The 72,089-nt window shown below is 42.7% G+C and overlaps 1 protein-coding gene across 4 annotated transcripts; it reads right to left on the bottom strand.

Moving 5' to 3' along the window:
• Positions 1–24,259: 24,259 nt before the first annotated feature.
• INSIG2 (insulin induced gene 2) lies at positions 24,260–50,428 on the bottom strand. Of its 4 annotated transcripts, none has more exons than XM_082284875.1 (6): positions 50,398–50,428; positions 46,115–46,452; positions 43,210–43,334; positions 40,974–41,140; positions 40,459–40,558; positions 24,260–24,538 (listed from the first exon to the last, which is right to left on the bottom strand). In XM_082284875.1, exons 2-6 carry the CDS (start codon positions 46,356–46,358, stop codon positions 24,485–24,487), a joined length of 690 nt encoding a protein of 229 aa, XP_082141001.1. In that variant the 5' UTR covers positions 46,359–46,452; positions 50,398–50,428; the 3' UTR covers positions 24,260–24,484. The 4 variants fall into 4 exon arrangements, with proteins under 4 accessions (XP_082141001.1, XP_082141002.1, XP_082141004.1 ...); XM_082284876.1 differs by lacking the exon at positions 50,398–50,428 and adding an exon at positions 49,813–50,074; XM_082284878.1 differs by lacking the exon at positions 24,260–24,538 and adding an exon at positions 37,511–38,747.
• Positions 50,429–72,089: the final 21,661 nt, after the last annotated feature.

The following is a 72,089-nucleotide window of genomic DNA, read 5'->3' on the forward strand; positions in this document are numbered from 1 at the left end:
AACTTTCACATTTTCATTTGTTTCCAGGTTGTCTGAAAAGCAACTAAGTTTTTACTCATAAACTTTCAAATAGCATTTCTGACATTTGTGGTACAATCTTATACTTAAGAGTGTCACTAAACAAATATTTGCTTGAGTAGTCAGATGAAATCCAATAAACCATGATCCTTAATGATGGTATAAAAGTTTGCTGCATTAGCAGGCTTGAAAACTGACATTCTCCAAAGATAATAAGGGAAAGTTAAATTAGCAAGAACAGAAAATCTGGCTATATTGTGAAATGTTTTTTTAATACTCTAAGTCAGAGTTCAAAACATTCATTTTCTTGAATAAGCAAAGCTGAACTTTTAAAGGCTTGTAGAAAAGCACTTACTCTTAAAAGCAGATTCAAAACAATAGCCCAGACTCTTGGCTGACATGGGCCAATGTAGCTCCAGTGACTGCAGTGGAGTGACACTGATATAAAGCAACAGAGATTCTGATACAACCTTCTAAAAGCTTCTTTTTACATAAAATTTAAAATAATATGCTATCGAGTCTTTTGGATGATGCTTTGGATGTTTACATTTACAGCTGTCCACCATTCTTCCTCCCTAACCCCTCGCTTCCAAAGTGATACCCACCTCCAAACCAAAATGCAAAATAAAGCGGTATATGGGTTATTATGAAGGTAGGGATTAAAAAACCTATACAATATTTCTCAGAATTTTTAAAAAGCAAGGAACTCAGCACAAATTTAATCCTATAGTTTCTTTAGTCTTTATACAACTTAATTTCCCCCACTCCTTTAAAAAGATTGTTTAATAATGTGTTGAATGGAGATATGTTTCTAACAACATATGTACATACTGCCTGAAGAAGTCTGCTTTCATAAAAACAACAGAAGCTTCTCTACTTGGAACATATGTAACATTTGCCTGAAAAAAATATTTGTTATCCAGGACAGGAAAAAAAAGCTATATTCTATTTTGTCCTGGAGAAAGTATGGAATATACTGCTTTTTGTATACTGGAAGTCTAAACTATCCCACGATAGACTTTGCTACTCACTGCCAAGTGAGAAGCTTAAATGAATGCTTCTTTCACAGACCCTTGTTCTTCTTTACAACAAAAAAGCAAACAAAACAGAATTTCTGTAATATTAGGAACAGTAAACGGAGTCTATTTTTTTATTTTCTGATAAGATGAATTCATGTCTATATAATTTTTTTTCCCAATGCAAAATGAGTTTTCATATGGCAGCTTTGTAATCACACACTGAGGCTTTTAAAACGAAATAAAAACATCAGTTTGCCTAAAACTAATATGTTTATTTTTCTAATGTTTCAGGAATTCAGCAATTAAGCCATGTTTTGTCACAAAGAAAAATTATTAGTTTTCTTATATTACCACCAAAGGCCATATAATATATTTAAAATTCCATGTTACTAATATGTACTATTCCAGTAAGGAGAAAGGGGAAATGTTTGGCAGTTCCCATTTTGAGTAAGAGATAACTGATAACACAATTTCATGACATATCTTTTTTTTTTTTTTTTTAATTTGTACACATGGATTTTATGGTTTATGAAAATCTATTTCTTTTTACCCTTATTAATTTAGTTTTAGTATCATTTAATGAAAAAGTTTAAAAATAAAGAAGAAAGGAATTGTGCCAAATGGAAAAAGCAAGCACAAGGAATATAAAATCGGATCACATTTTTGCCTGCATTCTGCACAGCAAGAATCATTTGTCCTAAAGTATAATACTTTAGAAGTCATTCGGTAATACCTTTATTTTATTACCATTATTGCAGCGTGACAACAGCAGCTCGCAGTGTAAAGTTCCCCTGCATTTGCTTTCTTTCGCACAGTTACGATTGCCAGCCTTGAATACAACCCAAAATACCCGAGTTACAGGAGCATGCCGGGGAGGGCGAAACCTGTAGTATTTTTCCTGGGCAGCGCAGGCTGGAGAGCTGCCGGCGGCAGAAGGAGGTTTGTCCCTGTCCGCGGGATGCGCAGGGGATGTGCACCACCTCCTGGTGCGCTGGCGAACAGCCGGAGCCCGCCGCTCTCCCATCCCTTCCCGACACTGATTTTCTCTCCTTTCACGGCTTTTACCCCTATTTCCTTTTCAACACTTCCTTAAAACTTAGGGGCCAATAGCGCCAAAATCCCTTATGCTGCCCTGCTGTCCCCAGACCCCTAAGACACAGGGATGAAGCAGAGGGCTTTTACATTCCCTCTTGTTGCCCGTCTCCAAGAACATCTCTGTGGATAAAGCCGGCACTGTGCCCGTTGCTGACTTTACACAGATCCCAGGCTGGGAAGCATGGAGACCCCGGAGGGTTGGAAACACCCCACCCTGCAAGGAGAGGTACACTCTGGACTGACAGTGCTGGTGGCATTGCCATTGACTGTCAATTCCAGGCAAGATTGTTTGCATGGGGCTTTGTCACAGCTCTGTCCCCTGCCATCACTGCTCTCAAGATTTCATCATCCTGAGCAGAAGGTTCCTAGAGAAACCCTCAAAGATCTGGTCTGAAGCCTTTCAAAAATGAAGAGAAATATTCCTGGAGGTTCCAGCAAGCTCTGAGTCAGGCCCAGTGATCACAAACTCCTGGAGTAAGACCACTCTTGGAGCAGGCTAGTCCTACCACTTCTTGTGCTCATTGAACATCATCCTAGATAGATCTGTGGGGTTTCTGACACAGAAGCAGGATTAAACAGAGCAAATGCAAAATCCCAGAGCTCCTGAACTGAATCCTTGTCTCTCGCATTGGCAGAGCCACTGTGTGATGGGGATTTGGCCCCAAAAGTGTAGTAAACAGTCCAGAGCAAAACAAAAGAGCTAATAAAGGGGCTTCATCATCTGCTTAGTGTTGCAATCCCAGCTTTAAACAAAACAAGACACTACCACTATAATACTGGAAAAACAAATGCTTTTCTTTCTTAGGTTCATAAAACACTCATTACCCATAATTAATCATAATGACATTCTGTATTCAGGCCTCTAGCTAGGTTCTGGCTGGAAGCATAAAGAATTGGCTTCTCACAGCTTCCAGTGCTTTAGCCAGTATGTTCTTCAGGATGCAAAATTGATTATCCAAAATAGAAATCTCTTCGTTTCCTTTGTTTTTGTTGTGTTGAAAAACCTATTACTTAGTTGTTAAATCTCTGCATTTTCTACTTCCCTGAACAACTGGCTATTTAACTTCACTGAAGTTAATGGGTTTGCACTGCAGCGAAGGTAACCTAGCACCTACAGAGTCATTAAAGACTTAACCAAAGATTGACCAAAACTTGGCCTGATTCTCACTTAGGACTTTGGGCCCCTACTGAAATTGTTAATAAATTATGTATGTCTTAATACAATCTGCTGACAACAGACCCCAGGATATAATATATAATATTGATTGCAACGCAATCTCTCCTTGTCAAAACAGCAGTTGATACAATTTCTAAATATGATTCTAAGATTTAAGGCAAAACAACCCACAACACCATAAACACTTTAATAATAAATTTTTGAGGTATATAATAAAAAATACAAAAAAATCTTTGATTTTAAAAGCAAGAGTGCAAGGAGAAAGCAAATGTTGGTGTATATCCATCACCCCAGCCAACTGTGGCACTTAAACTAAGGGTACAATTGTGCTGGAGAGATTTTCTTTACTCTCACATCACTTACAGGGAACTCTGATAACAGGAGGTCAGTGCTTGATCCAAAGTCTATTTAGCCAGAAGTTTTCTACTCATTCATCGTACAGGTCTAAAAAGACCAGCCCCAAGAAGACACCATACCTGTTGGCTTTCTCTATGCCAGGTAGGATAGCAGGTCAGTAACAGAAAAATACCCAATGGCTTTTGGAGCAATTTCTGCTTCCTTCACCTGCTGTCTTCCTCACAAAGCACAGATATGTGCACCAGATTGCTCATGCCAGCAGCTCCTTTCCCCTCATCTGCCTAGCCAGTCTTGCCAAGATAAGTTTTGAGTGTCCTGGTTATGAATCAGGTTATTTTCCTAAGCCCAGGGAACTGAACAGACAATAGGCAGTCACATCCTAAAGCATTTTACTTCTTTCTTTGACAAACGTGACCATGAAGTGAGTTCAGTGTTGCAGAAGTAATCACTCCTGCCTGCTCCTCAACAAGGCATTTGCACAACACAAACAAGCCACTTCCTTCTGACATGCTTCAGAAAATGGGTTTGCTTAGGCAAAAGTGGCAAAACCAGCATTCCTGAGACTGAGAGGACACCAACCTGTGATTTCCTCATAGAGGTGGTCCTCAGAGTTTAATTACTATACTTTTTGATGAGTGTGCAAAGGCTGTGGGAAGAATTATGGATTTTCTTTAAAGATCTAAAACAGACTTTAAAAGAAAAACTCCAAAGAAAAACCTTCCACAAAATTTTGTGGGCCAGACTGTTCCCTTTCTGCTGGGCTTAGTGCAGTGGTAAGGCTGTCACTTATGGCTCCCTAACATATCCCCATGGACTGCTCCAGCTTTCACCAGATGGCAGTGGTGCCTCAGGGACTATCCATCAGATGAGGTTAACAGCAGGCTCTCCTCCCCCCTCCTGGCACACCTACCAAATGGGGGGCTTTGGGGAGCAAACCATTGCACCTTCTCTATCCTGTTCAAGACTCTGCCATTTCTTACGGCATCTGCCGCAGAATGTTATAGGAAATCTCTAAATCCATAGGAGTACCTGAAAAATGAGAACAATGAGAACAACACTAAGAAATAGGTGATCCTGGCAGTTCCTGTAGCTACATCTACAGATGCCTGTGAAACTCCATAGAACCCTTCTGTTAATAAACTTAAAAGGACATTTTCTATAAATACAAGGACATGGTCAGATGGAATCAGATCTTATGGGTTCAGTTTTGCCACAAGTCCTGTATTTGGGCTAAGTCATCTAACCTTTCCATTTTTCAGTCTGAATGATGAGCACAGTAATCCTCTTTCAAATAATATATGATGAGTTTTAATTCAGTTGTCATCTGCGAAGTGCTAATGGTGACGAATATCATGGAAATATCTATCTGAATGTTTGCATAGGTGTACAGTCCTGAAGCATAGGCAATATTTATATTCATGACTGCGAAAACACACTGAAGTTTCCAGCAAAAGATTTCCATCCATTCTCCTCCCAGCCTTTCCATAGCTCCTGTCACACTCCACACTCATTAATGAACTCTTATTTATTTTGGTTACAGTGATTAGCCTGTCATTTCTCCTATATAGAAAAGCCAGTTTCCCTCGTTCGATTACCACTTTTCTCCATTGGTTAGAGTTTGGAGCAGACTTTTTTAGAGATAGGGACAGATTTTTCAGGACATGTGGGGAAACCCTAGAGGAAACTACTAGTGAGTGTATGGATTCTGCCAGAAGTGAGAGTCCAGCTGGGAGGTGCAGCCCAGCTCAGTTGTCACAGAGATGGAGGGCTTGGGAAATGATACCTCAACAAACATGCAGAGGGATGCACATTTTCCTAAGGAAGTTGCCTCTTACCCTCTAGTGGACCAAGAGATCAAGCAGGTGTCATACAAACCTGATCTGGTCAAAGAGTATTAATCTATACATTAATATCTTTTGAGAGAGAGAGTTACACAGGTATGTAACAGTGCACACACAGGCTTTAAGTGCACCCAGCAGAAGCACACCTGATCTGCCACAAAGTGCCTTCTTTGAGCTAGAGCCCTGGTAAACTCTGAGGGGTTTCCATGCTTGCATGTAACAATTGTACTGTTAAGACAAATGATGGCTCCAGTGGCATTTCCTGCTTCTCTAAGTGGCAGAAGGTGGGCAGAGAATTGCCTGTGGTGTGTGGGCTGTAAACTTGTGCAACCTGAACCCTCCTGAGATGTGAGAAACAATGTATTATCCTCTGCAATGTGAAATACATTCTGAGGCACAGAAGTCTTGTCTATTACAGGGGAGTACAAAGAAAAAGGAAAGGACTGGCCTGTACTGGCTGTGTTTTTATGCTGAATTTATACTCTCACAATGCTGCGTTTTGAACCACAGTTCCATCCCCACCTTGCCACAACCCTGCAGCTGTGCAGATGTACAAGCTGTACTGCACAAGCAAGGAAGAGACACATTTTTAATAAGTTGTTCTGACATTTCTACGCTATGGCATTTGTATTTATTACAGCAGACCATCACTGTGCACATTGCAAATCAATACAGTGAATGTGAAGGCATTCGTAGCACTCAGAGCCTTGTCCATTACTGTGCTCTCCAGTTGTTTACAGTGCAGTAATGAGGCACTTGTAGGCCTCACTCAAATATGGCTTTCATTCCCCAGCATGATCAAATGCCAACATGCTGTACAATGGTTCCTTTGTGGATCAGGTATAGACTGATTTAGCCTCGGATAATACTGTGGTAGTCACCAGGGCTGTAGTTCACTCACATCAGGTAAAGATAAAATAAGTCAAAATCTCAGAACCACACAGTTTCTGGAATTAGGGAACTTTTGGCTCTGATCCCTTTCTATCAGGAAGAAGAATTTAAAGAGGAGAAAGGGAACACAAGGAAGAAGGGGGTGTGGAGATGGGAAAAATACGCCATTTCAGCCATGTATTGGCAGCTTCCATATGACAAGTCATTGAGCACAGCTCAAAAACCCATTTCACAGCTTCTTTGGCTGAAACAAAGCCTGAGCAAATGAGACACTCACTGATTCTCTTTGCCATGTCCCTTGTCCCTTCATGTGTCCTAGGTGTGGGCACGACCAAGGGTCTGTAGCAGGTAGGAGGTTTGAGCAGCTACAATCTGGTGTTGCAGTGGGAAGCACAAAGCCCAAAGAACTAGTTTGCTTCCAGACCGGAGAGATTTCAATGAGATGCCATGAGCAGCACAGACTTACTTAAAACAGGGCTTTGTCCTTCTCTCAAGTGTCTTCAATGACCATATTAAAAGTAAAATCTGAAACTCCTGGTAGAAAAAAGAAGAGATGAAATACAGGTATTTTGACTTCTCTCATTTTTTCCCCAAATGCTAATTTTCTTCTGGCAGTTACAAACTTCTTCAAAATCTCCCACTTATACTTTCTGTCTTCAAATCTCACGCTTGGTCCTCTTTAATTTTTTTTAATTTTTTTTTTCAGTCTTTCTTCTCTTTTTTCAGTCTCTGTTTTCCTGCCAAGGATTTCCCTTTCCACATCTCCCTCAGCTTATTTCTGTCACACCCAGCTGCTCCAGTGGCCCTTCCCTATTGGACATCTCTCTACTCCCAGCCCTTCGTTATCTCCCTGCAGCAGCAGGTTTATTATCCTGCTGTTCCTAACCCCAACCCAAACTACAAAGCTGGATGTTTGACAGCACCCATCTCTGGTGCAGGGCCAGTTCAGACTGAGCAGCCCAGGCAGGCTGTACCAGTAGCTGCTCACAGATGTGGCTCAGGAAGCCAGATTGATCTACCCAAGTGCAGAACAGGAATGGCTACACTGGATCAGCACTCTGGTGTTTGAGGAGGGGCAGCAGCTGGAGTTGTAGAGTATTGTTAATAATGCTATCATGCAGAGCAGAGAGGGTCAAGACAAGACTCACCTGGCCACCAACACACTGAGCAGGAGCTACACAAGCAAGGCTTCAGTGACAGATTCTCCCAATGAATGACATGACTGTCCCCGTGTCAGGTCATTGTCCGAAACCAAAGTATTTCTCAGAAGTCAGTGACGAGGCACAGTGCCTTGCCAAATTGTTATAGAACACTTGCAAGGAATTGTTGCTTTATCTGAAATTACCTTGTTTACTTGCCTTAACAGTTTTCTGGATTTATTTGCTAATCTGTAAATTATAGCAAATCATTTAATTTAGCCAATTAAACAAGATGTGGGTTTGGAATCCCTTACGTTTTTTAGACATGAACAAGCCATAAAATTTACATTTTATTCAGCAGCTCCTAATGAGCTGATTGTAATTGGTGTCTCAAGCGAAACTTATTTCCGCCACTGCAAAAGCTGACTTCTGAGTGTGAGGAGCTGGTGCATCAGATGGGATGCAGCAAATCCTCCAGCTGATGGGTTCCCCTGCCACATCTACCCTGAGCTGGCATGACCACATTAGGAGGAGCATTTCTGCTGTAGAGCTGTGCTATTCTGTTTCAAAAATCCACACTTCTCTAGTGTGTACAAATAACAAACTCCCTCGCTACTGCTCCAAAAAATATTTAACAGTAGTGGCTCCAGGGATGATTCACATTATTGAAATGTAATTAGTCCTACAAGAAGTGTAGGAACATTTACTAGTCTATTATATTAGCATAAAGAATAATTACCGTGCAGGGACTTTTTTTTTAACACAGTTTTAGAAGTACATATTTTGCACTGTCAGCATACGGAAAGGCAGGGAGACTTGGTAAGCCCACAGACAAGTGTTTATTTGAGTCATGGGAGGAAGAATATATCCAAGGTCTATAAGTAACCTGAAAAGGGTACAAATGTACTGCAGCGACTCAACAAAATGCTTATTCTAATCCTTATGAATATGCACCACATGTATCTTTTATAACTGTATGTTTTGCAGTATTTAGGCAATAGTCAGTACTGGAGGCTTTGTCAGCTATGCTTCAGTGCATTCATAAAAGCACCTTCCATTTAAAGAAAGAGGATTTCATAGTAATGGGCAAAATTGTAAGTGCTGTCAATGGCTACGTTTCATCTGCTTGATTTACACGGCGTAGGATGAATGCCTGATCTGAATCACATATGCTGGAGATGTGCTGCATTCAGTGCAAAACAACTGGAGTTCACAAAAGAGATGAATGAGCTAAATCTGCTAGCTCTTGGTGTGGTGACTGTCCATGCAACACTCACAGGGTTACACTGAGGTGATCTCAACACTGCAACATTGAGGGGAAACTAACAAATGATGAGTCTTCAGATGCTGTCTTAAATCTGTCTGGGGCCAAAGTACACCTACTTAATAAGCAGGTGTTCAGTTTTGGTGCACAAGATTGTTGAAAAGAGGTCTTGGGCTGGGACAACCTAACTACAGGTAAGCAGAGGGCATTTCAAGATGGAACATGAAGATTTGGATGGTTGGTACTGTTAGCAAAACACTACTGAAACCTGTGTTTTCTGGGGCTTGTTCTTGCTCTGGTTGGATGGCCTGTAAGGTGGGGGAAGCCTTGGCAGGGTTTTAGCCTGAACTATGTCAGAGAAGTTGTTGGTGAAGCAAGGTGGCTGTTTTGCACAGTGATAAGTTAGGTGTGTCACATACCTTACGTGGACTTAGGTATGGTATTAATCAATGACAAGAGGTAACACCCTGGCATACGCCACCTAAACTGTGCCAGCAGCAGTTAATCAAAAGCCAGAGGTTTGGTTTGCTTTGCACTTCACAGCAGAGATCAGATGGAGACACCACATTTTCTCTTCCAGCCTATTTCCCATTAGTCCCCAAAAGTTACATTTCTGTTCCTCTAATAGATGAAATAAGGGCATAGTCTGGATATTATAAAAACAGTTTAATTTTTATTTTCTCTCTCTCAAACAGGGATTCAGTCTGGGAACTCAGGTGGAGTAAATGCACACCTCTTGCCCCAAACTACAACAGTAAGGCAAGCACAGAGTGAGATTTTTTATTACTTGTAATAGCTTAAAATTTCAATTGAGAGATGGGCTGATTATCACAACAAACTTTCCTCAAACCAAAAGCATCATAACAATGGAACTCAAAATACTTTCAGCACAACTAAAACCTTTAGTGTAGAAGACACTTGAAAAAGTTATCCTGGATTTAAAATATAGGCTAAAAAGCCAGGCAGATAAAAGGTTAACTCAGCACAGCAGAACAGGACAAAGGAGCCTGAGCAAGGTCAGAGGAAGGTAAAACCTCTATGCAGCACAGCAGAGAACCATGCTGAGTTTGAGTCCCAAAGGCAATACAGATGCACCAGTGCACATGTTAATAAGCTTCATCTCAGCAAAAACTATTAGCATGGGCACAGCCTCCTGCTGCACCAATTATTCAGCTTTGAGTGCTAGTTTAGTTTCTTCAAGGTGCTCCACTGCAAACAACAGCCATGCCCGCTGCTCCCCTGCCCTATACAGCTCCTTTGCAAGCAAATAAATCTGTCGTACGCCAAAAAAAAAAAAAAAAAAAAAGACATCTTGGTTGTGTCTCAGCCTTTCTTCCAGTGTTTCCTTTGAGGAGACCAGAGCTGTAACAGTTTTGACTGTTTGAGAAGGTCCCCAGGGTATTTTCCCCTTGACACACTGAGGAGGATAGAGAGTATGGATTGGGAATGTTTGCAGGGACCCTTGAACCATAGAGTCAAGGTTGGCTGGAGCAGGGGGCTGGCAGCCAGCAGAGACTACTCACCTTTACTCTCACCCTGTCATACATGCTCTGCCCTGGCTGACATTGGGTTTCCTCTGTGTGCTGTGTCTTAGAACCAGAACCTGCCAGGAGAGGACATCTCTGGCACATCTGGCAGCAGCTCTGTGGCTGTCATTGGTCACTGCCTCAGGAATGAATTTGCCTGGAGGCTGAGGCAACTGATGCCCGGCCTTGAACACAGCAGGGCTTACTTTGGGTCACATCTGCCCCAAAAACAGTTTGGCTGATCTGGCTATTTCAATGTGCCTTGCATGTTTCTGCCCTCTCTGTCATGTCTTTGATGGTGTCAGCCCAGGAATTTATTGTACGATTCTGCAAGTCCACAAAGACAGGGATGAATTCAAATGGAGAGTGTGCCCCATGGCCAGGCATGTTGGCTTGGTGTTTGACTGACCCTCTCCAAACCCAGACTGCTCCACTGCTCCATAGAAGTCACTGGAGGAGCCAAGAGACACAGCCAGGGAAGAAGGTAAGTTCTGAAGCCAAAGAAAATAAAGCTTTAATCATAATTATAAGGTTATTTTATGATATCCCAAGAAATCATCAGGAACTTTCCAGTGTCTTTCTCTTTGGGCCTATTTTAACTGAGCTAACTTCAGCTGAGTTTTCTGTGAAATATAAGGCTTGCTTGGGGGACAATTATCCCCCCTTGATGTGTTTTTATGCAGGTGTGATTGATATATATACCAGCCTTAACTTCTTCACAGGGGTTTTGGCACAGTTCAGGGAGCAATTCTCCTGGTCCCACTCAACTTACATTTAAATGTAATAGCCACTACTAGGGGTTTTTTCTTGCACAAAGGGCCAGATGCAGAAGCAGGTCTTAGATGTCTGAAATAAGATTTTTGGTGCTGAAACTTAGATCCTCTTGAAGGTTTTGCAAAGGCTCTGAAGTTTGTGGACTGAGAGATAGGGGAGCAGTGGGAGCAGCAGGAGCAGCAAATCGTTGCTGCATTGGAAAGATTGGGGGGCAGGTAAGTCCAGCAGCAACATTTCATCAAAAGATACTGTGAGCTCATCCTGTCTCTGTCACCATCAATTTCATCCTGCCATAAAAAGAGAAGCCTTTGTGCCTCAGAGGGGAAAAAAAGTCTTTTAGCCCAGCTAGCCCTAGAAGGGCACACTGTGGCATTAGGATCAGCATACAGACTGAGAATAAAAGAAAAGCTGCAACTCTTCCTGTTGTGAGGCACTGTGACTGACATCCAACTTGCATCCTTGCCTAGATCTGTATCTATGACAAGGCTTCATAGGCCTGGACCATTTCCAGGTTACTTGGCCTCTGTTGTGCTGCTCTCCTTACTTTCCTTTGTCATTCTGGGTCCATCTATGTCCTCCAACTAGAATACTCCAGCCTGTGACAATTTCCTGAATATGTTGTTTGGACTCGTATTTTTTAATCCAACTGACTGTGAGCTTCCTACCAGCGCTAGCACTTTTCTCCTGTAGGCTAAGCAGCATCACACACTTTTCATTACCTGATAAACTTGTCCAGCACCACTTCAGAGCCTTAAAAATGTTGAATAGAATCATTTCCCTCTTCCTCCACAGGCTGGTGACTCATCATGGCTGGGAGCAGAGTCAGGCTGAAGACTCATGTGGTGCCATGAGTGAGTCCCACACCTGGGCCACAACGAAGCCCACTCTGTTTGACTTGGTAAGCGAGTGGAGGAGCCTCACTTCTTCTCTGGCTGGGCTGGAGGTGGTTGAGCCAAAACCAGCTCCTTGAGGAAGCTTTGGTCTGCAAGAAAAACATGGAAACTGCTGGATATTGAAAGGAGCAGTGAAGAGACAAGAAAAAACATTAATAGGAGAAAAGAAAGCTGGTCTAATAACTAGACTACTAATACCCAGGGTACATCATTCAGGGACTGGGTGGCAATTTCTACTGTCAGCTACCCACTTTATTATGTCCTCAGGGCAGTCACTTTGGATCCCAGCATCTGAAGGCCTTGGGCATTTCATGAGCCTTCACACCTTCAGTTTCCCTGCTCTAAAGAATAATGCCACTTTCTCTTTCTCACCTCTCAAGCAACTTGCAGGAATAAAGACATCAAGGTTTGTCAGGAGCACAGGCATAGGTTGATGCACATCAGCAAATATGCCCAGGCTCTTCTTGTTTGAAAAGTCCATGTGCCATGAGTGCATGTGGGCACTGGATATGTGGAGCCCAGCAGGGCCTGGGGGGCCATGCAGACACTGGCAGCATGTTTGGGGGAGCTGGTGCCACGACATGGGAGATTTACACCTTGGCTGCCTCCACAGTAATGTCCTTGTGCACACAAGTCCTCACTGTATCTGCAATGTTCCCTGCAGGGATGTGCTATTAATTCACATCCCAGCCTTGTGTGCAATAATTTTTCCGTGGAGACAAGCCCCAAGACAGACATGAGAGTGGATATGTAAGGCAGGGCAACAATTAAGGCCAACTGGGGCAACAGCATGGTGGGAAAGGAGGGTTGTGTGCCCCTTTTCCACTACCACTGCAGGACTAGCAAAGACTCCTGTAGTCCCTTCAGTGTTCTCTGCTTCCTGTGCCTGAATATGTCAAGGAATCAAATATTTTGAGAGTAACTTTCATGAGTCATTGTAGACAATGTGGGAAAAGATGGAAGAATTTGGTTTGTCCTGGCTTTTTAATGCAGACCAAGCTGAAGTTCACCGCAGAATTGAGCGATTTGTGCTCGTGGACTTGTACAGCAGTACGAGGTTGGAGGGAGAGAAATGAGGGCCTGTGAGGAGGAGATGCAGAGCCAAAGCAGGCCAGGAGGAATGAGTGTTAGGCAAAATGAGAAAGTGGGCATGCCTGTTGTGAGTGAGTGTGCAGCTGTAGAGAGGGGCATGTGCGAGACAGAAAGTAGATGAGGGACCTGCCAGTGGCAAGTGTGAAGATGAACACCCAGTAGTGACAATGATGTTTGGGGCAATCAATGATGCTTGATGCATGGAGGAGGAGATAGATGTCATTATTCTACAAAACCGTACACAAGCAAAAACAAAGCCATCTTTTTAAAATGAAAATGAAAGAGAAATGACAGGTGAAAACCAAAATATTTGTGAGACGATTTAAACAAAGAGAAGTAAATCCAAAGAATATATTTTTTCCCAACCAATATGATGTACGGTATAGTTTACAAGAGAAGAAAGAAAAAAATCAATCTGTGGCAATATCTGATGTGCCTCTGTGTAATAAACTGTTCTGCAATTATATGAACAAGGTGGTGGTGGTGACGAGAGGTAGGGGATTTTTGTGTCTCCAAATGTGCCAGGTTTGTATCATCCTGTCACCAGTTGTTCAATATTGTGATACCGGACAATCTCCAGTGTTTTTCCCAGTAGGTCAGTGAACTTATTTTCTTATCAAGCCTTAAGGCAGGTGCAGACATGAGGAAGGCATTTGCCTTTGTTTTTCTCCTTCAGCCCAGCCCAGCAGCTCCTTAGTATGCGTGGCCAGTGATTCAACCACACAACTTTCCTCCTCCCAGTATTTTCTTTATAAGGATTGTGGTGAAAAGCACAATGGGGAGAAGTTTCATCTCTCCCTGTAAATATGAATTAGAGAAGTGTCTGATACCTGTTATAAAAGATGGCATTTTAATTACCACCTGTACTGCAGCAGGCACACTCACACATCTGCATCTACACACAGAAACACACCCCCTGCTGCACCTCTCCCCCCTCCCCAGGATGAGGAAGGTCTCCTTCCTCCTCCAATCCCTTCTTTGCCTTTATACAACCTGGGGAACACGGGCTGATTGGAAAGGTCTCTTTCCTTGATAACAACAATTCAATGCGCCTTGACATTTTAATAGCCTGCCGTCCTAGTGAACACAATCGAGCTGAGCAGTGAAGCAAAAATCATTAGGTAAGCAAGATAATCTAAACGAAAAATCAGCCTCAACTGGTTCCCACATCTGGGGCACATCTGGGCAGAGCCTACCCTTTCCTGCCTGCTTCTGAACAGGAATCCTCTCCTGGGAAGTCTGTCAGGGGAAAGAGGGGCATCCACGGATTTATTGCCGGGGGAAATCCACCCCCTCCTGCCCCCCTACCCCTCCCACCTGCAGACCCCTTCCCCGTGCTCACCCCCTCCTTCCGTAGGAGTGAGATGCTGACTTTGCAAGCCATTCGCTTTATGAATATGACCCTCAAAGGGAAGAAACCCTCTCACAAGCCCAGAACTATGTTATCATCGTTATTAAGGAGCTTAAAAAGGAGCTGGGAAGAGGAGACACCGGTGGAATTGCAGCCTGATTGTGATTGATGTGTTCCTATTAGCTCCTCACTGTTATCTCTCTGGATGGCAAGAACAGCCAGTGGCTTGTAACACAACAGATTACCTGAGTTTTCAGCCCTAGACGGATGTTTAAATAAAATATAGTCCCTTTTAGCGAGAAGCTCATTTTCTCTCTGAGGCTCCCAGACTATTTCATGTCAGCTGTGATTCGCTGTGACTCTCCTCAGTAAACATGTCTTATCATTAATAATTCTTTACAAGCACAATTTCATGGAGGCTTTTTGTATGCACGTGTGGGGGGAGGAGGGGGCGTGCATGCGCAAATGTTGGTCTCAGCCTCATCTCGATACAGTTTGGGAACCCAAGGTGCTTCTCTTCAGAATTTCACCTGCCTTGCCAAAAATGATTGATTACCCTTAGCAGACTGGGTGTCCAGCTATACCCAACAAATGACTTTGGCCCCTAACAACAGGCCTTGGCCAGATAGAAATCAATATTTCACCATTAAAATCTATCAAAGAAGAGTTAAGGCACCATCTGTCCCTGCCGCCTTTCCATGGTGTGTGAACATTAAATCCGACACTTGTAGTACATGAGTAATCAATATATAGTAGTTCACAGATCATTTGTGGTCCCCTTTTAGCAGTGATGGATGCTTGGAATAGTTGTGATTCATTTTGTCACACCATTAAACAAGATTCTGTCCAGTTCCTTCCTGATTTCATTTAGAGGATCATTCTTCACAGTTCATAAGAGAGAAACGGTTTTACCAATCTGCTTCTATTTCAATAAGTCACTTTATAGAGATTTTGTGTCCTGCAGACTGTAAAAATTCTGGAGAGATAGTACAAACATACCTCTAAAACTATTCACTGCATGACATATGCATAAAGTGTGAAAAACTGAATGTAAATATGTTTACCTCTTTATCTACAAATATTGGTTTTAACCCTTCCCTTGCCAGAGGGGACTTGAGGCAGAAGTGCTTGGAAATACAGCCTTGCCTAGGGCAGATACAGCCGAGTTTGGAAATGGGCTGTAATTAAAAGCATGAATAAAACAACTGCAAACTTAGTGATAGGGCTCTATTCCTGAAATAGAAATGGTGAGTTCTCAATAAAATAAACACCTTTCTTAATTGCTTCTGCTGATATGCACCCACCTTTTTCTGAATTGTTCATTTTATACTGATAATAAATGTATAATTGCAAAGCATTTTTAAGTGGTTCCAAATAAATGGCCTTCTTTTTTTTAATTTTTTTAAACTTTTCTTATAATTGTCATTATTATGCAGACTTCTTCCTTTTTGGAGGAGGCAAGAGAATTACATATTAATGTTCCGTAGATTATTAATCTCGTAAAAGACCTGCTCTTTCAGTCTCCAAATCGTTCAATCAGATCCTCAGACAATGCTATAATTGGGCATCATGATGGGGCTTCTCAGATTTAAACACTTTAGGAATTGGCCCTGTCTGGACTTCCCTTGGCTGCAGTAAGAGATCCAAATAATATATAAGCAGCAGGCTTGGATGCAGAGATAAAATGAGAGAGAGCCGTGAGGATCTCTCAGAAGACATCTTCTAAAACCTGCATTGTGCTGCAATTTTCCTAATTAAAGGACATAAATAGCAGTGATTCATGCAAGTAGCAGTGCTAGCTTGTCCTCCGTGGAGTGCTTGATGCTGTAATTTTTAATCAGGTTGGTCATTTATAACCCATTCATTTTTAGGAATCCCATTTGGCTGCTGGAGTGCACTGACTCACTAAACACAGGGCAGAGGAGGAGGAGGAAGGCAGAAGCCCGTCCTCAGCTGGACAAGGTCCCACCAAAACTTTCCTGGCAGTAGACTAGACCCCACAGATAATTCAAGTGTTCCTGAAGGGAGAACATATTTGTTAGAGTAGAAACCACCTCAAACTGTGTGGCTGTGTCCCAACAGTGTTGAGTGGCTCTGGGCAGATGGGAAGGGGCAGGAGGAGAGGGGAAGAGCCCTGTTCTCTTCAGTGAGATGACCAGGAGAAGGAAACATGCTAAGCTGATGAGTTTATGCTCATACTAGTAAAGGAACCAGTATATTAGTGATAAAATGGTACAGATGATTTGTGTCAGTAAGGCTGAGTCATTGGAGCAGAAATCCATAGTGAAGATGGAAGGGCGCAGGAGGGGCCAGGCCTGGCTTTGTCACAGCTCCTGGGTGGCTGGACTCAGGTACATAAAATGGCTCCAGGCAGAAAATATTGCCCTGGCTACACATGGGCTATGTCCCAGGAAAACTGCCCATGGTTCCACACACACTGGAGCAAGGGTGAGTGTGGGGGAGCTGTGCCCAGGAACACGCTGTACTCTGAGACACGGACCTTGGCTGCGGCTGTACCTTTAACTTCTTCCTTCGTGACTTACTAATTGCATAAAGACAGCTGTGCTCCTGGGAGATAACAAATGCAGAGTATCATTGTTAAAAACAAGCTAGTTAAAAAACTAGGGCGAGAACTTCAGCACAAATCAAATATCCACCTGGATTTCAGTGAAGATATTCTGATTTGCACACATGGAAAGCCCTGTCCCTTGTGCTTAGAATTACTGTGTTTCAGAGAAAAGAAATTCCAAAATAATTACTGACTGTTTTCCAGAAAAAAACACAGGGAATCACTGTATGGAAGCAGTTCCTAAATTCAGCCATCCGCCTGACGTCCTGGAGCTGGAACTTGCTGAAGGTACTGAGGTCCTCTTGTTACCACTGAGAAATTCCTCATGTTCAGTGCAGAAGCAAAAGAAAGAAAAGAGATTAAAAAAAAGAAATCGAGTAAGAAATCGGAGTTATTACCAGTAAAGACATTGCATGGGGAAAAGAATCAAAAATGAAAACATGCATCATCTTTACTCTTCAAACATTATGCAGAGCACCCCTCTTTGGCTGAACCTCTAATAGGTGTAAACAGGTACAGGTATTGATTTTTTTTGCTAATAAACTGCATAGCTGTGATTCCCTTATTATAAATCTTTTCCTAAGCACAAAAGTGATCAAAGGGAGGGGGAAGGGGTTGCAGGGTAACAAGACTAATCAGGACTTCACCATCAAAGTAAATACATCCAATTAACAGCTATTAAAGAAGAATTTTATGGCACCGTGCACAGTGAAGGCCATTATATCCAGTGAAATTAATCTTAATTATTTGTACCTGTGTACATACATGCAAAGGAAAGCAACTCACATTAATCTACATTAAACTTAATACACAGTTGGTGTATTATCTTCTGAGTCAAAATTGACTGCTGGTTTCTGCATATGTATCTGTGGTGCTATCTTCAGTACATATGGGATGTCTAAGGGCAGAATTTGCTCCATATAGAACAACCCAGCAGTTCAAATCTTTCCTGTGATTTCTAAAAAGCAAAACAAAACCCAAAAAACCCAAACCTGATATAGCCAGATATTATAATCTCAGAAGTCTTTCTTACAAAAAAAAAAAAAAAAAGAGACACACAAAAAAAAAAGCCCAGAAGAGGCTGTACAGATTTATTATCCAGCTTAAGGGGAAACCGAACAAATATAAATCTGCAGCTTTCTGAGGTTTAAATATGGCAATTACTACTCCCAAAATATTGCATTTCATGCACTGTGGACAACGTTGTTAAAACCACCCATGATATTTTGGACTGTGGAGTTTTTTTTCCGGGTTTTTACAGAAGCTGACAGTAAATTATGTTGGTTGTTTGTTCACTGGGTTTGCATTATTTGATAGGGCTGGCTGTGGAGGTCTGTGCTGCGGTAACAATAATGAATGGTGTACTTTTTGCTTTAAAGCCCTGTCTAATGAATATAGACATAGGCAAACAGCTGCTTAGGATTCCAAACTATAACTAACCACAAAGCAGAGCTCCAGCTGGTCTTCCCTCCTACTGCATTGTTCAAGGGCATTTTCCTTATCTAGAAACAGGTTTTGAGTCCTAAGAAGGAAAAAAGAGAAGCTGGTATCCATTGTGCCCAGCAAAAGCACTTGAGATGTGGTGGTGATCAAGCACTCAATGGCTTAATAGTCCTATAAATGTTTACACTTAACATTGGTTTTATCCAGGTCATAATATGCAAAATCCTGACTGTGCAGAAGTCAGTAGGTCCCAGTTTGATGCTGTGTCTCTGGTCAGGATCCCCAGAGCAAATGTTACCTACTTTAGCAAACACAGATCAGTGCCTTGTCCTGTGTGAAAGTATAAGCACTGCATTTTAGTTATATTTTTATATATGTTATTAGCTTTCAATAGCTATTAGGAGATCAAAATCTCATAGAGCCACTCTAAAAATATTTCTCTTAGGGGTAATCATAGCCAGCAGCATTCCAGTCTTTCCATTCCAGCATTAGCAGATGTGTCAAAATATGGATCAAAGTCTTATTATGCACTTCAGTTATTAACAAGCATTTTGGGTTAACAGTTGTAACTACGAACCTCTGGTAGTAAAACTGGCAGATTCATGAAGATTTAAAGAAAAGGCTTGATAATGTCTCATGTTATTTTCACTCCTTCAGCAATGTTTAGGCTGCTCTTGAATGTTTTAGGAGCTGTTACATTTCACTCTATGCTACTTAAAAATTGATGCATGTTTCTCAGCTATTTAACCATTATGGCTGAAGTGATTTCTTTTGCCCAGACTGCTCCTGGGGCTTGCTGCAAGTTACACCTGCACAGGATACTCAGCACTCTTGAACTGCTGTGCAGTCTGGCATTTTAGCATGAAATCAAATTCTTATGTCAATCTTCGTTTCTGCACTGTCAGGGAATATCAAAAGGGGTGGTGTCACTGCATTTGCTTTAATTCAGATGCTTACTGAAGTCTGAAGTGACCATCCTCTCCTCTGCTTGTACAGCAAACCTGAGGCTTTTCCCCCAAGCCCACATCACTGTCCTGTCTTTGCACATTAACCATAAATCCAGAGATTATGTTGCCTTTGGGTTTCTCCATCAGGATGACAATACAAGTACCACAAACCAGAAAGTCTCCCAGCCCAGGGGCATCCAAGCAGCAAGGAAACTAAGTGGAGAAGCTCCTGCAAAGGTGGGGAGTACAGGACATTTAATGGGGATGAAAGGAGACAAACTTAGAAGAAAAAATGGGAAAGTCACCTGCCAAAGACTGATGTGCTCAGAATGACGTCAGTGACTCTTTTAGAGAGGATATTTGAAAATACACCATTTCCCACTGTAAAATGGTAAGATCAGAGCCCTGATGCTCTTCAGAGCAATTTTGCACTGGGATAAGTTTGCAATGCAGGTGGTAGTGAACCTCTAAGAAAAACCAATGAGCTCCATGATGAAATGAATGCTGAAGGCAGAAGTACAAATACCATCATTAGCTACATTCCTGAGGTCTGCAAAGTACGACAGCAATGTCTGTTCATGCAAAAAGTTGTTAGCGAGCCTCAAAACCACCAAGTAAGTGGGTGGGGATGGAGAAAAGATTTGTATACAAAGCTGTGTCTTTGCGAGTAAAAAAACCCCAAAACCCACAAATGGATGTTTCTGAAAATATCTCAATCCTGAAAGATTAGCCTGAGCAGAAGTGTCACTGTAGCAACCATCTGCATATCGAAGAGGTTGCCTAGCAAGGGGTTTTTTTCCTCATTATTATTTTCTACTTAGATTGCTAAGAAAAGATCTCTCAGGAGAAATAACAGTGGGATCTTAAAAATAGTTCTGAATCTGCCATTAAAAATTCAACACAGATATTGTCTAAGCCATCTGTACTCAGGTTGTTTTGAAGTCATCATGTTAAATATGCTGAGATTCTCTGCTGAGCTTGGTTTTAAATCTAGCACCCACTAAAGTATTTCTCTGAATGAGATGGCCAAAGGGCAACCAGTGCTTGGGGAGCAGCTTATGGCTTTGACGGTATCTGGACATCAGGGCACAGAGAGCAGGCTGCTTCCTCCTAATGGAATAAAACAGGATGAGGAATCACTCTGAAACTTGATGAGGAGATCCACAGGAGTTACCACGAGGACAAGGAATTGCACTCTAGCTAGAAGAGCTGATGCATAGGAGGTACCACAAGAAACCCCAGCAATAAAAATGAAAAGTGAATGAACCAAACCCTGATGTTTTCTACACTTTTGTAGAAAGTGTATTTCTGTTCCTGCAGTGCTGTGTACAACCACACTTGTTTGATCCCAGGGTCATCACACTCATGAGGAGTGGGATGTAGCACTCTTCTGTGGTACAGATGTTTGTTTATATTTATATTATTTACTGAAACAAATGTTATTTGGATACATTTCGTGAGGACGAATGTGGCAAGCAGAAATCTATGTTACATTATGAATGTCTACATTTGGAGGAAAGTGAGTAAAATATTGACATTGGTTAAGAATTTTCATAATTCATCTTAATGTGGAGAATATAAGTGGAGGTGGGTAAAACCTCAGCCCAAGTGAAGCTAGTGGAAAACTACTGGACTCTTTGAAATACCCAGCAGAAGCCATAATTTTAGGTGGATGGCAAACACTGCGAGGATTTATTGTGTCCTAAATTCTCCACCACTACAGTCTCCAAGCACATCTCAAGGAATATGAGTCATTGTTTCTCTTGACCTTCCTCTGGGGACAGCAGAGAATACACCACAAAATGGTTTCTTTTGCCACCAGCTGTATTTCAGGGTGGAGGGACTGCAGGTCCCATTTGCTCCTGGGAGAGGAAGGCAAGGTGGAGATGTCTGCACCTGGAAGGGCAGGAATCGTGCCTTCGGTGTCTGTCCATTCCCAGAGGAGTTCTCTTGTCAGGCTGGCACCGTGAACACCCATCCTTGCAATGAGGGAGCCAGGAGGATGCCTGGAAATGAATTCCAGCTTGCTGGAGATGTGGGGTGGGCAGGCAGTGCCTCTGTCTCCATCCCTGGTCTCAAGCTGCCGTGCACTTTAAAGCCTCGGACCTGTTCAATAACGTCAGCGAGCGCATAAAACCCTTTGTGGTCCCACACAATAATTCAACTTCCATCAGTGCTGCTGATCTTGCCAATGCAACAATACCAGCTACCACATGCCAAAACAATAAAATAGCTGTTTCCATGAGCAGCCCAATGTAATTTGAACTCTTCAGTTCTTTCCAGTTATTTACAAGCGTTGTATGTCACAAACAGACCACCTCTTTTGTAATGTTCTTTAGGAAAGCCGTGTATTATATAGGCATAATAGTCTTCTTCAGGGAGAGCATTTTGTTTTAATAAAATGTGTGCCACCATATTTAATCAATCAGATTGATTGACACCAGCACTAGCTGCGTCTCCCAGCAGATGCTGCTGCTACCTCATTCTTATTCCAGTTTCATTTCTCAATCAAATCCATGTGTAAAAAACATAATGTACTGCCAACGTAATGTAATAAAACTTCAACTGAAATGCACACCACCACAACTGAAACTGATAAGTCAAAGTATGGGGAAGTTAACTTTAGCAAAATCATTTTTGACATGAAAATATTAAAGTTTTACAGTTCAGATATGCCTTGGCTAACCCTAACACAAATTCAAAAGTTTCTCGGGTGTTAAAAAAAAAAGAAAAACTATAGAAAGAAATTCTTCTAGAAATTATTGAGCTTTTAGCTGGGTCCCAGCATTTTCTAATCTTTGGAGTTTGCTGGTGTCATTCCAGTTTGATTTAGGCCCCCCAGGTGAGATGAATTATAGCTTTTACCTGGACAGCTGAGGTGCCTGTGTTAGGTGAACACCCGGTAGTGGTGATGCACGGCTCTGTGCCAGAGGCTGAACTAGCAGGTTTGGAAGGCAATGATTCCTACAAGCACAATGGGAAGCCTGACTGGTGGATGTTACACACAGGATAAAACTACTCTCAACTCTAAGTTCATTCTATACAATCTGCACACCCCACATCACCCACAGGGCATGTGTGGGGAACAGAGCACATTTCTGGGGAATTTGCCTTTCCTGTACTTAGGGGAGCTGGTTTTAGACCACTGGAGCTGAGATCCCTCTTAATACAGGCATGTCCCTCCCATACACCTGAGGAGGTTACACCTCAAATCCGAGGTCAAGCTTCAGCCTCATAGCAGTCCCCAAAGCCAGATGGGGATTAAAGCTAAGCATCTGATTGCTTGACAAATTATATACTAGGTGCGAGTTGTTTCCATGTGTAATTACTGAAGGAGGTATGAAAAGAGCTCCAGAACTGTTTTCTAATGACTTCTCCTTCATTTATTTTATATTTCTCCCAGTGATTATATGATAGGAAACACATGCCATGAATTCACGTCACCAATTTCCATCCCTCTGTTAAAAGGAGAACAGAGGTTTTAATCTGAAAAGATGCCTGATGCTTCAGAATACCTTTTTTCCTTCACCACTAGTTTTCAAATAAAAAGGTTTCATTAGCTGCAGTCCTGCTGGACAGTGCTTTGGGCTCACACAAAGAATGAGAGATTGGGAAATTTTAGGCTGCAAGGAAATTGTCACAGCTGAAAGTTTTTCAGCCTCTTCTTTCAACATAATGCACAAATGGTAACTATGTAAATAGAAATAACACTTGGAGAAATGGCAAGGCTCACATATTATCAACCTGTCCTTTTTTACCTCTGGTGAAGTCAAGCAGTGCCAGAGCTGCTGTCCCACCACCACCATCCTCCTCCTCCTGTGTCATCCCAGACAGGAGCCAGGGCTCCCTGCCCGCCAAAGACAGCAAAGACACATGGGCAGCCTGAAACTGACTCCAAGAAAGAGCCCAGGAAATGATTTCCAGCATTTGGAAAAACCTGCTTTGTAGTGCAAAGATCAGCCTATGTAACTCAGTGAAATGAAAATCTAGCAAAATGAAGATTCAGCAGCAGTTTTGTTACCACCTACACATAATATCAGGGGAGGAAATTCTGACAGCAGAGGGCTCTTTAAGCCAAAAGGCTGAGGTACAGTAGGATCTGGTAGCTGCAAGCTCAAGCTAAACACATTTGGACTGAAAATAAGCTGAAATTTATTAGTGATGAAAAAAACCTAATCCCTAGGACTTCCTTGCTTTAGAAATTAGTTGGATTCCACAGCAGCTGGAACTGTAGCTGCAGCTGGATTGTACATATAATTCATTTAAATTAGATGCAGTTTTTAAAAGAAATAAACTTGTTTAAAATTGCATGTGTTATTATGACAAGCTATAGTAAAACCTAGGCTTATTGTTATCTTGGACTAATTCAGATGCATAAAATAACACACTGCATTGATGAGATAAAAGTGGCTTAAATTCTATAGCCATGGCTTTTTAGCATGCAGTCTGAGGAAGAAACCTGAACTTCTTGAAAGAGCCCAGGCTGCAGACACTTGCCATAAAAACATGTAATGCATTGCCTGCATTATTATTTTTTTTTTTAAGTTTGAAAGTCCTCAAAAGTTCATTGTTTGCTCCCAGCCCATTTCAGGTTTGATACCCTATTGAAAGGTGTCAGCCAGATGTGTTTTTCTTCTGTCAAGAAACACATGCCCTCTCCTTTTGATGGAGCATCCTGTGTTGAAGGGATTTTCCCCGTGGACAGGTCGCAACTTGCTGCCTCTGAGATCTCAAGCACTGGCTCTGCAGCATTCAAGTGCCCAGCATTGAAAATCTCATCCCTGTTCATCAGACCCAGATACTTCTGGCAGAAAAACAAAGGAAACTGCCCATTTTGTGAACAAAACACACTGAGGCAGGAGATGTATTGCATATTTGAGGAACGGCAGAGCCAAACAAAGCCAGAGCAGAGCTTTCTTGGAGATGGTACAGTGAAAACAATCCCATATGGAAAAAAAGGAGAAATCTCTCCAAGAAGATTTCCTCAGCACTGCTGCTGAAAGGAGTGTTGTGCCTCCATATCATCCAGCACAGTGGCTCGGGCAGGTTTTTCATGGCATCTCACGTGTGCCTCAAGCAGAATCTGGCTCAGAGTGGCTTCAGGACACAGAACTTGTGGCCAGCTTCCAGGGAGAAATGGCTCTATTAAAACACAGATGAGAAAGAAAATAGCAGCATGATTTTTGCCCCTAAAATATTTCAATTAAATGTCATCCACATCTGTACTAAGATTCCTTCTGGCACAGCCCTAGCAACATCCTTCCAGGTTATAACGTTCCATGTTATTCCAGATAGTACCAATGAAGCATAATTACATCCAGACCCATTACTGGCATTTTCTGATTAGCAAAACAGCCACTTACCTCAGAATCTGGGCATGTTGTTTCTCTTAAGAGTGGTAATTTGCACTTGAGACCATAAAGCCTTTCTGCCTTTCCCCTCTGTGCCTGAATTGCCCCTCCCAGAAGCTCTTGGAATGAGGCAGAGTTTGCCAACGTGTATGTGGAGGAATTAAAGCCCAGAGGGTGAAGACCAGCAGCTGAAACATAAGTCTCTAGTGCCAGGTAGGATTCTCTGGGGAGCTGGGACATTGGTGTGGGGCTGGCAGGGAGGGAGGAGGATGGCCTGTGTGAGACCCCACATCTGCAGTGGAGCGCAGGGCTGGCCCCTGGAGTGTGAGGCAGGTGAGCTACAGCAGCTGAATGGCCTCCAAGGTGACTGAAACCCGCCCGAGCTCCCCTCCACTCATTCATACATCATGAGGCTGCCCTGCTGCAGCCTTCCAGAGCAGGAGCTGGACATGGGCCCTGCTCACAGCTCAGAGCCCTCGTTTGCCCCAAAGCACCTTTGGTACCTACAGACCCTCAAAAGAGGGAGTGAGACTCAGCCTCCGTTGCAGGAGGGACGGATGGTGTTTGTCTGAGCTGACACCCTGCGGGCTCTGCCACATCCACACAAGGATGTCTGTTTGACTAATACCTTTTCATTAATGTCTCTGTGACCTTTTCTGGTTTTTGTTTAACACACAGTTCAAGGTTGTCAAAGGCCTGATCACTGAAGTGTATTTTTATGTGTACCTTTGGCTCTGAACACTCAAGCCCATGCATTTCAGTCTTCCACCACTGCTACTTTTTGCTTCCTGATCTTTCTATATGCATATTTTTATTAAGTTTCCCTTCTCCCTCACTCCACAACATAAATTGTTGGTATAAGTAAGTGGAACAGTGCTCCTCCCTTTCATGAGCATTTCAGCCCTGAAGCAGAGCGTGCTACCACTGGGTCATGTTTTCTAGGGGAAGCAAGGAGATGTGCAGAGAGAGAGTGGATCTGTGCTCCAGATGCCTGCAGTCAAGGTGGGGAGGACACATTTTTCCTGTCTTCTGCTCCCTCTGGCTGCCTTCTCCTGCCATTCCCTAGCACAAGGCTAGGAGTGTTGATTCCTTCTTCCCAAGACCCTGAGAGCTGTAATCCTGTGATTTGACTCTGGATGAGAGAGAGAAAAAAGAATGAGGCACAGAAGTGGGTGACGAGGGCAGAGGAAATGGTGCTACTGCTCCTCTCCCTGTGGCCGGCCAGCACCGTGATTCCCTGGCAGCCGCAGGCGATCCCAGCACGCGCTGTTCCCGCTGCCTCCGCTGCACGGCTCTGCTACAGGGTTCCTGCCTTCTATTGGGTTTGGCTGCCATCCAAAATTTCCCTCAGGAATGCAACTGGAAGGAGGGAAATGGCAGTTTTTAACACTTCATATTTCAGCCCAAACAGAAGGAAACTTCAGCAGAGCAAAAACACAGGGGTTGAGCACCTCTGTCACCTGAGGGCTGCCTGCTCACAAACACCACCGGCACGCCACAATCCCAATGCCAGCATTGTGAAGGGAAAAGACAGAGGACAGTTGTGTGAGGGGGCATGTTGCAAAGCCTGGAAAAAATATTTCATCACACACCCTCCTCTGGTACACGTCAGAGAAGTCCAAAAAAATCTGGACATTAATATTTTGGAAAGTTTTGAAAGCTCAAACTAATACAAATACCCCCAAATTTTGGAAACTTTTCAATTCCTATTCCGCACCCAGATCCTGCCTCGATCTCTAATCCATTTGTTACTGCATAGACATTAAAAGTCCTGTCCTGTTCCATGTTGGGCTCCCTCCTTGGCACAGCGGGGTTTGCAGCAGGATTGCAGTGCCTTACACCCACGCTGTTCACCCAGAATTTGGCTACAGGGTTATTTACAGCCCTTCCCATCAAACGAGGCAGGGGAACACTTGCCAGCTGTGCTGGTGGCTTTTGTGATGAGCAAACTGAATGCTCTGAATGTGGCTGGAAATGTGTAATTCATTGCACATAAAAAAAGAGAACATATCAGATGTGATGCTCCTGTTAAGTTCCCCACTGCTTGGCTCGGGTTTCTCCTCATCTGTGTGAAGAAACTGCTGCACAGCCCAGGACTATGGAGGAGCTGGGATGGCAGATGTGCTGCAGTGATCCTGTTGGAAAATTGCTGGATTTGAGGCTACTGTTACAAAGACTTTGGCAACTTCAAGATATATGGCCCACCCTAGGAATGTCCCACCGAGGAGAAGCTCTTCAGATTTAGGTGCTGATGTTGAAATAAGTTAATGTCATGCCAATTTACTTTCTCAAATAACTCAAAGAACAGGTGAGTAGTACCAGGAGAGGTCAGGGATTAGGAAATGAGACTGGAGTATCCTCATCTCTGCCCATGCAGATGTGCAGCCATCTTATACTGAAGATTTTTTGCACCAAAGGCTTTGTTTTCTCTCATTCAATGCATCCGTCCTGATGCTTTTCTTGCTTCATCAGCTGTTATGGCTCATCATTCATATTGGCAGCCTGTTTGGGACTTACATATTCCAAAGAACGGAAGTGTAACAGAGCCATGATTTGGGTAAAATTATCTGTGCTACCATGGCAGAAACCAGGAGTTTTCTCTTCTGGGACAGGAGAATATTTTGGCAGAGCAGGGCTCTGTAAAAAGTATGAGAACTTCCTTGCTGTGACATTACAATCTCTAGAATAACCAAAGTGATTTGATTTCTTTGCTCCACAAAAGAAACCATATGGACTGGGACTTGATGAGAGCCATTCAAAGGACTGATGTTATCCCAAAATCTGAATAACATTTCCTGGAGAAAGTGAGGCAGAAGGATCAATGCTTAATCAAGTTCAGGCTTTCATTTGCTTGGACTAACAGCTAAGGAAACTGGTTTAATTTCTTCTGTGAGAAAAGTGAGATAAATGATGTGTGTATGTGTCTCAGGTAAAATATTTGATCACTTACCTTCTTAGTCATCACTGGTCTTTAATCGCACATTATGTAACATTACACCCAACACAGATTACATCGGGGAGAAAAATCACAACCATGCAGCCTGCAGAAGCTAGAAAGCAATTTGTCTCCAGGAGGAAGGATGCTCTTTTCTGCACACTCCGTGTACAGCACCATTTATCATCTGGGAGCTTCGCCCAGCGGAACCGTGCTCAGCTAAAGTCACATCAGCCCAACTCTCCTCCTCGAGGCGCCTGTCCCAAGAGCAGCCAGACCCTACAACTTTCCCATGGCAAAGGCTTCTAAAGCAATGCCAAATCAGTCAGCCCAAACAGGTTTATAGGACCTTTGAAACTCTCAAGCTCTGCTGTAGTGAAGCACAGCCTTTTCCAGGCTACCTCTGTGACAATGTCGTATTCAGAAACCCGCTGCACTTGCAGATTGAAGACAGATCTATTTGGTAATAACAACAAAAAAAAAAGCCTCCCAAAGCCAAGCCCCCCAAACAACTTATTTCCTACTGAAGAAACTTTTCTGAGCCTATGAAACCTAAGTACTCTTTGGCATGTTTTCCCAAACACAGCACGCAAAAGTAGTAATATTTTATGTTTCGATTACAGGACATTGTGGGCTGCTGCCATCTGCTAAGAGAGGGACATTCTGCTCCCTGAACATCCTGGTTGTAATTTGCACAATATTTGAGTTTCTGAGAGATACCAGGAGCTCCAATACAGTGTGGATACCCAACAGCACTAACAGCACTTAAAAAATAGGAGAGGTGACTTGAGGGTGACAGTGGATTTTGGCACCTCAGAATTTTTCCCCAGGCAGTAGAAACTATTCCAGCATGCACTAAACATGTAAGAAACTTTCCCCAAAGCACATGCAGCCCCCACGGCAAACTGAAAACATGAAGGAGTGCCTCATGCTATAACATCATCTGCCTTTTCCGGAGTTACAGTTGGGTTCAATTTTCTATTATTGCAGATCTTTGGGGTGGGACTTTTTGAAACGTTCAGCCTTGGCCCAAATCCTCTCCCGTTGGAAAACAATGAGCCCCCCGACCCCCTCGCTGCTTTAATGACAGAAGAGCGCAGCCAGCACAGAGCGCTTCGGGAAATTCCTCCCCTGCGCCCGCTCCCGCACAATGGGTCAAATGTTTCATCCCTGCATGAAGCCTGAACAAACAGGCATTGCACAAGGAACTGCAGCAGGAAAGCGCAGCCGCCGTGCCAAGGGCAGCCTCTAACGCTGCAGCCCCTCTGCGTTAACCATTAGAGCTCACGGACCAGGATCTTCCCAGGAATGCTCTCCTGGGGAGCCTGTGTGCCCTGAGCTGCCTGTGTGACTGATGCCATGAAGCTCTGGTGGCTGACAGGGCCAGGCTGGCCGTGACGTGGTTCATACTTCCATGTCCTCCTACAGATAACCCAGATGGTCATTTCTGACCTTGAGGGCTGTTTGTGCTGTATGGTCAGTTTTGGTTCCCTGCTGGCAAATTTTGATGCAAGTTCATATTTTTGAAAATGGACCCATTTCATTCATTAATGAAAGAAAACGTGCCCATAAATTATGTAGTACCTTCAGAAGGAGAATTTACTGTTGTTTTCAAGTGTCTGACCAAACCGTACCTACCACTCAAAGACAACCCAAACGTGGGGACATTGACCTGCCACACCAGCCACACCCTGGCATTTCTTGACAAACCCTGTCTGACTGACAGCTTGGCTTCACCCAGGCAGCAGAAACAACCTGTGCTGAAAGACCTGCAAAGTTCACCCACATTTTCCTCCTTGGGACTCACAGGTAGGGCTTAAGAATGGAAATGCACAGGCCCACAGTGGGTGGGAACTTCTTCACCTATGGACATCCTTGCAGGAGGACTAAACATGGGCTCAACAACCTTGATCTTGTGCCTTACCTGGGCTATTTCTGCTGTGGTTCATCAATGCTTTTGCCCTAAATCTCAGGATGTGTTTCTATAGGCCAAAAGGAATAAATAGCTTTTTCTTCTGCATTAGGTAAACAGCACAGTAAATGGGCACTCTCAGTTTACATTATTTGAGGATGTCTCATCATCTTCAGTGCCAAGAGAGCTGAGCATTTCCTATGATCCTTCTGCTGATGGCTACAGCAAAGGCATAAGGCACTGCCTGAGAAGGCAGCCTTGTACACAGTGTGCTCATTTGAGGGGTAAATAAAGAAGACATCACGGCTGGATGTGCGTTCTCTGCTAGCAATCAATGCACAGCATACACTTTTGATGAGGTTAGATAACAAGCATCACATGGAGAGAGGAGTACCATACACACAGAACCTTCTGAATATATGTCAGCAATAAAATGAGAACTACAAAGGCAAGCAGTAGCTGCCCACTGTAGGATGTCTCATCTAGTTCAAGTTCAGCTGTGCAATACAAGCCCCACTCTGCGTAGTTTGATAAAAAGCCACCCTAAAACAGCAACAACCCCCCCATAAACTGCTCTGAAGGATTAGCACAAGGATATATCTTTGTTCATGGAGCCCTTTTTAATCTTGAAAAAGGAATTTCTTACATCAAAAATAGAGAATTCTTTCATGTCTCTGTCAGCTCTGTAGCCCACCTAAAACTGCATTATTACCACTGACAGAAAGACAGGTGTTAACAGCTGGAGAGAAAACAAATGTAGAGCACTGTGGCAAAATCTGAGGAGAAACAGATGTGTGAGCAATGCTGTCTTTGATATTTATTTTAATAGTGCTTCTCAAATGTGTTCAATATTTATGCAGCCATAGGCTCAGCTTTCACTGGCACACGAGAGCCCGTGCAGTGCATTATTCGCCTCTGCCACCACCTCTTCTTTTCTTTTCCCCCCTTCCAACCCTCATAAAAAACAGCACCCGCAAATCTCCCAGGAAAAGCTGGCTTATTCCTCCTCCCCTCCCCCAGTATGAAATGGATAGAGTTTTTTAGCAGTGGGAGTTCAGTGTGATTAGTATGCTAATATGGGAGAGAGAAAAGGAAATGGAGATGAGAGATACGGTCCTTTAGAGAAGAAAAGCAGGAACAACTGAAAGGAGGATCTCTGCTAATCAATTAACCTACAATGGACCTAATGCCATAAGTAGCTATTGTGCATAAAGGGACAGAATTCTCGGTGACAGATGGCACTTGGGCTCATGATATTACAGCGTTGCTGCTCGAGAGCTTGTTTACCTCCCGTACAGGGGTAAGCAATAAAGCAATAAAATTGCTTATTTATTTTAAAGAGAGAAGTTGAAATGCTTATTTACCAAATCAATCAAGGTTTACTAAGGCAGAACAGCCACAATCCTCATGGCCCTAAAATGCTGGATACTTCACTGATTTCAAATAGCAATTATCTATTGCAGCTTCTTGAACCCACTCTGACTGCAAAGAGACATTTAATTTGCAAATTTTGATGAAAATTGTCATTTTTTTAATTGCCTATTTCACCAATTTGAATTTTAAAACAAACGATTAACTAGAAGCTCATTTTTACTTGCCTTGGGCAAGCCCAGAAAAATATTTGTCAAGACCCAAGCCTGTCTGCTTAGCATTTGAGTTGAGAAATGCACAACTGCCTTCAAGTCAACATTAGCTGTGACAGAAGCAAGACTATTATTTAACAGAAGCTGAAAATGTCAAAAACAAGCGGCATTTGGCATTTTGACAAGACGGTGCGGAAAAGAAACTATTTTTTTTCCTCAACACTCGGATAACTGTAAATCAAAAGTGTACAATTACCACTTGGCTCAGAGTACAGCTTTGGTGGGTTTCTTTGAACCAGTGGGGAGAAGGAGAGCAGACGGCTCTCCATCTTCTGCTTGCAGCCACCTTCAAAGTCCCACCACGGCCCAGACCCTCCATACTTCAAAAAACCCACGTTCTGCTCCCAGGAACGGAGACAGCATCGTCCAACAACTCATGTCAGGCCTCAGACACATCAGCGAGATGAAGACATCCCAAAAGTTGAGGATATATGTAAATGCTCCAAGGTATGTGTTTTAGGTGTTAACTGTCAGAATAAATTCGGACTTTTTTTTTAAAGTAGATATTGTGCCTAGGCATTAATCAGCTTTTTTTACATTAGAAATCATAACAAAGGGTCAGCTGAATTAATTAAAAATAGTATTGTGTTGCAGAGAAACCTGATACTGAAGAAGTGCAGGAAAATTAATATTTAAATCACTTCTCACAGCGAGAGTAAGTTGGAAGTTATGGTTTTAATCAATGACAAGATGTGACAGTGCTCATGATAAACAATATTGTTAACCATCTCAGGGAAACAATGCAATGGTGGTAAGATACTGCCTTCAAGAACTTTAGATACCAGAATGAGCAGGCCTTAATAATTTAAGAGATGCCAAAGTGATGAACATATGTTCATCCTCATTGCACGCACCAGATACTACACACCATTTATCTGGACTCGAGAAGAACAATTTTCCTAGCAAGGTTTCCTACCCATGAAGTCCCTTTAACATCAGTCAGGATTAGGTAGGGTATCAAATCTATAAAGATTTGTCTATACAAGTGTCACTCGCCTGCTTCCGTCCTTCCTCAGTGAAATCTCATTGTGCACCTCACAGCAGCTGTGCAAGAGAGACATCAGGAGCATGTTGCACGGACTCCATCCTAGGTCCCATCCCTTAATCTGCTCTGTAGCAGCTCCATGACCAACCTCACCATATCCCTCTGGACTTCATTAGTTACTGTGACCTTGGAAATCACAAACTCTCAGGGTCTGACAGTTCACCAAAGCCTAAGTATTCCACGAAAACCTGACCCAGATGATGCCAGAAAGCATATACTGTCCCCATAGCTTTGAAACTTCCGTGAAAGTTTGGGGGGTTCTGGTACAAACTGGGCCCCTCTGCTGTTGCAGAGCACCTCTGGTGTCCTGCTCCTAAGACCAGTGGAAGGCAGGAGGAGGCAACACCACAAACAAGAGGCCGACCCTTTGCACTGAGCTGGCATTGATGGGGGAACCCCTCCAACTTCAGCTAATCTTATTTTATTGCCTGGGAACAGATTAAGGGACCACATTTGTCAAGCCACAGGTTGTGAGAGCAATACAGCCATCCTCATTTACCTGTGAGCTGACTCAGAGCAGTGAAACCCAGTGGGTTTCACATCCCAAAACACACTGCAAATCCAGGGACTTGGGGTGCAAAAACGCACCCAGAACGGTTGGGTCTGAAAAAACAACTCTTCCCCACACCTTCAAGTATATTCCCACCAAGACTAAGGGTTGAATGCAAAAGCAACCTGCCATACCTCTGTCTTTTGGTACTTAAAGGTGATTCTCCTTTGTAAATTTACATTTAAAAAAAATCAAAAAGCCCGTGTGTGTACCATACAAATACCACTGGTATTTGTCTTTGGGCTGGGCATTTTGACCTGACATCTAAACTGAATTCCCTTTTGTATCCAGCCAGCTTATCAAGTGACCCCCCCATCTTGCTGCTCTTCACTGTCCCAAAGTTCATCCCCTGGATGAGCACAATGATCAAAGTCTGCAGAACTAACCCGGAAAAAAAACATTTCCAAGAACAGGTACATACCTTCCTTTCTACCAGCTTCATTATTTCTAAACACTGCATCTCTACACTTATTACCTACATAATACTACATGTCTAACACTTCTTATACCACCTATCCCCACAGTGGACACATCACCTCATTGATTCATGTCCTTGGACCATCAGTCTTCAGAATCTTTCAATTCATCTTCCTCAAGCCACTACTCCAGCACCATTTTTGCTTGACACACTGATCTGAGGAAACTGGCTGGTAAGAGGAGCCTGAAACCACACAAAGCAGTATTATTTCTTTCTCCCCAGTTTAATCAGAGCAGGCACAGGTCCAACACAAAGCCTCAGCTGAATTTCCTACAAGCAAAATACTGGACCAAAAAAAAAAAAAGGCGGGATCGTGGCAAGCATTTATGACAACAAGCTCATCACTGGCCAACATTTGTATTTGCATCATTATTAATCTGCTCTGCCAGATCTGATTCTCCTGAAGAGCTGATATCCCATATGAAAAGCACACATTGCAAATCACAGAGGATGATGACAGTTTTCATCAGTGCTGGAAGACAGGAGGGAAAGGCAGAATCTGCAGCGTGATGCTCTTACGTGTTGCACAATGTAGGAATTTTTTTGACCTGTATCAGATGAGAAAAGAACTAAGGTCTAAACAATTTGATCCCTTTAAAACACAGTGGGCCAAATTCCCGACCAGCACGAAATGCTGCACATCCACTGAAATCGATGGAGTTTTGCCAGTCTGGCTGAGAACTTGGCTTTGCATGTCAGTTCATTCAGCAATGATTGCACTTGACATGCAGCTCAGAACAAGCATTTGTTTTCAAAAAGAAACAGTGGAGTCTTTCAGGGCTAACCCAGCCTAATCATAGTCCTGGCTCCAAGAACGGGATTAACAGTCCTTAGCTCAGGCTGCTATTTGTGCAAAGGAAGAGTAAGGAGGAGGAAGAAAGCATATTCTTCTCTCTTCGGCACACTGATGGCATGTCCCACTACTCAAGACAAGAAATGATGGTGTGCAGAGCAGGGCAACTTTGCTCTTTGTTGGAACCTGTAATTAACACTTAATGTCTTTATAGGCACTGGGCATCCTTTCACCCCACCTAAACACCATGGAGTCACACACTTTACTTCAACATTGCCAACCAGTGCCCTGGGCCAGACCAGCAGTTTCTCACAGAGTTCAAATGGAATGTGTCAATCTCAGCAAGAAGTTGCTAAAGCCATACTTCCATGCAAATTCTCTGGTGGCATAACTAGGCTTACCCCAGGGATCCCTAGTCACAGAGGAAACAACTGGCACAGCTGGGATAGAGAAAAACAGATGAGCCAAAACATATTCTGGTGATCATGGCCAATGAGAACAGCTGAGTCCAGAACAAGTTAATACAAATACATCTGTAAGACTCCCCTTACCCTTGTTTTGAAACCCAGGGTACAATCAGAACGATCACTTACTGTCCTTCTCTTTCTTGCAACATTATGGAAAATGCTGGATGCTCTTCTTGCATAATTTCTATATGGTAAATTAAGGTGCAACCCTGTTCCTCACGGCTCTCTTTTTAATGCAAATGTTTTTTCCCAATAATTGCGTGAAACAAATCTTGCTTTGAGGTTTGATTACCAAAACCTATTAAATATTTAAATGTTGGTTACAAGATGTACACTGAACTAATCAGAGAACAGAAACAGCAAAACTACGTCATGAATTCAGACAGTGATATATTTATAAATACAGATTTTTTCTTTCAGTAACTAATTTGCCATATTTGCTTCCAAGGCACAATTTCAGAATTTCTACCAACAAAGTCATAAAAGACAGACCTTGTGGCTACACCCGTGGACCTTGCCACTGCAAATGCTCTGCAACGTGTGCACATATCCCTGCAGAACTACAGTACAACAGGTCACCTCCTGCACAGGTATTTGACAAAGACAAGGCAGAACTGCTGCCTGTACATAAAGTGAATCCTATGAACCTCAGTTTGGATATGCTGCAGGTTGTGCATCTGACACAGATGTACAGGGCACACTGGACACAGAGCTCTCAACCAGTTTGGCCTGAAGAACATTAGTAGCTGTCTGTTCACTTTATATTCCTTTTTGTTCCTACACATTGCCTCCTACCTGCTACAGTGCTGAGCAGGCTAAAAAAGCGTGGATGTGCAACAGGAGCTACTGAACTTCTGTGCTTCAGAACCAAAGAACAAGAATGGAAAACCTCAAGAAATGCCAAACTACATTTCAACCTGGATTTCAGCTCCGATCAGATCAAGAAACAACCCCTACTTCTTTCCCAGCATGGCTTTTAAACATTCAAAGCACAAACTCCCAGTACGCTGCCTGAAAAGCCCAGGCATAAAGTTTATCCTTTAATTTGAGGCTTTGTCATTTGGCTGGGGGAGAGGTAATCAGGACAAGGCTCTGGACCATGCTGCTCAAAACATGACAACAGACACACCAAAAATTCAAGCTGGCTGCCTGAAGCAATTAAAGGAGTGTTTACTATTCCATGACACTTAACATGTTGGACTGACCTTTCATTTACTGTTTAGTGCTGAACATTAAGCTGCAAAATTACTCATGCTTTGCATTTAGTACTGGCATCAGAACTAACAGCATTAGATAGCTATTCCCAGAGTGAGGCATGCATTCCCCCTGCCCAGCTGTGCACCTACTTTCACAAGCACTGATCTGCTATTTAACATCACTTCCACAGGTTCTGTTCACCCATTGCCATCAAGAATTATTGGTAACACTGCTCCAAAACGTAAGAAGCATATGCAAAATGTCCAGGGTGATGCACGTGGTGGAATTATGTTCCTTCCTTATGTACCAGGAAAGAAAAAAAGGGAGGACTGGTGTATGCCCACAGGTCCCTGTGGCAGCTCCCAGCCAGATGGCAGCAGGGAAGTACAGAAGCTGTGGAGGAAAAGTTTCTTTGTTTACTCTTCTCCTAGCTGCCTACAGCAGCCGTGTTATAATGAGAGGCACAGGGTGCATTTTTTCAAGAGCCTGACAGCTCAGCAGTTGGAATATTCCCTCAAAAGCCCAGTAACTTTTCATTTGACACCCTCAGGCAGGAAGGACCTGGAATTTTCATTCTCCCAGGCTACAGATGGAAGAGAGAGGTTAAGTTTCCAGCAAAACACCTTTGCTCTTGTGCTTTTGGCTAATCTTAGTGCTTACTACCCAAAATTATGGTTATCTCTCTCCCTGGCTGTAATCTGCCTGGTCAGACACATGGCATGCCCAGGATGCTGCATTTTGATAGCAGAGTTAGGAATTTTGGATCACAGGTTGCCAACACAAACAGGGGCATTTTCTACTCACCCCCTGCACTCCTTCCAGCATTCAGTTGTGGTGCTGTCCTGCTGTGGGACTGCATCCCAAACCCCCATGCACCTCTCTTCCCACCCTGTCTTCACCTCTGCCTGGACACTTTTCCATTACACATTTCCAAACCTCTATTTGTCACATCCTTTTTGAGACAGTGATGGGCACGATGAATGGAGTCTGTGAATGGCAGAATAACATTCAGTTCATATCCAGACCAGAACATTAATAAATACAAATATATTATGAATTTTCCTGCCATTTGTGTTTTGGGTTTAATATTCATAGCAGCTATTTGTATCTAAATCTCTATTTTCTGCATTGTGAGTGAAGTTATCTTATTCCCACTGCAGATTCAAAAGGGCAGATTTTCCAAGGCTGCTCAGCATGGTAATTAAGATAGAATCACAGCTGATTTGATCTTCTCTGCTTCTTTTTCACTATTTTTATACAGACATGTACCAATATGCCAGCTAAGTGGTCAGAATTATTATGAGATGGCTGATAGAAGGCACCTCAGTGTATTTTAAATATCAATATAATTTCTTAAAGAAAGAAGAAACCTATCAATCAAGGTTGTAATTGTGTTTAATGCACATTTTGCTTTTAACAGCAATTTGCCAGTTTAAACAGCATAGAGCTTACAAGGGTTAATTGGTGAAGAGGTTATAGTGCTTTTAATGTTGTATCTAAAATATACCTTATTCATTCTTTATTGAACAACGTTTTTAAGACAGTCTAAGTTACAGCTACGTGCTATACAGTAGCAGCATGTCCACACCACTAAAGTTAGTGTCAGCATTCTCATCATGAACCTTTCCCAGCGTTTGAACACATCAGCCCTAAAATCACAGCACAGTTTGAAACAACAGAACACCCACAATGTGAGCCTGTACTGATGTTAGTCAAGTAAGAATAAAAACAATAAGACACATATAATAAAGGACTCCACCCAAATTTATTTTGGATGATTGCTGCCTTTGTACAACATGCTCAAAATTTCCAAAATGAAATTTAAAAGTCAGCGGACAGCACAGTCTAACCAGGTTTAGCTGAATCTGAGTGCAAAGTGCTGTAGAGTGGGTGCCACAGATGCACAACAACCACTTCCCACATACTGCACATTTCAACACACACAAGGCTGCTTCTGTGCAAGTATCGAGACTGGCAGGTAACAGCAGCTCTACCACCATGGGAATAACAAAAACAACTCATCTTCAGTTGTGCACACTCATTGGTCATGATGAAACTACACTGTTTACCAAGTCAGCACACTGGCTACTGAGGTACCATGTTACCCCCTACAGTTAGGATATGAAACATCTGAATTTTTAGGCCACTCATGCCCTGATAACTCAAGAGGGACTTCTCATGCTGTCCACCAAGCTGAAGCCTTTGTTGAAGTAAAGAAGGTGGATGAGGTGAAATACTGTAAGAGAGAGATCCAACTTCTTCAGAGAATTGCTAGAGCCTGCCTAAAGGAACTCACCTTCATTCATGCCCAGCTTGATTTTTTTAATAAAATGCTTCTTATTGCTATATGATTTGATTAAGAGAGAATCTCTAGTCAGGAATCTACTTAGAGATGTTCTGCCTCTGCTTAAAGCAAAGTGCCTCTGTAGGTGCTTTTCTGAAGCGTCACCCTGGGACAGTGTGCGGAAGGTGATGAGAATTTGCAGAGCTGCAGAACCAAACTCTTCATACATCACTTGCTTATTTATTATTTTTACAATTCCCCATTCAAGAAATTTTCCTTTTGTGACCACGTCTTTTGTTACAATGCTTTTGGAAGTGCTCATTCCACACTTTTCAGACTTGGAGGTAAGCAGGTAAGACTGAATAAGTTGCCTAGCTCAAGCTTCATGTACAATGCATTCACACATTTATTAATAAAAACTTGTCTAAACATCTACTTATTCTTTGGACCAGCTCCAGCCTCCCTAGGTGACTGTAACATGTCTTATAAACCTTTCATGGAAGACTTAAAAAATAGTACTTAAAGAAAAAAAAAAGGAAAACAAATACATTTAAACATCATCAACAAAGACAGAAGGGGAAAACAAAGTGGAGACATCCCATGCCGAACCCACTGCAGGCACAGGTTAGCAGTGTCCTCTTGAAATCTGCTTTCTGCCTTCTTGCACTTCTTCTAGCTCATGGTCTTAAAAGGGAGCTGCAAAGCCAAGAGAAAATTCCATGTATGCCCCCAAATATGGGTCACACATTAAAAACCTTCTTAAGAAGGGAACTGATCAGCGCACAGCCCATTTCAGCTCACTGTCCTACCAGGCTGTCTGTGCACAGGCACCTGTCAAACAGGGGTAACAGCATTTCTCTACCTCAGAAAACTGCTACAAGAACAAACACATTTATGGTTGCCTGGACACAGTAACAGCAATGAGGGCTCCACCGTAGTACCCAGAATACATCCCTGCTGAACCCTGCCAACAGAGCAGGGGGTGGACAAGGACCACCCAGAGTAACATTGGTAATGGAGGGGTTTATGACACTATATGGTAGTGGCTGATTTCCTTCAGCAGAATTAAATTTTGCAATAAAAACTCCCTAAGTTGCTTTTCCTATCAACACAAATCAGCTTAAAGGATTGTACAAGAATGACCTGAACTGTATCCTGCTTTGCACACAAGCAGTTTCAGAATCTGTCCATGGTTCACATAAATTAAAAAACAAACATATATGCTGGGAGTACCAAGGGAAAAATAGCAAATAGTTTCCAGATTCAGTTTCCATTTCTGTGATACTTCTACTACAGACAATGAAATACTATGGCAATAACCCATGGAACCTGCACTGAGTTTCCTCACCTGTACTGTGAGTCAGAAGAATGATATACTGTGTTAATAGGCATAAATCAGTTACTTATTGCATCAAAGTTCACCTGTAATCCATAAATTTCATACAGATATTATGGGCTATCATCATGGAAAGAGATCTTCATTGCTAAATGTGAACCCCCCCTGTCTTTCACCAGCAGTTAAGAACAAATTCCTCAAAACTTCCAAGATAAAGTGAAGCAAAAAGTTTCAGCTACAGAAACATAGTGCAAAGGTTCAGTTTGGCACTGCAACATGACAGACTGACAGGAATTCATGGTAAACTGTTTAGATTTGGAAAAAAGAATCCTATAATTGAACCAATATTGTCAAATGTATTGCATACTATTGTAACTTCACAGTAATCAAAATCAGACATCAAGGTTTCTATTAGAAGCAGCAATCACAGATTGCAGTAAAGTATATCACTCAAGGGAAAAAATTGCATTTTGGCAATTTCATAATCAAGTGTTCCTTATGCTCCTCCAATAGTCATTTGTCAGATATTTTCCTGTTTAAAAGGTGCATATTGTTTCCTCTCAGTCCTCGTGAGACTTCTCTGCAATGACTTTGCATTCATACTGAAAAACAGAAGTTGACAAAATAATATTAATTTACATAACTAGTAAAAAGGACCTAAGAAAGTGATTTTTCTACAAAACGGGTGATAAAATAGCACTTGTTAAACTCCACCCAGAGAAGTCTGATCTCCATAAGTTCTGTGCACATACTGGTGGCTCCAATTTCTGTCCCCTGAGCAGGTCAGACTTTGGGGATGGCCTGATTTCCCACCAAACACAGGAGTTCTTACTTAGCTCATGGTCCTAAAAGTATGCAACAGAGTGTACAGAACAAAACATGGGTGTGCTCTGAGTAACAGTATAATCAGCTCACTAAGTACATCAGCAAGCAATGATTGCTGATTTCTACCTCACTGCACACCCTTGAGCCAAATAGCTGGCTGGTACACAGCTGGCTGGAGGAAGAAATGATAAGTACACTTGAACTTTTACTGGAAGGCAATCAACCCTCCTCTCCCTCCAAACTCACCATTGCCAGCTGCCTGCCAATATTGCCCATTGTTATTCCACCAGCAAAAAATATACATGGCAACCAGGAACGAACATAGAGGAAGTCTGGAGAGGTGTATCTGGAAAAGAATGCACATTTTTGAGCTCAGCATTGTGCAATACAGAGAGTCCTCCAATCACAAGACAAATTCACAATTATTAGGACATTTCAACTCAAAAATATATGTGTTACAGAAATTTAATTTCTTGCAGCAAACAACAAAGGAGGCTTCTTATTGATTATAGCTGCATTTGTTCAACCAAACAAAGCCTGTTACATTGTTGGCAAAGTAGCAATTTTATTTCAATTAGCATTTCCAACTAGATTTCTCACTTACACACACATAAGAGCTTTCATGAACAGTCCAATTTATGCTCAAAATTAGGTGCTGACAGCTTTGAAAGTCATGTCAAATCATACCCCTTCAGTTATTCTAATTTAATGTTAACAGCTTCAGAACATTATCATTTCACCTTAGGAGAGCAAATACTTACTGATAAACTCCATTGTATACCAGAAGCTGTGACACCAACGTGGCCAGGAAAGCAATTCCTACTCCAAGACCAAAGCCACTTCGTGACCTGTCAAAGGTCCACCACAGGCCAATGGACAGGGCTGCCAAAGTGAGAGACAGCTGGATATTGTTGGCAAAATCCACCTTCTGGGCTGGTTGTTAAGGACAAGCTTGGAAATACCATGTACAAGTATACAGCAATTTTTGTCATCCTGTTTATATTTAGGCACAACAGAAAAAAAATACCATTAAGAAAAGTACAGTGCAACCTGTATCAGCTCTCACACAGCTATCAGATGTGAGGAAATAAGCCTTGTAATTGTCAGAATTTCAGGAAACTAAAAACTTACGACACTTCTTCAAATTTTAGGGTCTTTGCTCTGTACTAGAGTGAAGAGCCTCTTCACCTACCAAACAATGAAGCATTTTATACAGACACACAATGCACATGTTACATCTCATCCTCACCTTTACTACACTCAATATGAAATCTTACATCTAGCATTAGACTTCTTCAACTGACAGGGATTTACAAAAGAAAGGTATTTATCAGTCTTAATTGCAATTTTGTTTAAATTACATGATGCTTTACATTCAGCTCAATGCTAACATGTTAATGTTTTTTATAAATCAAAATGAAAATATTACTGGAAAGTGTTCATGTAAATCGACATTGAAAGTCAGTTTTGTCAACTTGTGAAAGAATTGTGAAGTCACTTCAGATATCTTTGTGTGTTTTACATCCTTCAAAATGTTTTGAAAACACTAACTCATTCTCATTGCTCCTGTCCAAAACAGGTAATTAAAAAGAGGCTTGTCATGTTTCATAGGCCTGAAAACAAATTTATGAAATGACAATATAGAAACCACTGTTCTATTTTCTCACAAAAATCTGGAGAGAGACCTAGCAGAAATGAGAAACAAGCTTGACGAACTGAAATAAATAATTACAGGATAAAAATCAATAGCTTCAGAGAAAGTGTCAAAGAAGATCAGAACCCTGACCAAATCTGGCAATGTGCAGAACTGGCAGTAGCTGAAGAGACAGCAGTCTGGAGAGCTGTCAAGCAGGAAATACAGACAGTACATTACTGATGTCCTGGAATATGGGGAACAGCTGTTAGAGAACTGAAGAAAATTTGCTGTAAATAATCAGACCCGTGCAAAGAGGAGCTATCAATTCTTATTTCTTAAAAGCCACAAAGTTGCCACAGGCTCACCCAAGAGGTACAGGCCAGGTCAGTGAGAACCACAGCAGCAGACCAGTGCATCTTTGGCAAGGAGAGTGAGGTTTGTGAGGGACAGTGGGAGTGACTTGGAACGTTGGCAGCTCCAGCTCATCAGGCCATACTGGATAGCAGAGGGTGGGGAAAAAACTACACAACAACAAAACTCAGCAGTGGCCTCAGTGAGAATTCAGCCAGCTCTCCCACCTTTCACTGAATGTGCCCTCTCTTCCTGGGAATGAGGAGATTCAGTAGCACATGAACAGAACTTTTAGCACCATTTTTGTGAACTGTATTGGAGCTGACACTGATGAAGATGTGAGTCACAGAGATGATCAACTTTCTTCATGAGACTCCAATTTTCACAAGCAGACCCTGGTTTCAGCTGACAGAGGAGGCACTACACATATCTACAGAAAACCTCAGGACACACAGCACTGCCAGCAAAGTGCACCATGAGAAAAGCACTCTGGCACCCAGGGTACTCTCTTGGCATGAAGGATGGCATCCTTTGCAGAAGGGGGTAGCAACACTTCCTGGCATTGTATATTCCTGGGTATTCCTGGTCCTGAGTTTTTCCCACTCTCTGCAAAGTGCATGTACTTCACTTATGACTCAAGACAGGGCCTCAACCTCTTACTACAGCATTAAAAAGACATCAGCTTGGAACGTCCTAAAGCACTTTTCTGTAATACCTAGCACATGAGTATCTTCCCACACTTACTTTAATTATTCAAAGAACATAAAGACTCTAAGTAAGATAAAGCCCAATATTGAGACATTTCTAATTAAACTATTTTTCAGAACAAAAAGATGTGAGACTCATCACTTCCAATACTGCTACAAGCTTGACACTAACACATATTCTGCATTTCCCTTGCAAAAATGTGCATGTTGCACCTTTAACAACAATTCACCATGACTGACTGTGTGAGTTTTTTTAAGTGGAAGCCCAGTTGTTCCCACCAATGTGATTCGAATATAGGATACAGCACTGGCATGATTTATTCCCACAAAGACTGCTACACATCGCATTACACTGGACCATTCTCTCTTGAACTTATGTGGCTCTCCCAGATGTCTGTCCATGCAGGGGTACAATAACCCAATCACAGCTGTGGAGACAGGAAAGAAAAAAGGCCCTGAAGTTAAAGCACTGGCAACATTTAACTAGAATAAAGACCATCTAGACTTTGACAATTACAGTCACTACTAAAACAGATCTTTCAAGGACAAACAGCACAAAAACACACACTGTAAAAGAAGAGGAATTTCAAAGAATTTCATTATTTTAAAAAGCCCTGTAAGCTTCAGCAGCATCTTCAACCACTGCAGCAGAAGTAGCAATACAGAGACAATTTGAACCAGGGGCAGAGGATGACAGAGCTCTCTCCCACACCAAAATCTGAACTGTAGTTCAGAAAGAGCACCAGTAGCTTGCAGGTTGGCACTTCCAAAAATCCCACACATCAAACATGTTTAAAATAGCTGCAAAACCAATACACCACAGTACTGGTGTGGTTTATAACATCAGTATTTTGTGTTTTCTTTTGTTCTTGTTACAAGCAGGCTTTGTTTGGATAACGCTTTGCTCTTCAATGCTACTATCAAGCTCACCCAGAAGTGAGAAAGCCAAGAACCTATGGTAGCTGCTGAATACAGGAATCCCAGCCTGAGGGAATTGTGATGCTCTTTCAATATTTCTTCACAAATGTGCTCTCTACTGCAACTGCAGCTAAAAAGACTTTTATCAACCCCACTAAGGAATAATAATGGTGCTTTAATGCTAGACTGTAGTGGTGTGAGCACAGCAGAGCCTGAGCCATTGGTACAGTTTCCAGTGCCTTCAGTCTAGCACACTGCTGGAGGTAGCACTGCAAATGCTCTTTATTCTGCCACAGAGGAAACTGATCTCCAGGATTTGGGAAAATAAATCATCAGTAAAGTTGGAGTGGAAAAAAACCTCCCTGAGCAATTTTCTTGCCAAAGGCCTTGGGCCAAAACTCATGACTAATAATGGTGATGGATGAAAGGACTTCTCTGAATGCAGCCTCGATCACCACTGATTATAAATATGCAAAATACTTTTATTCTGTTCATAATAATAAACCATACTGCAAAGAAATGTTCACGTCAATTCCAGGAAGGCTGTGCACGTACAAATGGTAAGAAAATGGGTGAATTATCAGCATTTACCACAGAGGTTCCCTGTATGTATGCTAGAAGACAAGGAAAGAAAATGGAGAAGACTGATAATGAAAATAAAAGACCCTGAACACCTCAACAGGGGTGACTCCTGCTGGTAAAAGCCAATTAAGGCCATAGTATCTTTAAATCAGGTAGCTTAAAATCAGCTACCATAATCAAACACTTTATAAGCCATATCCAGTCTTTCCATCAAAACCACCAACCCATCAGACCCAGAAAAGTCCACAAGTTTCTTGTGAGAGGATGGCAAGATGTAACCTTCCTGAGTGCCCACTGGCAGCTCCAGTGTTCTCAGGTGACCCAAGAGAGCACAAGGTGCAGCCTGATGCAAACAGCCAATGGTGCAAAGGTTGCAGTGAACACTGCAAACCTCGTGCACTGCTGCTGCGGCAAGCTGGGGTTCATTGTAACCCCCACTAATCCATATATAAAAGATCAAACCTTTACCAGGCTTATTTGTTAAGACAATCAGTTTAACCAGTTTAAAGCATAAAAGAAAAATGCAGGAAATAAACCAAAAACTAATCAAGAATCTTGGCAAGAAGAAGAGGACTAAGATAACTAGCAGATAAAGCAGGTGTGTAAGTGCCACCATAACACTGGAGAATACAACATTCAGGGATCTGTCTGGAGGGTTTCCTTTCAAATCAGGCTCCTCTACGACATCTGAGGTGTACTATTTCAAGAAGGCATCAAAAAAAACCCCAATTAGACTACTAGGAAAAAGCCAGGCTTAAATATTATCATTAGTAAAACAGTGATGCCATGTCAAAAACAATTTTATTGACTCATATTAATACTCAGAATTGTGAGCTTCTCAATCTGATTAAAACTTGCCTCTAGGAATATACCACCTGTATTCACCACAGCAGAATCCACCAGTACTGGCTGCAAAGAATATTCCCTTAGTAAAGCATGAAACTGACCCAAAGCACCAGTGAATTTCAGAGCCAGGTAGAAAGTCAAATTCCATCATGCCTGTAACATGGAATATCCCTTGATACTTCCAAGGAGAGGAGAAGTTCTTACCACCTACAGCAGACAACTCACTTAAACTGGCTAAACACAGAGAAGGCTCAACTCCCTACGCGGTCATAGGAGAAATGGAGCATGTTCACACCATCTGAAATACACAACTGCACAGAGGTGTTCTGTTCTGCACCGTGCCCCTACAGCTGCCAACTGCAAGCCTCAGCTCCCAGAGACACAGTCAGGGCTCCCAGCTTCGCAGGGCTAAGGCTGTACCTCAGACTGGAAGGAGAAACAAAGAGAAAGCTGAACCACAACAGAGAACATTTCTCAGGGTGGTGTGCTGTGCTCAAACAAGGCACTGTGTGCTGCACAGTCTGACACCTCCAGGGTATTTTCAAGGGCTGTCTGGGAGCACACTCCTGTAACCCAACTCCAGGTCAGCAGCAGCATCACCTCCTCACATTGTTAAACTCTAACCCAGCAGAAAAAAACAAAGGTTATGCTCTACTAACAACATTACAGTAAGAGAAGTCAGCAGAAGAACAATTTCTGGACACATTCATATTTGTGTATACATGGGGAGATCAGAAGGATATCAATAGCTCAACAAGGACAGTGATGCTGAAAGGGAATTTATCTTCCCCACCTCTCACACAGCTTTTTTAACTACCTAACTACCTCTGCACACCAGGCATACACACGTGACTGAACTTACCTGATGCTGTGCCACAGCAAGGTGGCACCCACCAAGCTGAGGAGAAGATGCTTGTGATCACGTCAGGGGGGAAGAGAGTAACATTTCTCTGGATCTGAAGCAAGTTTAACACTAATGCAAGAAATACACCAATAAAAAACAGCACTACACCACGAATTACCAAATTCATGCCCCGACTGGTTACAGATGAAATGTACGGGCCACACTTTTTTGGTAAGGTTGGCATTGCATCATTTTCTGCCATGACTTCTTATGTTATCAGAGGCATCCAAGAGGCTGACTGAGGATTTGCTTGCAATCAGTATTTTGACTCTCTTCAATTGGGAGACACCCAAACCCTGAAAAATAATAAAAAAGAGTGAAAATGCAGATATAAGAAACATTACATGCATTTCTCTTATTTGGAGATTGGGTTAAAAAAATGCCTATTATATTTTCTTCTGAATTTTCTGAGGAGGCAATTAGTCCTTTGATAGCAGAATCAACCACAGCTGCAAAAACGCCTTACAAAGGAAACAGGTTTTACAAATAGCTTTTTCTACTAGGAGACAGAGGAGGAAACACGTGCAATGGGACAGCTAGGAATGGGAAAGCACATTCTAGGAGGTGAAGAAATTACATAGGTATCAAAATGCAAGAAAGGCTTGCTTTGCAGTAAGAATAAATTGTTTTTCTCCCCTCCTTTAAGCAACAACTGGAAGTTATATAATTCAGCAACACATAAACACAGCCCTCAATTCCAAGTCAGCCACAGAGGTTCAGAGATCTCCCTTCTTGAAGAGAAACCAAAAAACATTTCTCAATTGGAAAGTGAAATCTGAGAAGTAACTCTTGGACTGGAGTCAGAATTTCAGCAATCCTGCAGCACACATGGTTTGTAATCTCCAGTAAAAGCAAACAGCTCAGCAAACCAGAGCAGTAACTTCAACACAGAGAAATATTTACCAAAGTAACACACACTTCTGGTGAAAACTGACATACACTACTACAAATCCTAACTGTAGTCAGGCACAGAAGCACCTGAGGGCAAAGGAAAAGGAGCTCCACCTGCCTTCGCACTAGGAAGCCTCTGACATGAGTAACTGCTGGCACTACAGGAATGGCAGAGTTCCCATCCCAATCCCTCTTTTTAAAAAAACCAAACCTGTCCATCATGAATCTTGTTATACATGGATTCAGTGCCACATTCATGTATAACAACGATTTTGATCGACAGCTTAGCCACCTGGAACTTCAAAAAAAAAGCCCTGACATTGTTTTTAAATTTGAAACTGCCAGCTGGTGGCGGCTTCTGTTAACTCTTATTTATGGCATATGGGGAGCCAAACCAGAACATCCATCCTCTTTCGTCTCAGCTCCAGCAGATCCAGAGGAAGCTCTCTGAAGATACAGCAGCAGAGCAGAGGACCCAGCATTCATTCACTTCTGCTGACTGAAAGCCAAAAGGGAAGTTCAATTCATCCAGGCTAGTTAAGATACTCCAGTCAACTGCACAGAAGATGCGATGCCACATCATGACATCCTCCACCACATGAAAAAAAGTTCCAGCAGGCAGAAAAAAAAAAAGAAAAAAAAAAAAAAAGAAAACCAGTTCTGTTCATACAAGACTTCCCACTGGCAGTTTGGGGAGGCAACAGTGTCCTCCTAAGAACACAGGATCTCATCTACACAGCCAATTCCCCACGGTACTTGTAATCATGAACACATCTTGGGGCGAAAGAGAACAACCAAAGTGTTGGGCTTCTTAGTCTGCTTCCTGACTCACACTGCCAGCACTGATGTCTGTATCAAGGCTGGCACTGGCACTGCAACACAATTCCTCCAAGCCAAAAGGAGGTGCTCCAGATTTTTCTTCCCTGCTCCGGATGGCACAGCACTGGAGCTTGGATAATACATTTAGCCTTCAGGAATGAAACCACGGAGTTACAAAAACATCACTATTTCAGCTGAGAGTCTCCCCTGTGTCCCTCAGGGTTTTGCCCACCAAGTAATCACAGGATTTCTCAGAATTTACAGGAGTCTTTTCAACACATGGCATTGGAGGCTGTAGCTCCCAATTACAAGCTTTGCAGTAATACTGTGCCTAACAGGGGCTTTCAAACTGTTATGTCCCTTCTCAGCCTTAGCTTGCCTAGGGAAATAAGCTAAACCCTTGACTCTCCACTTACTTCACCATCCCAACAGCTTTTGGCATTTCCTGAAGTCTGCATATTCCTTTTTTTTAAATGCATTATCTGAGCTGATGTACAAGAAAGTTCACACTTCTATTTCTCTTTAATAAGCACCACACAGGATCAGTTTCTTTTTTCAGTCATAAAGTGGTTTGCTCATGTCCCGTGATCCTCTACTACATTCAAGTCTCTCTCTTTCCTGTTACTGAAGTCCTTGTTCCCTGGTACAGCTCCAGACCTCGCATGCTGCATTCCAGCCTGTAGGTGTTATTTAATTCTGGCACCCAACTTCAATCCATTTTTCCTGAAGGATTTCTCAGTCCTCTTTGGCCCTGCAAACGTTGCCAGCTTTGGGTCATCGGCAAGAATCTTACTGCATCCTATTTTGTGCACCAAGATTATCAACTAAAATAGAATCATAGGATGTTTTGGGTTGGAAGACACCTTAGAGACGATCTAGTTTAATCCCCCCAAATACTGAGAGAGATCAGCCCAAGTCCCTGTCTTTGATGAAAACTATTAATAATTTCCTTGCATTGATTATTTCCCTATTTTACACTCTCTCGGTATCTCTCTCTAACAAGACTCTGCTTCTTGTAATTCTTCAACTACAGGAATCTTCAGCCTAATTAAGAATCATCAACTCTCTCACATGACAATACTAATGTAAACACCGATCAGCTCTTAACTGTTTTTTTTTTTTTCCAGAAATGCTGATGATCAATACACAAACACTGCAGCTACAAGTTATTCAAGGCACCAGCAACATATTTTTATTAGCAGGTAAACAGCCTGACCACAGCGAGGGCACCTGGGTGGGTATATATTGACATAACGTTTACAAAATGTAATTCAAGGTCTGAAACTAGCATGATGCAATCGTTTCCACCTGGTGGTTTCTCACCCTACCCATATCATTTTTAGTTGTTTGACCAGTTTCCAGATTTTTCATTGACCCTAAGACCTTCTGGCATGCCACAGAGCAACAGGGGAATGGAGCAAAGCGATCAATGCTCAGGAAAGATTCTTCAGTGTCCCAGACAGCCTGGGCTCATAATGCTCTGGCACAGCAAAGATATATACTATCATTACCTTCCATGGAAATTAAATTACTCTAAAGGCACCAATTAATCTCTAAAGGCACCAATTCCTTCTGACTAGGAGGCCACTGTTCCTGCAGACAGCAGAGACCACGTCTCCTTTCAAGCCTTATGTTTTACTGCAGGCTTCCTCTCAGATAGGAACAGACCACAACATATTGAACCAACACGACTTCTGAGCCTTCATCTCTTAGGAATGCACATTCACAGCTGTAACACCGCACTGAAAGCTGCAGGTTTGGCACGGCCAGAGCCTCAGCTGCACTTCCTTCCTCGCTGGCACACTCGGATTCAGCCCAAGCTTTTCAACACACCGTGCACCATACACGACTTGCAAGGCAGCCACACGGTGTCTGGCTGGTATTGCGCAAAAAGTTAACAAGTAAATTATCACCCTAAACATTTCCAGAACACTTAGTCACTTAACTGTCTCCTAAAGAAAAGATCGGTCCTGCTCCCGTGTGCTCTCCCTGCGCACCGGGAGCGATTCACGACTTCTGACACCACCCAGACACAGCGGGCACGGCGCGGTGTGGCCGAGAATAACATTTATTTAGGCAACACCACGCAGGAGGTGGCAAGAAACCCTCTGTCTGCAGCGAGGCAACGCCAAAAGCAAAGCAAAGCAAAGCAAAGCAAAGCAAACCATCGCCCCTCCAGGCATCGAGAGCGGCGGTTCTGCCCCAGACCCCCGGGCCGGAGGAGCCCAGCCCGCCTGGGCAGCGCCGGCACCTCCTGCCCGGCCCCGCACGGCCGGCGGAGGGGCCGCGGGCCTGGGGCAGCCCCGCCGGGCATAGGCTCTCCCGGCTGTCGGGGAACGGCTCCGCCGGCCTCTCCCTCCGTCGCGCCCGGCCCCACCGCCCCGGCCCGTGGGCAGCACGGGGCCGAGGGGCACCGCTGCCCGCCCGCCTCGCCTCGACCCGGCTCGGCTCGGCCCGGCTCGTCCTGCCCGCCCGCGGCACCACAGCCCCGGCCCGGCCCGGCCCGGCCCCTCCGCAACGCCGGGACTCACTCGGCCTCCGCCATCTTCCGCAGTCCCCGCCCCGCGCAGCCTCCGCAGCGCCCGCCGGGCCGCGGCCGTGCCGGGCACGGGCAGCGTGGGGGGAGCGTGGGGATGCTCCGGCGGGACCCGCCCGCACCCCGCTGCTCTGCCTCGGAGAGGCTTTGGGTACCGCAGCTGGGACTCTGGAGCAGCTCCAGAGGAGCGCCACGAAGTTGATAAGAGGAGCACTTCACGTTGAGTCCTGTGTGCAGTGTTGAGCACCACAGTATAAGAAAGGTATTAAGCTATTAGGGAATGTCCAGAAGAAACCAGGAGGGTGGGGGAGTTCTGGAGGCCGAATGAGGAGCGGCTGAGGGCCCTTGGTTTGTTCAGCCTGGAGGAGAGGAGACTGAGGGGAGGCCTCATCAGAGTCTTGAACATCCTCACGGGAGAGGGTGGAGGCACAGGTACTGATCTCTTCCATTTCATGAGCAGTGACGAGAACTAAAGGAATGGCCTGAAGCTGAGCCAGGGGAGGTTTAGGTTGGATATCAGGCGAAGGTTTTTCACCCAGTGGGTGGCTGGGCACTGGGACAGGCTTCCCAGGACAGTGATCACAGCTTGGTACCAAGCCTCACAGAGCTCAATAAGCATTTGGAAAACACTCTCAGGCACATGGTGGTGTCCTGTGCTGGGCTAGGAGCTGGACCTGATGATCCCGATGAATCCTTTCTGGCTCGGGATATTCTGTGATTCTGTGATTCTCTGACAGGCTGGGAAAGTTGGAGCTGTTCAGCCTGGAGAAGAGAAGGTTGCATGGAGACCTCATAGAAACCTTCCAGCAGCTGAAGGGGCCTACAGAGGAGCTGGAGAGGGACTGTTCATCAGGAACTGTAGTGATAGGACAAGGAGTAGTGCGCATAAATTGAAAAACTGGAAATTTAGATTAGATATAAGGAGGAAATCTTTTACCATGAAGGTGGTGAGACACTGGAACAGTTGCCCAGGCGAGTTGTGGATGCCCCAACCCTGGTGGTGTTCAAGGCCAGGCTGGATAAAGCCTGGGTCAGCCTGGTCTAGTGGGAGGTCCCTGCCAATGGTGTTGAGACTGGATGGTCTTCAAGGTCCCTTCCAACCCTTAACATTCTGTGATTCAGTCATTAGAAGGAAAGCCATATGTGTTGGGCTGTTTGCCCCGTGAGCATGCTCCCAGCTGGGCTGGGGGCAGTGGTTGGGGCTGTGCTGCAGCCTGTACCGCTTTCAGGCACAGACGTGGTGGGGATGAAATCCTTGTCCCCAGCTGAAGCTGCCAGCCCAGCTCTGCTCCTCCTGAACACCTGCTTCTGCAATGACTTTCCCATGTGCTTGACTTTAGTGATTGAGGACAAAATTGCACATCTCCTTATTCCAGAAGCTATGTTTTCATCTCAGGTTTGAGCCTTTTGAGGAAAATGTACAATGTGAAGCAGAAAACAATTTGCTTTAGCCTGTCTTAGGGATGGTGAAGGCATCACAATAAAAATTATATGCATGGATGGGATATGGGAGAATAATGCTGTTACATTCATTTATATATCATATATATTCATTATAACATTATATTCATTATTATTCTATTAATGAAATCTTCCCTTTCTCATTGCACTGATATTGAATACAATTTTTTAGAAATATTTGTATATTGAATTGCCCCAAGCTTGGTATTTCACTGCAAAGACTTTGACAGAGCTTTCCATATTACAAAGTCTGCAGTAATTCAGTGCATATCCCATTACAGTTCCCAGAATAATGAGTAGGTAGGATGGAATTTTTAGCTGTTTACTACAGTGGCATCTTTAGTGATAGCTGTGGTTTCTTGGTGCTGGTATATTGTGACCAGCAGAGTCACCAAACATGTACAAACTGAGAGGGGAGGATATGAGTCTATAATAGACATATTAAGAATGGAAAAGGGAGACATTTGCAGCAGCAGAAACCCATTGTGGTTTAGATGAACAATAAATGAATTTTCAAATCATTCAACTTTGGCTTTTGTCACACAGAAACAAAGTCTTTTTATTCTCAGTAATTCTTGCTGAGCTGCCTGCCCTGTCTGTGGTTTAGATAGTTACTTTGCTGTACTTGAACGCCAAATTCTGGATTGAGAAAGACAAAAGGTTTTTTTAATCAAATAAAATATCTTTCCCTAACATCAGATAAATGCCTTTCGCCAGCCACATGCCTGAAGCAAAACAAAGTGCCTTATCTGTTTGTGCCTTAAAGACCAGGACCATCAGAAAGCCTGAAATAAGAAACTTTGGGAACGTGAAGTGTGTGCATTAGAGAGGAATCTACTCCATAAGTAGACGGAGACTGCCAGTGACTGCTGGATCTTTCCTTCTCTAGACACGTGTAAGTATAGTCAGGTAATGATTTGTATATAAATTTGGATTAGTTACAGTCAGGTCTGCTGCTGTGTTTGGTAATATCAAATTAAAAGATCTTAATTCCTACCAAAAAATAAAGTGATCATATGACAAATATTAGCCATATTGATAGAGGGGCATTAAAACTAATATATGAGAAAGTTAATAACCAGTGTTGGTGTAAATCACTGCAACTCCAAGGACCTTAGGACATTGCCAGCTCACACCAGCTCAAGTCTCAGTCCTTAAACCCATCTGGTTATCCTGTTGCACAAAAATGGGAGAAGCATGAGGGAAAAGCATACAAAAGTGTACCTGAATTGGAAATTGCCCAAATAAATACATCAACAAATAGTTTTGCAGAGAAAGGAAACAGAGCTGTGACCTGCAGAGAGATGGCACTTGCATTGAATTGACTGGAATTGCTATGAAACATCGCGGGAGAATCATCTGTTTTGGAAAGCAGCACAGAGTTGTTTCATTGCACTGGCTGCAGAACAAGATAATCCAGAATGTTCTGAATTTAGTTTTGGGACGTCAGTATTGCTCTGGATATAATAAATCTGACAAAGAAAAACTCAGGGAAGTTCATGAAAAGCAGAGGAGCCTAAAGCAGCCATATACCTCTAGAAAAAGCAGAATTGCTGTCCTGTCCCTAACAGGGGCTTTTTAAGAGCTGTACTTTGTAAAGGCCTTCAGAGCTGCCTGATGCGCTGGTTGAGTGAGCTGAGGGCAGTTGGCTTGACTGGAGGTGTGTCCACAGCAGGACTGTAAAGGAAGGGTAAGAGGACCATGGATACATGGATGGATGGATGGATGGACGGATGAGAAAGGAAATAGGTGGAAAAACCTAACCTGAGTCTTTGTGTGGTGATCCATGATAAAATGATCGGGTGTTTCTGAAACGATATCATGTGTAACTTGGGAAAAGCCTGTGTGTATGACAAGAAAAAGCCTTCTGTAGAAATCTGGAGCTGATTCCTGGTAGGGCTTCCAGAGTTTATATAAACGTCAACATCAGGCCGAAGTCATTGTTCTTTACTGAGGCCTTCACTGTGTGCAATAATGGGGCAACCACGGAGTGCATTCAGTGTAAGAAAACCAACTGGGTGGGAGCCTTGTTCCCAGGGATTAGGCCAGGTTTGTTTTCTGTCAGGGGTGAGAATGAATGTCCATAGAGCTCTTCAAGCACAGTCTGCAGATCCTAAATATCTATGACATCCCTTCTGCAGGAGCCTGTTTGTGAGCTGGGCTGAAGCATGGCCAATGACCAACAGCAGCTTTGCAACAAGGGATGCCTGTCCCTTCCTCATTCCATGTTGCAGACAACTGTATCAAGGACTGCTGTGATCTGGGGCCTTTAGCTAGGACTGTGAAAAAAAATACTGTAAATTCTAAATATTCTTCAGGAATATACATCTCTTCCAAAGCCTTCACATACAGAAGCCTTCTGGAAAGCCTTCTGGAAAGCCTTCATAAATAAAGAATTATAGAACTGGGCACATTTTCCAGAAATGCCTTTTATCTCACCAGCTGAGGATGCTTTTGTGTTTTATTATCTGCAAAAGGAGGTGCTGTAGCCACCCAGGTTAGCACACAGCTGGGTCACAGGCAGAGAGCAGCATGGCTGACAAGTCCTGCAGCACAGGAGCTCATTAGGCACAAAGTGCAGCGTGCTGTGAACTACTCTGGGTCGTGGCAAGAATGCAGCCAGCAGTGGACAAGTTCTATAAAATTGATTTTCCAATACTGTTGGCATTTTAGAGAGGAAAGGGAAAAGAGACAGCAGCAGTGTGAAGCCATCAGATCACATGCACTCTCACATATGAAAAGGACTTGTGCTTATCGCAGTTTAGCAACAGGATATGCAGTTTTATGTCTGACATCAAATTTTTGTTTATTCATTTTGCAAAAGATGCTGGGTTGTCAGCTGCAGGGGCTAAAGTCATTTATGTGCTGAAAAGTGCTGCATGGACAAATGCAGCCTGGGTTTCCCTGTATCACTCTGCCAGCATGGCTCAGCCCTGTTTCAGTTTCCCTACTCATTCAGTACTTGCTAAAATAGTCACCTAGGGAGTAAACACTGCCAGCCATGGCCGTGGTTTCTGAGATATGGAGTCCAGCCCAGTCAGAAGTTTGCCAAGATAACCTCGTTGCATCACGCGCCACAGAGGCACAAACAGCTGTAGCATTGAAGGACTGTGACATTTAAACAAGATACTGAAAATGCAAGGTGATCATCGCCATGTTACAATGTATCCAAATGTGGAATTTAGAAATTAAAGGCTTCCTACCATATTTTTATAGCACCAGGCAACATCTAGGTTCAAGGGACAGACTGAATAGCTGGGACAGTGATCTTCAGTGGGGTGTATTTTTTTCAGTGGTAATTTCTGGTGAGAAGCAAGGACAGTGTGGAGCCTGAAGATACACAGGGAATGTACATGAGTGCATTCTAGTCCTGTGAGTGCGTGCATCTGTCGTAAGTGTGTCACTTGCTAAGAGTCAAAATAAGGTCAGTGCAGATGAGTAAGTATATGTTAAAAAAGGACAGGGAGGAAATTCATGTCAAATCAAGCTAAAAATACATGGCTGAGTGGATGAGGAAAATGGCATAAAAATGCAAACAGAAAAACTGCAGTCTGAGAATGAAAGCAGCCTTGCACAAGAAGTTAATTTTTTTCCTGGGCTTGATTGAAAATATTTAAAATATATGTGTCTTTGAAGTTAGAATGAAAATTAATGTATTTAAGTTTGGAAGTTCACAATTTCTCTCCCCATGGAACTCAGATTCTCTCCCTTCCTGCCTCCCTCCATCCCTCCCTTCCTCCTTTTCCCTCTCTTTCTCCTTCATTCCCTTTGTGGCATCTCAGATCCACAAGGAAGTAAAACATTCTAGGAACTGCACTTGAAAGAAAGCTTCTGCCCAGGATCCCAAGGTTTTCCATGTAGTCATTAGCAGGCAATCACAATGACAATTGCATTTGGCAATACTGTTGACTGAATTTATTTCAATTGGCATTGTATTTGTAGAGGTACAGACTTTATACAAAAAATATCAACAACTCATTTTAAATTATTTTGAGATAGGGCAATAACCCACCCCTGTTTTGCCCTTCAGTGTACAAAGGCAGAGTGTGAACCTCTAAGGCACATGTTGTGATTTTTGGGGTGGTGCTGTGCAGGCCCAGGAGTTGGACTTGATGGTCCTTGTGGGTCCCTTCCAACTCAGGATATCCTATGAATCTATGAACAAGGCTACTCCTGCAGAGTTTACAGTCCAGAGAGGAGCAGATTCCTCTGCAGGTGGTAGAAAGAAACAGCACACAGAGTGTGATTGTTGTGCTCATTTGATGCATCTACTTTAAGTTAAAAAATTGTCTTCTGGAGAGGCCTGTTTCTTTCCTTCACCTGTTGCAGTTGGAAAAGGTGCCAAACTTCATAGACATCTAACTTTTAGGCCTCAGAATAAGGAGATAATGATGTTATCCTGTGTAATTTGTTCAACAGCACAGGTTATCTGGGTCAGTGTTGAGGAATGTTTGTGTTGCAGCAGTCTCAGGCACTTCTGTCGGACAGCAATCACTGCTGGCATTGACAGTGCTGGGAAGGACACATTACAGAGCAGTTTGAAAAATGTCTATTTCTCTTAGCCAACGGAAACCTGCAAATTTACAGTGACAATTCAAATACCGCCAGTTCTCATTTCCAGCAAATATTTCCATTTTGCAGCATCCAGCTTCCTCACAAATTTGACCTTTCTCTCAAAAAGCACATGATGCAAATGTAAAAATAAAGGAACCAAGATCTCACTTAGAAACACAATTTTCCATTGAAAGCAGTTTTAATGAAATATATTCCGTCAGCTGTAGTTGCTTCTGACAGTCAGTAAGTGATTCGGGTGCCTAAACACAGGATTCATGGTCTGTTTTAGAAATACACTAAGGCATCCAGGATACCTGCATGGAGCTGGGGATGTGACAGCCACCTGTGAGACCCTTACTGGGCTGGGGCTGGGGTGGGACACTCTGGGGAATCTGGAGTAGCATTGCACACCCTGTGGCTGTGCAATTAGTCTCAGAATCTCTGCGATTTCAGACAATAAAACATCCCATCTGATGCCATTACTAATGGGCTGTCAGAGCCTGATAAAGGAGAGGGGGCAGCAGCACAGTGCCCTTGAGTCTCACCCTAAATTCCTGACACTCTTTTGGTCTCTCCTGATTATTTTCCACCAGAGCAGCCAGAAATTCCTGCGGTGGCATCTCCGTGCTGTGACCTCCAGTGAGTGCAGAGCGCTGGGAGCTGGCTCACCCACTGCCTCCATGCCAAGCCCCAGAGCAGGAGGCAGAGTGCAGTGCAGGCACTCACAGCAGGAACTGTCCTGGGAACACTCCGAGCACATGACATGCAGGCACAGCAAGCTTGGCGAGAAAAAAGTGAAATCTGGTGTTGGGCAACTGGATTGTGCAAGGAACACGGGGATAAATGGAGTGATACCTAGTAATCAACTCTGTGTAAATCTCCCTGAAGCTATAAAAAGAGAAGGAGGATTAATAATTGTCTGAGTTGCCATTATTAAATATATTTTTTAAGTCTCAGGGTCACAGGGGCAGCACTGGAGAGCCATATCCTGGAGAAGGAAGGCAAGAACATAACTGGTCCAGGTTGGCTGTGGCTCTGAGCAACCTGGTCTAGTGGAAGGTGTCTCTGCCCACGGCAGGGAGGTTGGAATGGGATCATCTTTCAGGTCCTTTCCAATCCAAAACGTTCTGTGATTTTATGGTAATATAATATAAATGGAATTGGTATTGCAGAGTTCTCAGGCCTTTTCTTCCTTCATAATTTCATTACCATTTTGCCTGTAATCTCTGTGAAAAAACAAAGAATTGTCTCTTTAGTCTATAGTGACCTGCTAGTTAGTGTCAGCAAAGCATTGTTAGGCTGCCCTGGATTGCTGAGCTACTGCTTAAACTTGACCTTTTCTGATGAAAGCAGGGACTTGGCTGTGTTGTGTAAGATTTGATGTTACAACAAGAACATGGGGTATGAACCTTCTGAACTTATATTTTAATGTGATGGGAAATGGATCTGTTAACAGAATCAGTTATATTCTCCTCCACATATTTTTAAAGTTTAATAAGGAAGGCTTAAGAAGGTTTAATGAGAAAGATATTTTTTTAGTTCTTACCTCTTTTAGTAGAATTATCACACACAAGTTGAACTAAAGTACACAGGACCTCAGAGGTACTGAAAAATACGTGCTCAGCTGTGTTGCTGATGTGGAACATTGAACTATGACCAGCCTAAACTGGCTCCTGGCCTTTGTCTTAGCCCTTTACTCCTACACTACACATTTTGAATATGAATGTCTCCTGGCATTGTAAATTTACCCCAGTGAAGAATTTGGCCTTCATGTTGCAGAGACAAAATCTCAGTATCGTGTTTGTGTTTGGATTGTTCTTAGTGGGTTTTTTTTGGTAAGCTGTTTTCTTCTTTTTGCTTGAGTGATTCATTTATGAAACAAGATGATGAGATTCAGGTTTCTGATGGTCTTTCCATTACCCGGGAATTGAAGTACTCTGAGCAGGCCAGGACTCGCATGAAGATAAACACACATACTCAAAGTGAACACAAACATTTTAAATAAAACTTGTGCCCCTTGCTATTTACCCTGCTGATCTTCTGCTGTGGATTTATGGCTGTTGTCACAGTACTTTCTTTTCTGGCCTTTCTCGGAAGAAAGCTTTTTCAAGAACTAAATTAATTAAATTCACAGAGTGTTAAACGAAAACTATTGTCCATACAGATATGCACATATAAACATGCATACACCTACAATTAGAAACCAGTTCTTCTGGAGATTTTATCTATATCTGGCAGATTAGATTATCTGATAATTTGTTTGTTTTGAGTTTGGATCTGCAGGGCAGATGCTGGACTCCAGATAATATAATTACTTTGGGAAAGGGCACCAGCTTCTCTTATGGGCATCCTTAGAGTCTTACAAAGCTCTTCTATTCCAAATAAATTCACTGCCATGTGTTAGTTGCCAAATATATTATTTTTTTAAAAAAGGGAATTTTGTGCACCAGTCTTTTTGTGAGTAATCTGCTTACACAATTTCTGGACTCTTAGATCATTTTCCAGCATTTGCGGTGCAGCAGAATAAAGATCATGTTTTATTCCAGTTATGAGATTTTAGCTATATATTATTAGAGACTTTAAAAGTAGTTTGACGTGCTTGTAACCAGAACATGGGCCAAAATGAGTAATGTTTTGCCATCAGTGAATTTCTGCTGCTTCAGAAAAAGTGATCTTAACTTCAGAACCAGCAAGGATCTTACATCTTACATGTTTCAATGAAACTTGGTCTCTTTATGGCTGTGCTAGAAGATTGATACATTTTCTGTTTGCTCTCTAGGCAGAATTTCAGTCATCCTGGCTTTCTCTTTTACTGCATAATAAATGAGGAGTGTCATTCAAGGGGCTTTTTTTTCTAAGGAATCTCATCCTCATTTGGTGCAGAGCCACTTCAGATGCTTTACTAACATTTTATTGTCTGCCTCACTAACAGATACGGTGTCTGCCCAGAAACACTGTGGCTTCCCTTAGGTTGTTCTATTCATTCAATTCAAGTGGACAGTAAAACATGCTGAATGACAGAGTGTCACTGATGACTAGAGAGCTTTAAAGGAAAACCATTCTGCCTTCTGCCTTTTCATCAGTTTTCATATATCTGAGTCTACCCTGCATACACACACTGTATTTTAATGGCCTGTTTATTAATTATATTTCTATTAATTTTTAGTAATTAAATAATTAGGAAAAATAGGTACCTAGATGTCAAAGATTAATAATCAACCTGCTATTGAGAAATGTTGGTTAAGTGTATTTTTGGTAAATTATTCTGCAGTGCTTGGGAAACATGGAAAACTGAGGGAGGGTCTTTAAATGGAAAAAATCATTATGTCTGTCTGCTCTGGTCATAGATGAAAGAGATGACTGAAAAATGCCAGTCTATGACTTGTATCAAGGGTGTGAGTTGGTGGAATACCTGGATTGGTAACCAAAGACCTTTCTTCTTCTCAGGTTGGAGTTTGCCATGTTGTAGAGCCTGGTACAAAGCCAGCAGCACTTGTGTTCCCTTTTGGCTCACACAGTGTGCAGGTCTCATGTGCTGCACTGGGATAAGGTGCTATTTACATTTGCTTTTCTTTTTTCACTTCCTAGTCAAGCAGAAGTGTAAGTGACTGTAATTCCTCTCTCCATTAACCAGATGTGACACTTCAGCAACTTTTGCCTGACATACATCTGGTTTTCTGGAGCCCCTTATCCTTCCTGAGGGATCTACTGGACCTTCAGGTGCCCTTCAGGTATTAGATACCACTGTGTGACTTCCAAGGTAACCCAGGAGATCTTTCTTTCTGAAATGCAGGTAGGGTTTCTTTCCTGTTTATCACATATTCAGGCATTACAAGATGGATATGGTGTAAAATACAGATGTATTGGGAAGCAGAAGTGATGGCAGCACAGGCAAGGTAATTAAATGAACTGTCTTGGAGAGGGGTGATACTGGATGCTCAGAATGCTGCAGCTCTGCACCTCTTAAAATTACATACACTGTTTACAACAGCTCTTGGTTGAATAACAATTTATGTTGCTGTATGTGCAGCTAAATGTTAGCTATGACACCATGCAGTACTGCTCTGTCTCTGGGTGAAGGTGTGAGTGGAAAAACACACAGAACTTTCTTCTGAGATATTCCCATCTATAGATACATATGAATTGGTAGAAATAGCCTTTCATAATACCCACAATTTTCTGTAGTTCTAATTTTTATTGTGCCTGCTGCCTGAAAGATGATAAGACTTATTCATAAATTCACACTCCAGTAGTTTGATAAATATATAACAGTCTGAAAAGGAGTTTCTTGGTGCAGTGCATGTTATTTATCAGGTCTCAGTTTTCCTTGGGTTTGGTCCTAAGGTTTGTTGTTGATTTTTTTTTTTTGTTTGTTTGTTGGTTTTTTTTGGCTGACTTCTCTGATCCTCTTTCTACTAAGAGCCACAAGGAAAAATAGCACTTGGGACAACTAAAACTAAATTTGTTGTGACAAAAAATATGTTTATATACCTTTATTATATTATCTCTTCCTCTCTATCTGATAAATGAGGGGGTGAGAATATTGTAAAGTGATATTCTGTAGCAGGCACAACACTTATCAGTTACTTTCCTTTGACCTTCTGCCTTAGAAAATTAATTCACTTGAGCTGTTCATACACTAGAACATTAGGAAAAAAATAATGTTAGCACTGGTGAATATAATCTCTGCAGGGAAGCTGGGCAATTATTCAATGATCTAATCTTATCTCTTGTTTCATTTTTATATGGCAAGTCTACATTTAAAGTATTAGATATACTGTGCTTCTGCTCAGTACCATCAAACCCCAGTAAATAAACGCTGCTAAGTGCCACCATGAGTGAAGGAGCTTATAATGAGAAGTGTGAGCAGCCCTGTGCACCATTCATCATTCTGTTCAGGCCCATATTGGGGCTCTTTTTATCAGCACTGTTCGGAGCGGTGTCATCACCTCTGGTATAAATCTTCTGTCAGTGTCTGTCGTCCCCGTGCCCTATTAAACTCATGCTCTCACATAATCATGGAATGACCTTTGGATGTCTTTCATTAACCTCTGACCTGAACCCCACTGCCTTCTTGTTGGTAGGTAAATCTATAACATGACATTTGCTTACGACTCAACCTTTATCCTTGCTTAATAGTTGTGCCTTTCAATTCTTTTTTTTGTTCTGGAGCAAAAAGATAGTTACAATCTTAAGGCACAGCTTGGATTTTAAAGGTTGGAACACAATATTCACCTAAGTGTCTCCTAATAGACTTTCTAATATTTTTCCACTGCTGCATATTGAATCTTATCAGTTGTAAACTGATGCAGGATGTTAGCCTCTCAAGTAATAATTTCATTTCTGATAGAAGTTTTCTTTCCCTCAGATATTTTCTTCTTGCTGTGTTCACCTAATCAGGGATTAAAGATTGATTAATTCAAATTCAATTGTGCAGCTGTGCCACAGCTTAGCCTAAAATTTCTGATCCTGCAGATGAGGATAGCTACTACACAGGAATAATGACAATAAAAATAAGGCAAGATTTTGTTCCCATGAGGATCAAGTAGGCTGGAAAGTAGTTCCTGCAGTGCTCTCTCTGTGTTGCCGATGTCTTACTGCAAAGCCTTGGTCAAGCTACTTGCTTTTTCTATGACTCATTTACCTCACTTGTAAAACGGGCCATGGTAAAACTGTGCCTGCAGAATAAAACATGAAAAATGGCTTCTATTTACCTCTGGTGTGCTCGGGAACCAGGCTGATGCTCTTATTAACCCTGCTCAGCTAAGTGTGTGTACAGAGTTGAAAGCATACTGAATTATATTCTCCTTCAGTCCTCCCTCCCCCTGTGAATGAGCTTCTAGTTACTCTTAACTATAATTAGTACCAATTAACTAAAATTCTTAGCAACTGTAGTGCTGCACACCCATGAAAGTTTGATTTGAAAGTTGATTGATGAAAGGGGCTCTTGGCAGTGAGCAGGAAAGGATGCAGTTGGGGTTTGTGGAAAAGGGCAGGAGTGGCTGGTGCTGCCTTGGTGAGGTTTGGGGGAATGGGCTCAGCCTCTGATGGGAAATGGGAGGCAGGGAGTGGATGTGGCACCAGAGAAGCCCAGGGAACACAAAATGCAGGTGGGTGAGGGGTGGATAGGTGGGGTGGGGGTCTGTCTGCAAGGTGCTGTGGTGCTGATTCAGTCTTTGGAGTGACCAAAAAAAAAAGCATGGGGCTTCCTGCGGGAAAATTAGGGTAAAAACATGAGTGAATGTACATGCATGGCTTCTGTAATTCTCTGCTAAAGTGCTGCAAATCATCCCAAAGCAATGGTAAAGTAAGAAAATATTAGATGGCTTTATCCTCTCCTGAATTTTACACATACCTTTAATAAGAATATTTTAGCAGAATTGTGTACATATAAAATTTTCAACTAATTTGTGTAATGGTGACAGTGTTTCCTGCTCCATATAATGCATACACACTCTGTAAATCTGTTTTGATTTTGCTATTCAGGAAGCTAAAGCAAAATGCCAGCAGTTTGTCCCTGAAATATTCTTTTACTGTATTCAGAAATGGCCAGTAGGTTGTGCTTCTCTTTCCTGTTTTGGTACAAGGCTGTCTCCTCACAGCTGGAAGGCCCATCTCTTCTCAGCTTGTGATCAAGCACCATCAAAATGGAGACAGTTTCAGGGAATTGGGAATGAACAGATAAGCAATTTGTCTCTTTTTTAACTTACAGTGTTTTGACCTAACATTTCTCCCTGGTTTTATCAGTACTGTCCTCATTTCTCCTTTTTCTCTCTCATTTTCTTCTATGCTTGGGTTTGTGTTTTTTGATATCAAGGGCAAAAAAACCCTGTGTTGGTGTTTTTCACTTCATGAAACACCTGTAACAAGTTACAGGGGTAGCAAAGGAAACTGTAACAAACCCCAGCTGTCAGCAGATACCCATGCCTGGTGTTGGCTGACAGCTGTAACTCCTCTGCCTCTCTGGAGAGAGGTTGTTCTTGGCCTCAGCCATCTCCACTGGAAGGTGACAGCACCACATGTGCCTGGAACCAGGGTCCTCTAAATGAGTTGGGCATTGTCTGAAACAGCATCAGCTTCCTCGTGGTGTCTGAACTCCGGAATACGGGAGATACGCTGGGGGATGTGGCTGCAGAGGTGACAGTGTCAGTGTTTGCACAGAGCTCACTGTCACTTTTGGAGCACAGGCAGTGCTCAGGTAAACCCTGAGGAGTGCACTGGACTTGGTGGTAAGTTAAACCACACGCTGGTGAGATGCCAATTCCAAAACAGAGTGTACACAAATGTCCTGGCAAGAGGCTGTTGGTAGGTCAGCTTGCTCTCATTGGCAAAAGGGGAAAAAACTGGGCGACACACTGTGTGATACCAGTCCCTGGACAATTAGTGACTATTAATGCCCTCAGGACACTGACACAAAGCCCTGCAGTGACAGGGAGGTAGGGACAGGGAGCAGGGAACTGTGGGAAATGTGATGGAAAGGTCATTTCCCTCATACATGCCTAGTGCCAATCTTCACTTGGGCCCAGCATCCCTGGTGGTGCCCATGATGTCACCTGGTACCTAGGCACAGGTTGACTGGACAGGGATCTGTTATGTCAGCTTTCATTGGAACTGTTATAATTCCAAATAACGGTAACACTAGTGACAATAGCAATAAGGTGCAACAGTACTCTGGAGCTCTAGCTATGGATCAGAATTATATTGTGCTAGGCACAGCAAAGCCCTTTCCATCACCACTGGAGAGTGGGATAAATGAAATCACAAAAGCATGGGAATAGAATTAGAAAACAAAGGACTGTCTCTCTACTTTTTATTTGGATTTCCACATATATTTGGAAATGGTTGTCAGGGTCGAAATTGGCAAAATGCAATTGAGAACCTCTGGAAAAAACTATATTTTGAGGAGCAACATGTAGAGTAAGGATCCTCTCCCTTAGATGGCTCAGTCCCATGAACCTGAGTGTGCTTTTGATCTGGCCATGGCAAAGCAGAAGATTTTCAACGAATGACAACAACTGAGAGGATTTTGGATGATGGCAGCAAAGAAATACAAAGGGGTGGTTAATTGTGTGACCCATAGGGAACACTGGAAGACATTAGTGGGTATAAAGAGGGCATATTTCCATAAATGACCATTAGTCTTCTGCAAATGTTCCTTGAAATGTAAAGGAATGATTTTATCTCTCCAATTAATCATCCTAGAAATCCTCCTTCGTGTAATCTTGAAAACACGGGAGAGGACTTAGTATCAGTAAATGTTGCCAGATGTACAAAATGGCAGAGTAATGTGTTGTATAAAATGATTTTTGGTGGCAGAAACTGGATAGGAAGCCAAGAATACTGCACCAACATTTGAGCTTTTCTGTGAGAGGCATTGCCAGCCTCAGGAGGGAGCACTGGATAATTTATAGGTTAACATTTTCTTTTTATGTGAATAGCATTTTTTCTCATTTATAGTTAATTAGGTTAAGCATGCATGGGGAGTGAGGGAGGAAAGACTTTCAGAGAGAATCTAAACGATTAGTAATTTGAATGAAGTAAAAGAATCTGCTAAAGGATGTAGCTCTGGAATTAAATATGTTGCTATAACAAGTGTAAGTATCAGATAGGAATTTTAAAGGTTCTTACATTAATTATAGCAGCAGCATAAAAAGAGGTAGAGCATATTTACAGATTTGGCATGTGGATTCTTTTCCCAAGTAGCTGCTGTTTCATTTTACTAGAGGAGGGGAAACTATTTGTCCCACCATTTCACAGGTTTGTATCTTTTGCCCACATTTCATGTCTTAGGGGTTTTGGTTCACATACAGAATCAGTTAAGGTGAATTACAAAGTAAAATGAACATTTCCTTAACCACTGAGTTTCTTCAAATCTTTTTTCCTGTATGAAATCCTCTTGACACTTTCTGGTTGGATGAATATTTTTTTGGCAGATTCTGTGTATTCATCTTTACTCAGGGACTGGAACAGTTCCACATAGGCCCCTCTAAAAATTTTGCAGCATATCTAGTCTGGGACAGACTATTATGCAGCTACTCAAATGGCTCGGGGTATTAAACTCACCTGGGCTGCAGTTTGTTTACTGGTGCACAGACCTGTCAAATGCAGCATGTTGATGGTGAGGGTTGCACAGTGGGCTGGCATCTCCCACCACGAGGGTGGTGCAGCTCTCCTTTGCAGCACCACATCACAGGCTCTGTCCCATCCTGATGTCGTGTTTCCCTGGCACAAATGGCTGGCTTCAACCCCAAGCCTGGCTCTTCACTCTCTGACCCAGAGCATGGCTGTTATGGCCAGAGCCAGGATGCCATGCTCCAGGATACCTGTGATGAGCAAAACAGAATTTAAAAGAAGGAAGACATTTATGAAAAATTAGTTAAAATGCATTTTCACCTGGAATGCCTTCCACTGCGTAATTTTTGAAAACACTCAGAACAGCTTTTAACTAATTTTCAGTTCTCTTAAATGTTGGGTGGAGTTTTTAGATGTAAGCATGTGAGTTCAAATTTAAGCACTTTATCCAAGGGATCTGATGTACAAGCTCTCCCAGCTGAAGAGTGTGCAGTACTTCTGAAGACCAGGCAGGACTTTGAGTTAGATACTAAATATAGATTTAACAGTTTATCCCTTGACACCCAAATAATCTAAAAGGTGAATGATTTAGGATTTCAAGAAATGAGTGATTATTTATACTGGAAAACACTGCCATTTTTATTGCACATGAACGGTTCCACATGGAGAGTTATTCAAAGCAGTTTAATATTTGTGTGTGCCCACAGATGCCAGTTTCTTTTTCTAGACAAGGATCTTTAAAATATACTAAAGAAATTGAATGCTAAGCCCCAGTGAAAGTCAGAGAGAGACAAGCACTGAATTCCTTCATTTTAAAAGATCCCAGTATTTACTGGCTTACCCCCAGTTGACACAACAACATTTTAGAAGCAATTTTGGATTCTTCCAACATGAAAAGTGTGGTGCAGTGAGTTTAAATGTCCTTCCTTGGGTGACCCAGGGAAGCAGAAGCAGACACAGTAGAACAGAGGCACATGACTCAGAGCCTGGCCACCTCCTGAACTACAGAACTTCTCTCACAAGCCAAGGGGATTCTTTCACATGTGCAATGAGAAATGTCAGACAAAACAACAGTTCAGCCAAGCTCATGATGAGTTTGCATAAATACGTTTTGGCCAAGCAGCCGACGCTGAGGAGCAGAGCCCAGAACTTTGAGTTTGGTTCCTGGCAAACTGCACCTGTGCCTCTGGTGGCTGCTGGTGAGTCCTTCGCCTCACCAGCCTGAAAAGCTGGGCAGGAATGACTTATGGAGTGGTTGTGAGAATTAGCTAATTTACACTGGGCCGGAGCTCTGCCAGGGAGCTGCTCTGCCCTCAGTGGGAGAGCCTGAGACGTGCTGTCTCCAGGGTAGGATTGAATTGCACAAGGGCTCATCTGTTGCTGCTGAGGTCATTGGGAGGTATTTTGATCCACCCTTTAGCCCCTGTACTTGCCCAGGCAGCCCCATGGACTGAAGCTGACGGGTGCAGTTTAGGCATTTTGGGCATCAACCAGCTCCCACAGGGCAGCTCAAAGGAAGAGCTGTGGTGAGCACTGCTGCCTGTGGAGCTGCACCAGATCTGAAGGGCAGCACGAGCTCTGCCACACCTGATTGCTGCACCTCTAAAGCATGTCCATAGCTCTCCATGAAGAGATTCCTGCACAGTGAGAATGTTAACAGGACTTGTCCCTCTGCCCACATGTTGGTTCCCATACATGGCAGGAATGATCTCAGCGGAAGGATCCAGGTGAGGAACCACAAGACTCTATTTCCTGACACCCCTTCTGCTTAGAGAGTCAGGCCAGTTCACAGGGGGACAACTCTGGGATTAGGCAGGTGGACTCTGCAGCTGCTGTTTTATTTGTCCCAGCAGCATCAAATGTCTCCTCTCTTCAGCTGAGAGAAGAAGGAAGAGAGGCAGGCATATTTTATCAGTGGTAAAAATGGCAGTATCCAAGGAGAGGGATCAAGAAGGGATGGCTGGTGTGGCTTCTCTTCAAGACCTGGATCACATCACTAGCAGCTGAAATGCTTCTTGGACCAGTTGGTTTTCCTATCTTTGGGAAGGGCTCCTTCCCTTGCACCTGGGCTTTGTGTGTTCTGTCTGTTCACACTTCTATACTTGATCATCAGGGCAGTGGGAGGTGCTGGGTGCACTAACAGTGCCTGGAGTACTGCATAGCTCTGATGGCTTTTGCTGTTTCCTTGTGGAATCTATCCTGGAGGCTGTGCCAGTGGATGTTCCAAGGCTTGGCTCATAGCTACATTCCTTTGAGAAATAATGGTTTCACTGGAAGAAGTTCCAAGTACATTAAAAATGTAAGAAGTACAGCATTTTTCACACAAACGCTTGCTGTCAATATGGATAATGAGCTATGTGCTGCTGCTTTCCTTCTTGGGGTGGGAGACAAAGGAGAACTGGACTTTGTGCTGAATGGATGCTTGTGAGAAGCTGGTACTATTCAGTGATTCATGAGCAGCTTGCAGACATCAGGAGTAAAGGTTCGTTACATCTCTAATTTTTTTCTTCCTTTGGGCAGGTGGCCTAACAGCCCAACAGCTGATGCTATGTTTTAAATTTAATTTTAATTGAACGCACTGCTAGAGATGCCTTAAATTGACTCTTTTTGTTCGAATTTCCTAAGGGAGCTTGCCCCAAGACCTCTATCCTAGTGATAACTTATTCTGGCCAATGGAGCCAGTGTGTATTTATTGTGTAGCTCTCCGTCCCCTCTCTGGCTTCTGCTCCCATGAACACTGCAGTTGCTGATGACTAGAAAATTACTCAAGTGTGAACTGTTTCACTGTCTGTCACTTTGCTCATTAGGCTAGTGAGAAAATGTATCTACGGCTCTGTCACACACAGCCCTCATTAGGTTAGCAGCACATTGAGATCATTGCCTTTTTTAAAGATGGCTGCAGGAAAATGGCTGGGTAGTTTGATGCTCCTCAGTAATAAGTGGAAGTAGCAAAACTAGGGCTCACTGCATTCCACTCTGAGATAATTGCATTGTTTGCAGAGCCTGATCAATGGAATGAAGTGATACTGCTGGGCGACGCAGCATAATCCCACTTCTTACTCTGAGTGGAAGGGGCAGAAGGTGCTCAAGGTGTGCAAAAGAGGTTTAGGACAAGGACACTCCATTTTTTGCATCTGCTTCTCCTTGTGCCTGTTAAACTGGAGGAGCTCCACTGAAGATGGTGTGCTATCAGTTGTATCAGCATGAGCAGAATTTAGGTCTATCAGCTATAGCTCTAACTGGCAATGAGGGCTACCAGGGGGTTTCTAGTTCCTACCCTCAGCAATTAGCCAAAGTAGCACTAATCAATACAGACCCATTTTAGCCATTCCTAGAAGGCTGCATTTAGACTCTCTCACTGCCAAATGTCCGTGCTGAGCTCCTGCTAGAAAACGTGCTAAATGACCATATGCCTTCTCTCTAATTAGTGCTTTCTTTCTAGTTTACTTCTTTTCTTAAGCAAACAGTGCCACTGACTTCCACACTGGCATTTCCCCTGAAACTGATGCATTAACTGTTATATGCCATGGAAAAACAGGTAGCTATTTACTCCAACCACCAGAGCAGTGACAGAATTCTACTTGCAGTAGCACCACAGTGTAGGATTGGATCACTGTATTGATGGGAACTGCTGCTTGCTTTGCTGCAAAGGGTGATTCTGGGAGCTGCAGTACAGCCTTTCCTGCTGTGGCTTTGGTGTGGACATAGTCTAGCTCACCTCCTTACTAGGTTCTGTTAGCATTGGTAGGTGAAGGTTTGCATCTCACTACAATTGCTCAGAAAAGTCATTTTACATGAGGAATTTCTTCTGTGCTTTCATTGTAAAGTATTTCTACTGGTTATTTGCTTCTCTGTGGTGATCCCAAAGACCTGAAAGGGAGTTTACACACAAACTTTTGCATTAATTGAATCTTTATAGATGTGTGTGGGGCAGTGTCTGGTCTCCCCACTGGACCTGCAGTGCTCATGATCCATCTCTGCTCCGCCATGGGAATGTTCATCATTAGCATTGGTGCAGAGGATCTGTGACGTTCTGTAGCTGATTAGGTTCATAGCAGATATGTATCCCCTAGGGATAAGATGATGAAAAAAACTTAACGCCTTTTTGCTTATTTAAAGTTGATATCCAGCTCCAAGTTAAATTGGATATCAAGTACTTGACTTGCTCTGCATATATTCTCTTCAATTCCATATACATAGGATTCTTCTCATTATCTGCATTTATAAATTCAAAGGCAATTAGCCCTGAAATAGCTAGAAATGTAGAGAAAGAAATGTTTGAATTTTTATTTCCCATAAAGTTCACATTTTCTTTTTCATTTAAGTGGAACTTTAATTTCTTTTGAAGCACATACGACAAATGAAAAAAAAAGAAAGTCTCTCGTGGGATGGGAGGCTGAAAAGGACCATTGTCATGAAATAGAATATTTGCTTCCTAAGCTGGTGATTCAAATACTCCTTGAGAAGCTGAGTCTGTATCCACATGTTGAGAGTGCTGGTGCTGGGATGGCTGGGCTCTGGTGCTTCGGGTCTCCTGGTAGCTGAGCTGGCATCAGAGCAGTGCTGGGTGTTTCTAGAGGCCAGCCTGGTTTCTGTGCTTGGTACCAGCCTGCAGTGTCACCACAAAGCACAGCCAAACCTGCAGCACCACACCATCTGCTGTGTCCAGCCCGTCCCTGCCATGGGCTGGCATCCAGCTGCCTCTACAGTCCCCAGCAGCAGCTCAAATTTTTATCCAAGCCAAGCTTTGGAGCTACCTGTGCAGGAACACCTGTGTTCAATCAGAGGCTGAGTGGGTGTTAAAGAACATGGGAATGGAAGAAAGGGCTCAAATTCTCATTTAAGACGTAATCCTGGTGTAGCCTCTGTGAAATAAGCCACTGCAGTTCCAAAGGAATTGGTGTCCCCATACTGAGAATGAGCAGACTGAGAAGGCTTGGCTCTCATAAACCCAAGCACAGAACAGACATAGGATAGGAGCCAATTTCCTGGATTTTTCCTTTGTATCAGAATGGAACCAGTCTGGTGAACAGGAAAGCCTGAACTGTGGCTGCAGTGCCTGGGCAGGAGGGCAGCTCTGGGGACCTGTCTCCAGCTCTCTGCCATCACTACATTCCCTGCAGACCAGCCTGTCCATCCCTGCAGGGTTTCACAGGGCTTGTCCCACCTGGCCACTGGGAATAACAGGTTCATGCTCTGTGTTGATTTTGCAGTTGTCTTCAGTTTTATATCAGTATTTAAGTTTCCTTCTCAGACATAACTTGTCTTCAGACATACCAGCTTTTCATGAAAGTAATTAATTTACAGCAATATCACTTAGTTCATCCAGCTGGCTGGTTGTGCCTTATTAGTGCCTAGGAACAAGACTGGGTTTTTTCTTCTTTCTGACAGGGGTTCTTGGAGCCTCGATGAGCAATTAGTTTAAAAAAAGCTGTCCTGGGGAGACAGAATTAGTACTAAAAAGGCCCAAGCCCTAACTTGAAAACCTTTAAGATGTCTGGAATTTTGTTATTCTTTTTATTCATCAAAGGATACATTATTAACTAACAATCTTCCTCAAAATACATACCACCTATTAAAAAATAATAACTTTTTTAAGGTTCACAAGTTAATTTTAATAATTTTTATTTAAAGTAAAAATATAATATCATATTCCAAGAGATGAATGAGTGTCCTGCTGAACAGATGATGCTTCAAGTGTTGCTTGGGGTTTTTTGTGTTGGTTGGGTTGCTTTTTTTGTACAATGACATTTTCATAAAGAAATTTCCCAACGCAGAATTACTGCAGGAGCTGACTTTCAAAGGACTGTTGGTGGCATCGGTTTCTTCTTCTTTTTATTGGAGCTGGGGGGAGCCAAGATTAGACTGTAGATGTTTTAACATCTGTAAATTCTTCAATATCTGCTGCAGTAGGAAAATAAATAACCAACAGCAATACATGAAGACATTATATATAACATGGCCTGAACTAGTACCTCACTAATGTGTACATAACCTGCTTTATAAAACCATATCTTAGCCAGGCTAAGCACTTAATTATTATTGATTAGTTCAGCCCACTCTTCCAGTATCAGTCGTTATTGAAATAATCTCCGTATCCCTCATTAAACATGCATCTGTTTCCATGGGAATGCATTTTTAAATAAGTGCTATTTGAATATTATTGGTTTCACTGGTTGTTCAGGCACTTGGTACTGTGGTTGCCCAATCTGTCATAGTTAATCAACTCTCATCTCTTAACACTGGCTGCAGTTATCAATGAGTTGAGGATTAATATTCTGGGCGAAGCAGATGATAAATCATTTGTATATAATTAGTGTACAGCAAGGTTACAGCTGACATGAATTTTTATCTTAATTATGAGAGAAATTTGTTCCATTAATTTAATTTAGTTTGCATGAGTGGCTAGACACCTAACAAAGTTAATCTTACACCTGTCATTACAACATTAAGGAGAGGCTCGTTTTCAAGCTGTAGACACAGAAACTCTGGTATATAAGGATAATGTTGCTCATTCTGATGTGAAAATAGATGATCGTAGACAGAAGATACAGAACCTACTCTGTTTAAAGACTTCCCAAAGGATTTATGTGTGAATAT

Source organism: Coloeus monedula (assembly GCF_965178545.1).
Source record: "Coloeus monedula genome assembly, chromosome: 7".
NCBI lineage: Eukaryota > Metazoa > Chordata > Aves > Passeriformes > Corvidae > Coloeus > Coloeus monedula.

Coding starts and splice junctions, on each gene's coding strand:
- INSIG2 (XM_082284875.1), bottom strand. CDS start 46,358: ATGGCAGAAAATGATGCAATGCCAACCTTACCAAAAAAGTGTGGCCCG. Junction 40,559..40,973: donor GTATACAATGGAGTTTATCA/GTAAGTATTTGC, acceptor ATTCTTTTCCAG/ATACACCTCTCCAGACTTCC. Junction 24,539..40,458: donor TTGGCAGGCAGCTGGCAATG/GTGAGTTTGGAG, acceptor GTGTTTTAATAG/AGCCATTTCTCCCTGGAAGC.